This window comes from Phoca vitulina, unplaced genomic scaffold (genome assembly GCF_004348235.1).
Source record: "Phoca vitulina isolate PV1807 unplaced genomic scaffold, GSC_HSeal_1.0 scaffold1, whole genome shotgun sequence".
Classification (NCBI taxonomy): domain Eukaryota; kingdom Metazoa; phylum Chordata; class Mammalia; order Carnivora; family Phocidae; genus Phoca; species Phoca vitulina.
The window spans coordinates 89,779,520-89,851,608 of record NW_022589704.1 but is presented as its reverse complement, the minus strand read 5'-3'; the positions used below and the strand labels follow the sequence as shown (position 1 = coordinate 89,851,608).

Below are 72,089 nucleotides of genomic sequence, written 5' to 3'. Positions count from 1 at the left end.
TGGGACTCTTTTCCATCAGCACATTTTCTCCACTATCAGATTGCTCTTACCCAGGTCTGAATTCTTTTCATCATCATTTGTTCAAGGCTTGGTTCTCAAAGGTTTTTATGTTTTGATTTGTTTTGCAAAAGAAGAACAATCAGGGATTCCAAGCAAACCCTGGGAAAGAGGAGAAACTCAGGAGAGGTGGGAAGGAAAGGGGCTTTGAAATAGTAATTAGGGAGGTGGAAAAATACCAGGTTAGATGTCAAATGTACTGGTGGACACATATAACATAAAATCAAACCGACACACTTTTTAAAAATGTCAAAGTTGATAATGTTTGCTTGTTTCTTTTTTTAATTTACATACAGTAAAGTTCCCTCTTTTTGCTATACAGTTAGGAATTTTGACACTCGCCACCACCACCACACTCTGAACAGAGTCCATCAGTCCAAAAGGAGTCCCTCTCACTGCTCCTTTAGAGTCTCCTCCTCCCCTGACCCTTAACCCCTGCCAACCACTGACCTGTTCTCTGTCGCTACCAGAATTTTAAAATGGGAAATGAAAATTTCCAAACCAGTTGGTAAACGTGGTTTCCTTCCTGTGTCTGCATTGCCCTTGCTCTGGCTTTTTGTTGTGTTGTAGCTCATAGTAATAAAGATCAAAGAAGAGCTATTGTTTTCTAAGCATCCGTATCATTGTTTTGGCAAATGCTCTCCTGTTTGCGTGCCAGAAGAAGGTCCTGGGGGTGGGGATATATTGTGTTTGCAAAAATGAACAAGATCGCATAGAAAGGCCATTTTCAGCATAGAACTGCAACCCTGGTATAAAATTAGAATTGCTTCTCAAGGAGAAACAGCCTTTATTAAAGTAAGTACAAATTCTTTCAGGAGAATCCCAGGTTTGATATAACTTTTAATTAAGTTTCTCAAAAGCTGGAGCTCATTTATTCTTCCCTCTGTCTGCCATCTAGCAGCAGTGCGCAGGGTCTTGCATTCACTGAGAACTTGCTTTGAATTCTAATTCCAATTTGAGTTTTTATACATAATTTTGGTTCATTCCATGAGTTTTCTAAAATTATTTGTTTGAATATCATCAATATCTACCTCTTCCTCTCCCTCCACTCTCTCTATGGAAATCTCTCTGGATATGGCTATTAAGGAGTTTGAGCTATCTCGTCTCAATAGTGGATTTCAGTTAGTATTTTAGAACCAAATTAAACAAAATGAATTCCTTAAAAAAATTAAATTCCAATATGCATTCATTTCTTATCCTGACTGGAGATAAAAAGGTGATAAAATGAACCTTCCAAAAATGATTCTAACGGCAATATTAGGAAAAAGAGGTGAGCTTTTTACTGTGTATCTGAGTAGTGAAAGGCCAAATACTGTGAAGTTTTAACCAACTTTGAAATTCCAACCAGAGTTTCCTTTGGCATCCAAACTAAAAGCAGACTATATAACACAGAACAGGCATTTGTGGGAGACAAAAATTGCTCTGCTTTCTTTTCTTTTTTTTTTTTTTTTTTTCTGGTGTTATGACATTCCAGAGGCAAGAGAGCCCACATGCGTATTCAGAATTCCCAAAAGCAAATTTTCAAAAGTTAACAAGTTAATTCCACATACCTTCACCTTCCTTGACCCAATGTGCATTTTGTTTCTGCTAGAACGAACCAATGGAAATTTTTATTTGGTCTAGCCAAGTAGAGAGGTTTCGTGTGCACTTTGTATGCATTTATGCCTTCTTCTTTAACCGTGTGTTTATTGGCTGCAAATGTCACTTGACTGCACAAAATGCATTCACAATTGATAACTCTGAAATGTAACAGCAGTTGTGTTTATGGGAGGCCATCTTCTGGCTACTTAAACTGGCTGACACCCCATGTATAATGTCTGATTATAGAACATTGTGGGAAAAGAGCTAGTTCTTTAGGTCCTATAGGTATCTGCAATTACTCTTAGAGGCCTATACAGGAAACAATAAAAACAAACATTGATATACATGCTTTTTGTTTTTAGTTAGCCATATTGATAAAGAGATCTTAATTATTTTGTACTGCCTGAAATCATATGGCTAATTAGTATGATCTCCTTATGTTTTCCAAATAGTGCACTATAATGGTACAATGTATGCTTAACAATGGAAAATAGCTTTGAATTTAGGGAAGGAAGTGTACCAAAGAGTCAGAGAATGAGGTAGACAGAGTGCAGAATCTGAGAGGTGGTATCCTGCTTCCAACCAGAAATACTAACCACATCTCTAAATAATGGCTTTAAACTCCTCAAATAGTCTTAGAATTTTAGAACTGGAAGTGAGATGATGGGATCTAGTTCTTCACATTTAAAGAAATGGAACCCACCACTGATTTAAGTACTTGCTCCAAGTCACACACGGAGCTAGTGAGTAGAGTTGCAAGAAGAACGAGGGGGCCACTCACTACTTAGTAACTTCCTCTGACTGTCCGAGCAGAGAAGGACCTCCTGACCCTGCTCATGGCTAGGTCTCTCAGAGGAGAGTCCCAGGGCCCCCTGATGGTTCTTCCTCATGAGTTTCCTCATGAGTTTAATGAACCCTGTTGGATTCCCAAGAGATAATTTCCAAGCAAATACCCTCTTCATAAACAAAGCCAATCTTTCCAATGACTGTGGGAGTTAATGATCATAGTCAATCATTACAGCTCTTTAAGATTTCATGAATGCCAGCCTTCCTTTGACCCCGTAGCTGTCATATTAACTATAATATCATATAATATGTAACATATAATAATATCATAATAGCTATAATAATATCATAATGCAGTGAAAGTACCTTTATTTTCACTATTTTACTGTGATTACCTGGCATTCATTGAGCATTCAATATGTTCTAGGTATTTTGCTTTATGCTTTTTTTTATTTAACTCTCACAACAAATTAAGATAGTAAGCACTTGTGCTGGTCATTGATGTCAGATCCATTTCTGGTCCTTCTCCTGTTCTGTTCAGTATTACAGGGGGCTGAATCCTGCAAGTTATATCACTCATGCTTTTTGCCAACTAGTTTTCACTCAGCTTTAGTAAAGGGGGAAACTGGCAAAGATGAGAGGGTAGGAAGAGGGAAGATACTGGGTATTTCTGTCTATTTCCTTTGGTTTCAGGCAGCATGTCTAAGAGTAGCTATGTCCCCTCTATTGTTTTAGTTCTTACTAGGTAGGCCAGGCTTCAGAGCTTTGGTAACACATGTCCTCCCTTTATCCTGTCAGCCCTATAGGTGGTGGGAGCTTCCTGATGGGTTGCCTCACCATCTTTGCCCCTTCGGCCCTTCCAAGACCTTTCCAATTGGTTGCCAGTATTAAAAATTCCCTCTGAACTACCTGATATGGATTCTGCCATTTGGACTGAAACCTGGCTAATAGAGCATTACAGTCCTCATCCTATAAATGAAGAGACTCAAGGTTAGAGAAATCTGTCTCACACCAGAGACATTACTATGGACTAGATACTGTGCTAAACATTTTATACACCTTATTTCATTTAATCCTCACAAAACTATTATAAGGGGGATATTATTATTCCTATTTCACAGATTGAAAAATGAGGCTCAAGGAACATAAATAACCTACCAGTCTATAACTGGTAATAATGCTATATGTCTTGTTTTTAATGGCATAGTTGTTTCAATTGCCCTTTATTAGCATGGAGTTTATAACGATTTTGTTTTCGGACGCCTGGGTCTGCCTTCAGCTCAGGTCATGAGGATTGAGCCCTGCATAAGGCTCTTTGCTCAGCATGGAGCCTGCTTCTTCTTCTGCCCCTCCCCCACCTTGTGCACGCGCGTGCTCTCTTTCTCTCTAACAAATAAATAAAATCTTTCATAAGAAACTATACACTTTCTGTGGCCCAAGTATTTGGAAAAAAACCACTCAAAGTCATTAATCAGAGGAAAATGAAAATTAAAACTACAAAGAAATACTGCCATATGCCGCCAGAAGGCATAAAACAAAAGTCACCGGCAATACCAAGAATTGGTGAGAATGTGGAACAACTAATATCTTTATACTGTGCTGGTGAGTATGGACATTTGCAAAGCTTTTTTGCAATATCTTCTAAAGCTAAATATTTGTTTATTCTATGACATAATTTCACTCATGGTAACAAAAATGAGTGCATCAAAAGACATGTATAAGAGTGTTTCCACCAGGTTTAGTTAAAATAGTCCCAAACAGGAATAGCCCGAATGTCCATTAAGAGAAAAACCAATTAAACAATTATACATTAGGGGCACCTGGGGAGCTCAGTCAGTTGAGCATCTGACTCTTGGTTTTGGTTCATGTCATGATCTCGTGGGTCATGAGATGGAGCCCCAAGTGGGGCTCCATGCTCAGTGGGGAATCTGCTTGAGATTCTCTCCCTCTGCCTCTCCCCTCATTCCATGCACACATGCACGTGCATTCATTCTCTCTCTCTCTAAAATAAACAAATGGATCTTTTTAAAAAAATTATGCATTGTAATAATATCCAGCAATAAAAAAAGAATTAACTGCTGATGCCCCTTCCCTCCAAAAAAGTTATGGGCAAATTTCAAAAATGTTATGAAGAGAAAAGATCCAGACACAAAAGAATACATTCTGTATAGCCGTTATATATGAAGTTTAATAACAGGAGAAACTAATCCATGGGGATAAAAATCAGAATGATGGTTATATGAGTTGGGGAGACGGTATTATTGATTGCAGATATGAGTTAGTCTTCTAGGATGTTTACATATATAAAACTTCCTCAAGCTATACACTTGAGATATGTATACTTTATTATATGTAAATTATGCTTTGATTTTTTTAAAGTAATATTTAGGACCCATGGACATGTGTATCTTTTTAGTCTCTGGATCATGCACAAGCAAGGCTTCCCAGATGGGAGAATATTCTAACCCAGCGTACACTTGAACACATGCGTCTGTACCAAATGCCGGAGTAGTCTGCTTACCATTACCGCTCCCTTTATAAAAAAATTCCCTTACATGAATCCTTTACCTTCACAGATCCCTCATTCAACATTAGATCTCCCCTTAGAGTCAGTGAGACAGTAATTGAGATGATCTGTATTACGGATTCAGGCAAAGCTTGTTTGATGAATTGTATTCTTTTATGTTTGTTTTTGTTCTCATAACTGCACAGTTCCTGATAACATATCAGGTTCCAAATATTTACCAACTTCTATCTTTGGAAGAAGATCTAGACCTTTCCAGATGAATTTTTAAATATTTGGATTATCAAATAGGAACCCTCTATTTCTTCTTTGTCCTGTCTCATTACTTATTCTTCCCATACACATTTCTTATAAGTTGTAATCTCTAGAATATCATTGGTTGCTCTTCTACAATTCTTAACATTGTCTACCCACCCCTCCTCTTACCTCTCAACTAATAGTCCCCAAATATTTCGTCTGCATTATTTCGTTTGGTTTGTCACCTCTTTTACTGGGTATTTTGGACCTCTTTAATTTTTTTCTAAGTTAATTAAAACAAAATTATTATAAATTTTAATTTATTTTTTTATCAGAGAGAGAGCACAAGCAGGGGTTGCCACAGACAGAGGCAGAAGCAGGCTCCCCGCTGAGCAAGGATCCCGATGCAGGACTCAATCCCAGGATCCTGGGATCATGATCTGCGCTGAAGGCAGATGCTTAACTGACTGAGCCACCCAGGTGTCCCAAAACAAAATCATTATAAACTCCGTGCTAATAAAGTGCAATTGAAACAACTCTACCATTAAAAACAAGACATATAGCATTATTACCAGTTGTGTGAGCTTAAGCAACTTACGTTGACAAAATGTGGCCAGGAGTATTTCATGTACAGCCAAGGGGCTGCTTATGCAGAGACTATCTTCAGGTTATCATTTATGATTTATTGATAGTCTTTGAATACAGTGGCTCTGCCAGTTATGAATACATCAATTTTTAGTTTCACAAACGCCCAGTAATTTATCTTTTTTAAAAGATGAAGACTTATTAGAACTTCAAGAAACCTTAAAGATCATCTAGTCTACCTTCTTTCCCCATATTTATATGTGGTAGGGATGGTAGGGGGTGTAGCATGTTACATTAGGTAAATGTTACATCATTTACCTAATGTCATTTACTTACTAAGAGGCTAAGCTTGTATAGCACTGAAGTGTCTCCTTTCTTGGCTTATTTCTACACTTACAAGAAACTTAGCCAAATGTCCTGTTAAAAGTAAGATTCTAGTATCTATCATATTTGCCTGACATTACCACTCTAATTGAGCTCTAATTTTTTTATGTACCATAATTTCAAACTTCCCTTCAAGACCACAGTTGGGTCAAACTGCCTGCTAAATTTCAAATAAACCAGCACATCAAATGAGCCAATCAGTTTGTATAAAATACCTTCCTCCTCCTTGTCTGTTATGAGAAAATAAAATGGGACTCTTCTAAATATTTGATTAAGATAACTTAACAATATTGCCATTATTATCTATATACATGTTACGCGAGGGGACATAAGACTAAGGATAAGAAGCCAGGCCAATAAGAACAGTGTTCAAAAGACTACAGACCAGAGTGAATAGAGATAGCTGAAGAATGTTATGTACAATAAAATGGGTACTTAGTGATGTGGAAAACAAAGGCAAAAGAAAAAAAAAATTAAATTTCCTTTTTGCAGCCCATTGCAAGTACTTGAGAAGGCAGAATGACCTTCCTCAAGGAGCTTGGCAGGCTTGATGTTAATATTTTGCTAAATGAAAAAACCTAACCTCCAGGATCCTATAAAAATCCCTTTGAGGGGTGCCTGGGTGGCTGGCTGGCTCAGTTGGTTAAGCATTTGACTCTTGATATCAGCTCAGGTCTTGATCTCAGGGCTGTGAGTTCAAGCCCTGGCCGGGCTCCACACTGGATGTGGAGGCTACTTAACAAAACAAAACAAAACAAGTTAAAAAAAAACTCTTTGGAAACTTCCTTCATCTCTACCCCACCAAGATATATGTTTGTAATCATCCCCCAAGCATATGGCCCACTGATATACATATGAAGGGTCTCATGACTATAAGGTTTTACTAGACAGCAGTAAATGACCTTATTCTAACAACAGCTACCCCCTCAAGGTCCTGGAAGACTTGCTTGCAAATTCCTTAGAGACTATGCTATCCCTAACCCCCTCCCAACTTGAAAGTATATAATCAGCCACTCCTCATGACCCCAGAGTGGGTTCTGTCCCTGTGCTTTAATAAAACCACCCTTTTGTACCAAAAATGTCTCAAGAATCCTTTCTTGACTCTTTGCTCCCAAATCCCAACATTTTCACATCATTTTGGCATCAAAACATCTGGCTTGAGTCTTCTCATCTAGACTCCATGTCTCGGTGCAAACTTGGTGAATATTTTCTCTCCTCCCCCTTTACTTTCATTCCAGGGGCTTTTCAAGGAGTACTGTCTTACTGGAACACTTTTGTGTCTATTGCTCAGCCTGCAATCGGCTGGCCCATGTCTACTCTACAGGGAGGAGAAAGCCTGCCTCTCCTAGCTGGAAGTTAATCCCCTGGTCGGAATGGTAATAAGACCCAGAAACTTGATGCCCTCTCTTTATTCATGTCCTTATACAAAGTTGTCTGTCTTGGACATGGGACAGCCTCCTAAGTCACCAGGACAGCTGCCAAGCTTAAGACTCCTGTGTATGGGTTCCTCCTCATTGGTCTAATGTGATCCCCTCCACATCTCTGGTCTAGCTGCTTCTGACCACAAGACCTCCACTCAGAGCCAGCCAAAACCAATTCCCAGCTGAATAAAAACCCAACCGGGAACTGTTTCCTAGGGAAGTTGGCTGTAAAGACTACATGTGTTAGAATGTCACTTAGACCATGATGGATTTCTATCTTTACTACTTTCCATCAATGTCCCCCACTAACTACTTAAATTACAAAATTGGGCAATTTCCCCTTGTAAAACTTTTCTAATATTTCCCATGGGTTAAAAATGGCAGGTTCTTCCCAGCACAGCCTTCACAGCACCACAAGGCAAGGCAAAGGCACAGCAAGGCAAGGCCTTCTTCAGTTCCCAAAGACTCTCCCTTGGAATGCCTTTTAATCCACTGGAAACAATTCAGATTGCAAAATTTAAGGACTGAGCTTCTGTAACACTGCTTGGCCTCAGTATGATCTATTAGTTAGATCTCTTCTGTAGGAAATAGGGCAAATGGACACAGATACCCTAGGTCTAGGCCTTCATGGCTCTAAGTCAGAACCTAGACCTCAGGGCCTCTTGTGGAATGTGTTTGGTCACTAACCAGGCCAGTAAACTCCCTCCTGATATATTGGATGGTAATTGTCCAACTAGGCCTCCTCCTGATAGAACTCATGTTGCTGGAGGAAACAGGCCATCCCTAATGAAGGGGATGCTAACTGTCTTTCACTGTTCCTCCTCCTAATAAATGTGGGGGTTTCTTCCTCATTCATTTCGTGGGTTAATGGCTATGATAATCAGAGACAACTGTGGTTGTCCCCCTTGGGATGGGGACTTTAAGGAATATTCCCAAGCAGCTGCCAAAACTCCTTTTGTTTCAGAGAAGTTCCCTGTCTTAGACTGTATATTTCCACTTAGTTGGAAAAAAGCATGGTGTCGCTCATCTGTGTGAGCTAACCAGCTTTAGAACAAGGAGTCCTGTTTTTCTGTCTTCTGGCAGCACTTTACCTCTTCCGCCTTCTTCCTCTTCTGTTTCTGCACCACTTTGGGTGTGACCTGTATAACTGGTTCCTATGCCAGCCTGAGTGCCTCTCGCGCCATCGGCACCTCTTCCTTCTCACCTTGCTATAAAGGAGCAAAGAGCACCCCTTGGACTTACGCTGCCCACTTCAGATTTCCCCAAAGGTGCCCCAGGTAAAAATTAACAATGGGAAACAAATTGATTGACTTTTAAGTGGACCCAGGTGAAACATAATTCAATATTTAAACTAATTTAAGTTTGTTGGTTTAATTAACATAGACATGTCTTTGGAGTTATCACCATTAAATATGAAACTTTTATTCTACCAAGGTGTACTAAAGGTCAAATAACCTCATGTTGTCTTTGTTGCAATTTGTTTGCAAAAAGATGACTTAAAATGATGGTTAATTTTCTCTGTCTCAAATTTTTCATGAGTAATGGTTAAGAAGCTTTCAAAGTCTTTGGTAACCAGAAGCTTTAAAGTTTTTCTTGGATGATAAATTGGGATTGAATTCATTGGACATCTTCATAGGTCTTTTCCAAATAGGATGAAGTACTAAAGCATGGATTATTGAATGAAGGTTTGTGCTTTTGACTTCTTATTGCAAAGAAACTAAGGATAATTGGGCCTGTTGGAAAACATGCTGTATGCTTAATTGATTCATAAATTTGCCATCTAAAGAATTCTGGTGTAATAGTACACAATTGGTTACCACTTAGTTTTCACTGGAGACTAAGGATTCTAAGAGTTAAGACTGATGGAAATAAGGGAAGCAACTCTGCATGTAGGAAAGTAGGAGATGTATGAGAAAGATGTAAGGAACAGGAATACAGTTTTGTTGAAGGTAAAAGTAATTCTATCCTAAAATGAGACTGGTTGTTTGGAGAGAGATGGCTTGGGACAAAATCTGAATGCAAAGGAAAGTTGTAGAAGGTTGTGAAGGGAAATCTTTGGAAAGATATTTTATGTGTGGCTGGGATGGACTAAGGTTAAAATGAATGGATTTTCAAAATACACTGGTATAAAACTGGAATTCTGCTTTCTCTCTGTTATAAAGACAAAGTTTTCTTGGATTTGGTCTGCTTCTGATAAGAAAATGGAAACAAAGTTTTCTCTTTTCTTTATCTGCCCAGAAAAACCAGTTTCTATGTTTTGTCTTTATCAGGTCTTTAGTGATCTGTAATCCTACTTATGCATGTGCTTTAAAACTTTCTAAGGTTATAACAAACTTCCCTGAGATTTAAATCATAAACAAAGTGTCTGACTAATAAGGCTTGTTTATTTGGTAAGTCACTTTCTGGTATAAGATCATCAGTCAATATTCTGGTTATTGAAGTGTTATATGTCACAGAATAACCGAATTTCCTTGTCAGCTACATCATAATGAACTCTGTATCAGATCATTAACAGTGTCCATTTCTGAGTTTTTGTTATTTATAACTGTTCTGATGCTTTTGCGAAATGTATTTCATCTTTAAGGAGATTCATAAAAAGGACTTTTAGGACAAATACAGGTACTTGGTATCTTTAAGATCCTAAAACTGAAATGGGTAAGAATTTCAGAACTAACTAAAAAGCTACATTCAAACTGAATAAGAATTAATAACATGGGACTAAATGAGCTGAAGAAGAGGATTATAGTTTTGTGACTCTTGTTTGAAACACTGCTGGTTCTCTAATGTTTGCTTTTCCAGATTAAGGAAATTTTCTCTTAAGATATCTATGACTTACAGAAATGTGATAAAATATTCCTTGAACAAATTGAAGCATTTAATGTTTCTCTCTACCTGAACCCTCTGAAATTCAAAAAGTCTCAGAAAGTATTCTTTCTTTCATGGCAATCATAGTTGTTTGCATAAGTTCAATAAGAATCTGTTCTCCTTACAGCAGGACACCATTGGAAACATTGGTTATTTTACCAAGGCTTTGACTGGAATGTCATATTTGAGAGAGATATGCATAGACTCAGATATGACCAGACAACTTTAAGGAACTGAGGTTGACTTTATGAAACATGGAGCCACAAAGCCCCTTAGAAATGTTGGCCTGATACTTTGCTTACAGAGTTCCCAACAGCCTTACCTAACAAGTAAAGAGTATCACTTCCTGGCAGGTGCAGGAACCTCAGGATACTTTGGGGACCTTGAGAAGATAAATTCACCCAAATCTATAGGTATTGCAGTCATGTTTCATGGCAAGTATTTAGCTTGGCTTCTGGCCTAGAGACACTACTAAAAGTTCAACTTAGATTCCTTATGAAGAGTTCCAGCAAAGCAAATTTTGAAAGATCTATATGGCCAATTACTATTCTTGCTGAGCTTATGTAACTAATTAGGCCAACTTTGTTAAAAATTGGACATGTTTTACAAATGAATTAGTCTCAATTTGGCTATACCTGGAAATAAGGGTGATTCTGGAGAGAAAAATTATGTTTCAGTAATGCATCTTTGAGGATGTTAGATTCTAGTTCTGATTGACTTTGAGTGTTTGTTGTTCACCTAAGCTAGACAACTTGAGGTAAACTTCAGAGAAATTGCCATAATAGCTCATATAGAGACGATTTTCATGCTTGTTATTCTGTGGGGATAATAACAGAGTCCCATGGGCATATGACTATTTGAACAACTGGAAAAATGGGATGGATTCCCCAATAATTGTATAACTCAGCTAGCACCTTGACCAATTCTGTGTGGCTGGAATGACAAAATCACTCCTTAAAAGCCAGAGTGTACCCCGTCCATAGGGTTAACTATGGACTTGTGGAAATAATGGATGGCCCACTTTCCTTATGATTGTATTGGATGTTACACTTGGGGATGCCCATATACCCAGACAAGTCTTCTCCCACTTGCCTGTGAGTCCTTGTAATTAGGATATCGTTAAGGCTAAACATCAAATGAAGAGGGCTTCTTGGTGGTTTTATCCCTTAGCCATATTTGTCACAGGAGCTGCCTCTAATGATATAAAATTGCAAATAGAGGCTTTAGCCAAGCAGACAGTGACCACCTTTAACTAAGCTAGACATGCAGTCACCCACAAATTCAAAATGTGGCCCCCCAAAACCAAATGGTCCTTGATACCCTGACTTCAGCTCAAGGAGGAACCTATGCTTTATTAAAACAGAGTGTTATGTATATACTCCAGATCACCACAAAAACGTGCCAGGGTTATATGAATATTCAAAGGTGGGTAGGTGCTTTAAATAATCCCTCTCTTTCCTTTAATGATTGGTTAAACTCCTGGACTGGAAGAGGATTTTTGTCAACTATCAAAGGACTCTGATTTGTGCTTCTTTTTCTTTTTATTATTCTCATCATGTTTTGCTGTTTTCTCCTGTGTCTCTCCACCTGATGCCCAGACTCTTTTACTACCATATCTTCAAGCCAACAGATGATCCTTTGTACTGAGGGAGATTTTATATATGCAGTCTCCCTTGGTTTCAGCTGCTTCTGCCTTTTGTAACTCCTAAACATATAAGTCCCCAACTGATCAATGTTGACTCATAGGTAGGGACATCTCTATGCCCCTGTTCAGCAGGAAGAAGTTATAGAAGATGAGACCTTCCACCCTCAGCAGCCTTAAAGATTTAAGGGTCAAAATTGTTCAGTGGGTAATGATGTGGAGAACAAAAGCAAAAGCAAAAAAAAAATTTCCTCTGCAGTCCATTGACAAGTTCTTGAGACAGGCAGAGTGATCTTCCTCAAGGAACTTAGCTACTTTGATGTTAATACTTTGCTAAATGCAAAAGGCAACTTCAGCTTGACGTTAGCCCAACCTCCAGGACCCTATAAAAAATCCCTTTCGAAACTTCCTTCATCTCTACCCCACCCCCAAGATACATGTTAGCAATCATCCCCCAAGCATATGGCCCACTAATATACATCTGAAGGGTCTCATGACTATAAGGTTTTACTAGACAGTAGTAAATGACCTTATCATAACAACAGCTAGCCCCTCAAGGTCCTAGAAATCTTGCTTGCAAATTCCTTAGAGACTATGCTATCCCTAAACCCCTCCCAACTAAAGAGTATATAATGGGCCACTCCTCACAACCTGAGGGCAGTTCTTTCTGTCCATGGGTCCTGTCCCTGTGCTTTAATAAAACCACCCTTTTTGCACCAAAGATATCTCAGGAATTCTTTCTTGACCGTTTGCTCCCAAAACCCAATATTTTCACATTGTTAGGATTTTGCTATTGTTTCTTCTTCTTTTGTTTGTTTGTTTTTTGGTATAGCACATACAAAGCAATAAGAATAAAGGGAAATAAACAAAAAGCAGAATCATACCTTAAATATAGAGAACTAACTGATGGCTGCCAGAAGGGAGGGGCGTGGAGGTTGAAAACATGGGTGAAGGGGACAGGGAGATACAGGCTTCCAGGTGTGGCAAGAATAAGTCACAGGAATAAAATGCACACCATAAGTAATATAGTCAATGATATTGTAATAGTGTTTCAGGATTTCTTTTCCTTTGGTGCCCACAGTTCTTGGTCAGGCCGCTTTGAAGAATGAAGAGGTAGACCAGACGAAGAGTGGTGGGCAGCAAAGCAAAGTTTATTGAGGGATAGTACAAAGCTCCTGAAGAGGGAGGGGGCCTGAGGGGGTTGCCATTATGGCTTCCAAGTCTAGGGGTTTTTATGAGAATGTTGGAGGGCTGTTTTAATCTGATTAAGCCTCCCTGCACCTGTCACCCAATCAGGTTTTTGCCCACCACTCATCTACCTATCAGGTAGTTGTTCACGTGGTAAAGGGTGGAGGGCTCCTTCCATGATGATGTAGAATAACAGGATGGGGTCTTTTTCCTTTTAAGGGTAGTTTCCTCTCAGGATGGGGGGCCCTTGTCTCTGTCTGCCTTTCTTGCGACTATCCTCCATTAATAGGGATATACCAGGACAGATGGCAGCTACACTCTGTGGTGAACACAGCATAATATATAAACTTGTCAAATCACTGTGTTGTACACCTAAAACTAATGTAACATTGCATGTCAGCTAAACTCAAATAAAAAATTAAAAAATAAATAAATAAAAAAGAATAAACAAGGGAAATCCTTTGCTTTTTGACCTAGCATGGATAGTACTATATTAATTGGTGGTAGGATGAATACAGAATTACTCTACTTTTTGTTTGTTCCAGAGTTCTCTAACATGGAAAATAAGCAAGTTGAAAAGGTACAAAGTGGTAAGAAGTAGTATGATATAATTTTTAAAAAAATCATCCATGGAGTTAAACAACATGAACTTGAATCCAGATTCTTTTCTCATGAACTATAGATTTTGTACAACTTATTTGTTCTGAGTCTTGCTTGATGATATCAATCGTTCCATTCCCAGAGGATTAAGAGTATTATGAGATAATGCGTGAAAGGCACTTTGACACAGTAACAGAGTAATATATAGTAGGTTAAAGAGGACAGAAGCCCCAAAGAGGTAAGAGAACATCTAAGAATTCTAATTAAGATAATCTTTCAAAGCCCAGAAGAATCACATCCCAATGTATTGAAATAATTTATAAGAGCAATAATGATGTTATTGCCAGTGACCTTTGAGAAGTCATGGCAAATGATAGATTGCTAGACTAATGCCCCAATTTTCAAGAAAGAGGGGAAAAGAGGATTCTTAAAATTTAGTAATTCCAACCAGGCTGCTAGATGTTTTAATCCCCAGGGACATTCCAGATTCATTATGGATTATGAAGCAGATATTCTATTTGTAATTTTAAAAGGAAGTTGTGATTGCTGAAACCAGCATTTAGTCAAGTGCAAGTCATGCTGAAAGCAACAAGATTTTCCTTTTTTTGGAGGGGCTGAAAGACTAATCAGAGAAATGCCCAAATGCCATAGACATGGTGTATCTGCATTTCAACAGGGCCTGTAACAAAGGTTTCATGAAGCTTTAATATGTTAATGTGCATTACGACTATCAGAGGAATCTATTGAATTCATTTTTTTGTAAAGCATCTATAAGATCTGACAGAACTTGGGTTGGGCAGAACGCTAGGGAAATATTAATTTAGTCTAACCTGGACAGTAACAATCTGTCTGGCTAGGCAACTTTTGGGATATTGTGTTTATTTCCAGACACCAAATTTTTAAAGAAACCCTGACAAACTAGTCTGTCCAAAGGAGGAAACTAGCATAGTGGATTATGTAAGGCTATATTGGAAATGGTATAACTAGTAACTGTTATGGACCAAGTATTTGTATACTCACCAAATCATATGCTGAAATCTTAACCCCCAGTGTTATGGTATTAGGAGGTGGGAGGCCTTTGGAGAGTGATTAGGTCATGAGTACAGCGCCCTCATGAACAGGAGCAGTGCTCTTATAAAAGAGATTCCAGAGAGCTTTCTTGTCCTTTCTGCCATGTGAAGAGGCAGTAAGAAAATGACTGTTTAAGAACCAGAAAATGGGCCTTCACCAGATTCTGAATCTGCCAGCACCTTGAGTTTGGACTTCCCAACCTGCAGAATTCTGAGAAATAAATGCCTGCTTTTTAAGCTACTTAGTGCATTTCTGTGATAGCAGTCCAAATAGACTAAGAATTATGGAACTATGAAAGAGATACCTTTGGGAGTGGGGCTATCGTAAGCCAGTTTCAAATTTTTCTTCTTTTTTTAAATTAATTAATTAATTAAATTTTTAAAGATTTTATTTATTTATTTGGCAGAGAGAGAGAGAGCACAAGCAGGGAGAGCAGGAGGCAGAGGGAGAGGGAGAAGCAGGCTCCCTGCTGAGCAGAAAGCCCAATGTGGGGCTCCGTCCCAGATCATGACCTGAGTCAAAGGCAGACGCTTAATTGACTGAGCCACCCAGGAGCTCTCAAATTTTTCAATAGGTGTTACATGGGGAAGAAATTAGAATTGTTCCATTTAGATTAAGCAGCCAGAAATGGGAGTACCATGTATAAGTTATAAGGAGGCAGATTTGGGCTGAACGCAGTTTGTGAGAACACTGGTTTGGGGATCTGACATTTTAGAATTAGATTCCCAGTCCTGCCCTTTTCTTGCTAGGCATCCTTGAGCAAAGGACCCAACCTCTTGGGGTGCCTGGGTGGCTCAGTTGTTAATCGTCTGCCTTTGGCTCAGGGTCCTGGGATCCAGCCCCACATTGGGCTTTTTGCTCAGCGGGGAGCCTGCTTCTCCCTCTCCCTCTGCCTGCCGCTCCCCCTGCTTGTGCTATCTCTCTGTCAAATAAATAAATAAAATCTTAAAAAAGAAAAAAAAAGGACCCAACCTTTTGGGATCTCAGTTCTCTCCTCTGTCACATAGGCAAGCCCACAGAGCTACTGCAAAGTGAAAAATCCTACACTAAGTTAAAAAAGACCCAAACAATTCCTGGCACATAATAAGAACTCAATAAGTGGAATTACAGTTTTATTAACAGTTAGAATTGCCCAATCATGTAAAGGAGGAAGAATATCTGATGGTGGAGAGTATATCAATAGTGAAAGTGATCAAGCGCAATTTTAATCTTTTAAAATAACTGAGAGCCTACTGTGCGCAGTTATGACTCAGTCCCTGTCCTTATTAGCTAGCAATCACATAGGGCCTAGCAGGGGAGAGAAGACAAGTGCATAAACAAACCATAACACAAGGACAAATGCCATCAAAGCTGTAAGAGGCTCAGAAATTAAGAGCACAGTGCTAAGCTTTTTGAGGGAAATATGGAAGGCTTCATGGAAATGGTAGTACGTGAGGAGTGGGAACATTTTTGGTGGGTGGGGTAAGAGGAGAAGCAGGGCATTACTCACAGAGGGGCTACTGCATGGAGAAGCTGTAGGCAGGAAAGCACAGGGTTATATCCAGAGAAGCAGCACGGTTTGAAGGGATGCACTAGCAAGTCTTAAAGGAAAATGAAACACAAGTCTGGATGATTTGGGGTATGGGAGTCAAAGAATGAGCCTCGGACTTAGGGTACAGTGGAGAGACACTACACATTTGAGGGGAGAAGAGTGACTTTATCATTACTGTGCTTTAGAAAACTGAGTTTGGCAGTGGCAATACAATTGGCTAGGATCAGTGTGACTCCTAAGACAGGGAGGCCAGGGGCGCCTGGGTGGCTCAGTCGTTAAGCGTCTGCCTTCGGCTCAGGTCATGATCCCGGGGTCATGGTATCAAGCCCCGCATCGGGCTCCTTGCTCCGCGGGAAGCCTGCTTCTCCCTCTCCCACTCCCCCTGCTTGTGTTCCCTCTCTCACTGTGTCTCTCTCTGTCAAATAAATAAATAAAATCTTAAAAAAAAAAAAAATAAGACAGGGAGGCCAGTATGAAAATAGTGCAGTAGGTGAAAAAAAAAGGAGAATCTCAAGTAGTATAGAAGCCATGAGAAGGGGGAAGAAATCCCAAAGGAGATATGAATGAAGAGCAGACTATTGAGGAAGATTTGGCAAGGGGCCAGGTGATGGTCTCAGGTGAAGAGTGAATTTTAGTTAACAGTAGGTTTTAGTAGGAACTTTTGAAGGTAAGGTCAATGCCGTTTCTTCACGACCGAGTATCACACAGTATACCCTTACTAAATATTTGTTAAAGTAGATGAATCCATGAATGAATGATTTGGATTAGATTTAAAAGGAAGGGTGGGAGATAGTAATGAAGAACCAGAAGCTTGTGAGAGTCAGTTTGAGGAAGATGAGGCTGGTTGGAGAGACACGGGACTTAAGTAGCATATGTCTGTCTGTCTGTATGTATGTATGTATGTATGTAGTCCTAGGAGCTAAGTTAGGGCCCGTGGGCCAAATCCAGCCCAGCACCTTGTTTCCGTGCAGCCCTCGAGCTAAGAATAACTGTTACATCTTTCAATGACTGGAGAAAATCCAAAGAATATTTCATGACATGTGAAAATGATATGAAACTCAATTTTCAGTGTCTGTAAATAAAATGGCAACTTTTTTTGTTGTTTTCTTATTACAGAAGGGACTAGCCCGCCCCTTACAGGAGCAGTAAGCATCTGGTAAGCATGGATATGAAAGTTATCTGTAGAATTCTCATTACAACCCCATGAGATTTAATTCATTGTTCCCATTTTATTGATGAGCAAACAGAAGGTTATGTTTCAGCCAGTGTCACACAGTCTCACACTATACCCACAGCAATCTGGTTTTCCAGATTTCCCATTTTCTCCTAGGGTAAAGGCACAGCTCTAAGGGTAGTGTGACCATGAAGTGCTTAGAAGAGTGTTTGGGAGCGTTGAGTGCTTGGAGGACAGTTTTGGAACTGAATGGCTTAGGCAGACACAGTTCTAAGAGATGTATATGAACTAACTCATTAATTCTTATAACTCTTCCATGAGACGGATACTGTTATTAACATCCTATGCTGGAGGAGTGGTTTTCTTTCTTTCTTTCTTTCTTTCTTTCTTTCTTTTTTTTTTTTTTTTTTAAAGATTTTATTAATTTGGAAGAGTGTGAGAGAGAGAGCACAATCAGAGAGGAGGAGAGGGGGGCCAAGGGAGTGGGAGAAGCAGACTCCCTGGCTGAGCAAGGAGCCCAATGTGGGACTAGATCCCAGGACTCTGAGATCATGACCTGAGCCAAAGACAGACGCTTAACTGACGGAGCCACCCAGGCGCCCTGGGAGTGGTCTTCTTTAACACCACTTCCCAGGTAAAAAGTCCAGCATGTGGATATTCTAACACTTTGGGTCTTTTACTGGTGACAACACTGGGCCACCAGAGGCTCGTCCAACCCTAAGGATCTAAGATTCCATGTTCAGAAGCACTTCGGGAATGATTCCTACAGACTCGGCTGGCTTTTACCCTTTCTCCTGCATTTGTGCCCTGAGAGTCTTCTCTCATGTCCTTCATTGCCCCCCAAGCAGGCTTCTCAGACCTTCTAGTTAATAGTTCCTCCCTGATAGTTTATGCTAAAGAGACTTCCTTTATAACACAACACAACCAATCAGCGTTTGAAGAGATTCAGTAAATGAGTGTAAAGTTCAAGTACTGAGAAGGGGCAAGGCAAGAAATTCTCCTGTAGAAAGCATGGAGGCAGGCAGAGGACAGTCTTCTGTCAAAGATTTCAGCAGGGGTAGATTTCTGAAAGTGGTCTGTAGCCTTTTACGTGGGTGTTTATCCCTGTGTTTGTCGCCTTTGGCCCTTAAAGCGGCCGGGGTCCCACTTGGAATTTAAATTTACTGCTAGTTGCTGCTCGCGAAACAGGAAATGATTAGAATCCAGTCTGGTTTTTTGGCTTTCTGAACTTCAGGCGTTAAAAAAACAAGTTTTAGCAGTGGATTTATTGCTTTGCTTTACAACCTCCCTTTCTTACAAAACAACAATGTAGGGGTTAAAGTAGCAGCGCAAAGTCCTGTACAAATGACTGACGTAATGAGATTTGCACAGCCGCCTTCCGTGCCTGTTAAATTCAAAGCAGTTTTTTTTTTTTTTTTTTGCTGGGGAGGGAGGGTAGAAATTGGTGGCTGTGAGGAGAAAAAATAAGGAACGGGGAAGAAAAGGAGGGGAAGTTAAAACTTCCTTCTCTGTCTTCCATCAGAAAACCAAACATGGCATCTTCCATGAGGAGCTTGTTTTCTGACCACAACAGATACGTTGAATCTTTTCGGAGGTTTCTCAACAGTTCCACGGAACACCAGTGCATGCAGGAATTCATGGACAAGAAGCTGCCAGGCATAATAGCAAGGTAACAAAAAAGGACGTTTTTGTCAAAGAGACAAGCCTCGGGCTCCTTGTGTGCAATGATAGTTGGGTCGAGCCCAGCCCTGCAGGCTGGGCGCGGGGATAAGAAGGAGCTACTGATAGCAGCTTTCACCCGGCCCTCCTCGGCCCCCCCCCCCCGCCCCCCCCCCCCCCCTCCCGCCCTTTCTTCTGCGGTGCTTTAGTTAGATGTTCGCTTTCCACGTTCAAAGGCTCCGGTTTGTGCAGTACTTCCAGCTGCGCAGAGATAAGCGTTAACCATTTGAAGGCACACATCCATGTTCATTTGGGAAAAGATACTAAATCTTTGAGCTCAGATTTTTCAGCCCTCCTCCAGATTTTACATTTCATTTTTTTTTTTTTTTAAGATTTTATTTATTTATTTGAGAGAGAGAGAGCACAAGAGAGGGGAGCGCGAGAGGGAGGAGCAGACTCCCTGCTGAGCAGGGAGCCCCATGCGGGACTCGATCCCCGGGACTCCAGGATCATGACCTGAGCCGAAGGCAGTCGCTTAACCAACTGAGCCACCCAGGCGCCCCAGATTTTATATTTCAAAAAAGTCCCAAATGCAGAGTCTAGTATTCTTTTCATTAGAATAAAGCATAAATAATTACCAAATACTGTTTGCCCCTGAGGATTGAGGAGTGGGTGCTTCTCAGTTCTCCTAATACCCATTTAAATTCACTTCCTTATCCATTCTTATAGTTATCACTCTAAAACAAACAAACAAACAAACAAACAAAAAACTGTCTTTTCCTTTCAACTTAATATTAGCAGTGTGGTTCTTTAAAAAAAAGGGGGGGGCATTTTCCCATTATCAGTGAAACTCACTAGTTCCTATCCTTCTTGCAGACTTCTTTTTTTCGTGATTAATGTGTTCAATTTGTGCTAGAGCTGATAAGCATTATGAGACTAAAAGATTCCACATGCTAAGGATAATCAAATCACCTATCTGGGGGTGGATTGCTGTAACATACTCTGCTTCAGGAAATAATGATAGAAAACTGGGAAGAAATGACTGACTGTGGATCCAATTTGCAACAGCAAAGAAAACTGATATTTTATCTTTTGCTGGATTTCTCTATTGTAGGCCTGAAATTCTTTCACTGGGATAGTACCCCTGCCTGATGAAAGCAGGCATCGTTGGATGTGTATGGAATTCTATTTCCCTTTATATTTCTCATGGTTCAGTTTTTAATTTTTTTTTAAATAGAGTGTTATATAATTTATTAATAATTAGTAAGTATTAGAACAATGATGCCAAAATCAAAGCATACAGCAAATACAGATAACTTCTTATCTAGGAATTAATAATTTACTTCTGTGGGTCTTTTTGCTCATTTCTAAAATTAAAGGAAATGAGTTAATTTCTGAATTCTTTTGCAATACTAAAGGTCTGTGTTCAGGTCGTAGCTTATCCAGACCCTTGGTTTTCTTCAGTCATCAGTGGTCTGAAGAGGCACCAGGGATGGATTAAACATTATGAATGATGATGACCCCTATCTTCATGGGGTACACAATCTGTTTAGAAATACTGAATGTAGAATTTGTGAAAGACTGAAGAACTTTCAAAAACATAACTAAATTAGCATTGCAGTGGTAAAAAAAAAAAAAAAAAAAAAAACCTGGCTCCTATTCCTACTCACTCCCATCTCTGACTCCTCCAACTCTTCAGAAGGAACCACTTTCAACATTCTGAAGTATTTTAGTTGTTTCTTATGAAATTTTCTTTCCTAATTCTAAATAACATGTTATTTTTACTGTATTAAAATAGCTAAATAAACATATACATTTCCTCCCCTATCATGTCAGTTTATTTATGTCAAAATTTTCGGTTCAATAATTTGAATGTTTATATTATTTGCCTATGTACATATCATACATAATTGAATGATACATTATACTACAATCACATTTCCTTTCAGGTACTTTTTGTTTTTCCTAGAGTTAACTATTGTTTTGATTTTAGTTTCTTTTCTTAGTTTTCTATATACCTGTCACTACTTGGACCCCAAGCAGAAGTATTAATCTTCTCTCAATATAGTCCAACAAATCAAGTCATCTGTTAATTTTTCCTCATGGGAACATCTTTTCTGGAGCTCTCTGTTCATCTTTTCCAGTCTGTGGTGATTTGCTGGTGATCTGCCATACATTTATTGATAAGAGAATTTATTTCACCTTCTAGAAATTCTCTTCCCCTCTCTGCAATATTGAATTCCCTGATTCTGGATCTCATGTCATTCTTTTCTTGGTTTCTTTAGACTTTTCTTCTTCTTCTTCTCCTTCTTGTCCTTTAAGAGCTTCCCAAGAAAGAATGCATGAAAAGTAAACTTTTTTGAGATTTTGTATGTTTAAAAGTGCCTTCAATCTGTGGTCATCTTTATTAGATAGTAATTTCTATCCTGAAATGATATTATATTAGAAATTTAAAGGTACTTTTCCATTGTCTTTTAGCAACTAGAGTTTCCATTGAGAAATCCAATGTCCTTCAAATTGCTCATGTTTGGCTTGTGACCTTTTTTTGTTTTTGTTTTTCCTACTTAGAAGTTTTAAGGATGTTCTATAGTATTATGAAATTCTAAGAAGAGTTGTGGTTTGGGACTTTTTTACTTTTTTTTTTTTTTTAACATTTTGTTTATTTGTCAGAGAGAGAGAGAGAACACAAGCAGGGGGAATGGCAGGCAGAGGGAGAAGCAGGCTCCCCACTGAGCAGGGAGCCCAAGGTGGGATATGATCCCAGGACCCTGGGATCATGACCCGAGCTGAAGGCAGATGCTTAACTGACTGAGCCACGCAGGCATCCCTTTTTCACACATTTTTGTGGGTAGTCCCTGGGCCATTTTAATCAAGATTCAGATCTTTCATTTCAGGGAAATTTTGGTATTATTCTATCATCCCTTCTCTCTGATTTTCTTTCTGGAAGTTCTATTCATCAAACACCAGACCTCCTGAATTAATTCTCTAATTTTCTTATATATCCAATTTTTACAATTTTATCTTACAGCCCTTCTATTAATTTTTTACTACTATATTTTTAATTTTCAAAAGTGGTCTTTTTTATAGCCTGTTCATGTAATACCTTTTTTATCTATTATAAAAATTTCCTCTGCTCTCTGCATGTTTCTTCTGAGTGCTCTTTTTCTGTTTCTTTTGGTCTCTCTTATGTTAGGGGAGCTCCCTAGCTACCTGATGTGATTTGATTGTCCATCCAATCAATAGTGAGACACTAAAAAGGTGTTCAGATCCTCTTTGTGTGTGTAAGTGAAGTTTGTTCACTGGGTGTGTGAGTGGGTGGCTCACTGTAGCAATTGGATGTGGATTCAGTTGTTTGTTGGGAGATTCTCAGATGTCAATATTGTAAGTTTATTCACCAAGATGGTTTGTTTCCTTGGAGAAACAATCCCCATCTGGAGGTGAGGTGTGGGATGGGGAGAGTTCCAGTATGTTGCTGTAAATAATAAACTTTGTTGTTGTTGTTGTTATATGTTATGCATTTAGATCCTTGACTAGAAAATAGTAAGTTTTCAATAATTATTAATGATAATATATGAAGTGAGTTCATAATAGTGTCTAATTCATAGAAAAATTGTGAAGATTCAAAGAGTGAAATCACTTAGCTGTGGCTGGAATAATAACAATTGCTAATATATGTTGAGTGCTTGTCATGTGCAGACACATTTCTAAGAGATTTACATGAATTAAACCATTTGATCCCCACAACTGTTCCTTAAACTAGATACTATTATTACAATTCTATACAGTAGGTGATATTATTATCCTATTTCATAGGTAATAAAGATGCAGAGAAATTAAATAACTTGCTTAAGGATAATGTACCAGTAGGATAGGACTTCAACCTTGGTGTTGTGCTCCATAGCTTCACTATGCTATCTACAGATATAAAGCAGTTTTAAGAATTAACCAAGAGCATAGATAGGGATGGTTGTATTAGGACTATGATTATGAGTGGGAAGATAATTAGAACAAAGGAAGGCAATTCATTCTTAGGTGTCCTTGAATCTATCCTTTCCAGTTTCTTTAAGAACTTGTTTAAATCTGTTTTTGTTCTACTACTCTGTCCATTGAAGTTCTCATGAAGTTTTCCTGACCTTAGAGGAAAAGCTTTTAGCGTTTCACCAGAATATGATGTTAGCTGTGGGTTTTTCCTATATGGCCTTTGTTATGTTAAGGTATGTTCCCTTTAAGCCCACTCTGTTGAGAGCTTTTATCATGAATAGATGTTCAATTTTGTCAAATGCTTTTTTGCATCTAATGAGATGATCATATGATTTTTGTCCTTCATTTTGTTAATGTGGTATATCACATTGATTGATTAGCAGATATTGAACCATCCTTGTATCCCAGTATAAACCCTACTTGATTGTGGTGAATGATCCTTTTAATGTGTTGTTGAATTTGGTTTGCTAATATTTTGTTGAAAATTTATGCATCTATGTTGGATATTGGTCTGTAATTTTTAAAAAATTTTTTAGTATCTTTATCTCATTTTGGTATCAGGGTAATGCTGGCCCCACAGAATGAATTTGAAAGCATTACTTCCTCTTCCATTTTTTGGAATAGTTTGGGAAGAATAGGTATTAATTATTCTTTAAATGTTTGGTAGAATTCTCTTGTGAATCCCTCTAGTCCTGGACTTTTGTTTGTTGGAAGTTTTTGATTACTGATTCAATTTTGTCAATAGTAATCTGCCTCTTCAGATTTTTCTATTTATTCCTGATTCAGTCTTAGAAGATTGTATTTTTCTAGGAATTTATCCATTTCTTCTTTTTCTCAGTGTATAATTTATTGGCATATTATTTTTCATAGTAGTTTCTTATAATCCTTTGTATTTCTGTGGTGTCAGTTGTAACTTCTCTTTCATTTCTGATTTATTTGAGTCCTCTCTCTGCTGTTCTTAATAAATCTGGCTAAAGGTTTATAAGTTGTTTAACTTTTCAAAGAACCAGCTCTTGGTTTCACTGATCTTTCCTCTTGTTTTTTAAGTCGTTATTTCATTTATTTCCTTTTCGATCTTTATTATTTCCTCCCTACTAACTTTGAGCTTCATTTATCCTTTTTCCAGTCTTTTAGGTGTATGATTAGATTGTTTATGTGATATTTTTCTTGTTTCTTAGGTAGACCTGTATCACTATAAACTTCCCTTTTAGAAATGCATTTGCTGCATCCCAAACATTTTGCACTGCTATGTTTCCATTTTTATTTGTCTCCAGGTATTTTTTTTTTTTTAATTTCCTCTTTGATTTTTTAGTTGACCCATTGGTTTTTTAGTAGCATGCTATTTAGCCTCCATTTGTTTCCTTTTTTTACCTTGTAATTGATTTCTAGTTTCATATTGTTGTGATCTTTTCTGATGTTTGATACAATTTCAATTCTCTTAAGTTTATTGATACAAGTTTGTGGCCTAACATGTGATCTATCTTAGGGAATGTCCATATGCACTTGAAAAAAATGTGTATTCTGCTGTTTTTGAATAGAATGTTCTGTACGTATCTGTTAAGTTCATCTGTTCTGATGTATTATTCAAAGCCACTGTTTGCTTATTAATTTTCTGCCAGGATGATCTATCCGTTGATGCAGATGGGATGTAAAGTCTCCTACTATTATTGTGTTACTGTTACTTCTTTATGTCTGATATTTGCTTTATATATTTAGGTGCCTCTATTTTGGGTGAATATTTACAATTGTTGATAATTGTTTTTGTAGTTCTTCTCTCTTTTCTTTTGCTCTTGCTCTATTGCCATGTGATTTGATGACTTTCTTTAGTGTAATGCTTGGATTCCTTTCTCTTTATTTTTTGTGTATCTATTAATAGGTTTTTGTTTTGTGGTTACTATGAGGTTCACATATAACATCCTATATATATAGCAGTCTATATTAAGTTTATGGTTGCTTAAATTCAAACACATTTTAAAATAAAAACATTTTTACTCCCCCTCCATGTTTTATATATATGATGTCATATTTTACACCTTTTTATTCTGTGTAATCCTTAACTAATTTTGGAGCTAGAATTTATTTCACTACTTTTGTGTTTTATCCTTCATCCTAGCTTTATTTGATTTTTATCAGTGAATTTTTTTTTCCTTTCATAATTTTCTTATTTCTAGTTATGGCTTTTTCTTTTCCACATAAAGAAATCCCCTTAACATTTCTTGTGAATCTGGTTTAGTGGTGATGAACTCCTTTAATTTCTGTTTGTCTGGGAAACTCTTTATTTCTCCAATTCTGAATGTTTATCTTGCAGGTAAAATACTCTTGGTTGTAGGCTTTTTTTTTTTTCCTTTCAGCTTTGAATATATCATGCCACTGTCTTCTGGCCTGGAAAATTTCTTTTTTTTTTTTTTTTTTAATTTTTTTATTTATTCATTTGCGAGAGAGACGGAGAGAGAACAAGCAGAGGGAGAGGCAGAGGGAGAGGGAGAAGCAGGCTTCCTGCTGAGCAAGGAGCCCGATGCGGGACTCGATCCCAGGACCCTGGGATCATGACCTGAGCCGAAGGCAGACGCTTAACCATCTGAGCCACCCAGGCGCCCTGGCCTGGAAAATTTCTGGTGAAAAATCAGGTTATAGCCTTATGGGATTTCCCCTGTACGTAACTGCTTTCTTTTCTCTTGCTGCTTTTAAGATTTTCATCTTATCTTTAATTTTTGGCATTTTAATTATTATGTATCTTGGTGTAGACCTTCTCTGGTTCATCTTGTTTGGGGCTCTCTGTGACTCCTGGAACTGCTTCCTCTCACAGGTTGGTGAAGTTTTCAGCAATTATTTCTTCAAGTAAATTTTCTTCCCCTTCTTTTCCTTCTGGCACCCCTGTAATACAAATGTTAGTACACTTGATGTACAGATGTCCCTTAACCTATCCTCATTTTTTTGAAAATTCTTTTTTCTTTTTGCTGTTCAGCTTGGGTGCTTTCCACTATCCTGACCTCCAGATTGCTGATCTCTTCTTCTGCATCCTCTAATGTGCTATTGATTCCCTCTAGTATATTTTTCATTTCAGTTATTGCATTCTTTAGCTTTAATTGGTTCTTTTTTACATTTACTGTCTCTTCACCGAAGTTCTCATGAAGTTCACCCACTCTTCTTCCAAATCTGGTGAGCATCTTTATAAACATTACTCTCATTTCTTCATCAGGTACCTTGCTTATCTGTTTTGTTTAGTTCTTTTTCTGATTTTTGTCTTGTTCTTTTGTTTGGAACATATTCCCATGTCTTCTAATTTTATATGACTCTCTGTTTATTTCTATGCATTAGTTGGTCAGCTATATCTCATGGTCTTGAAAGTTGTGGTCTTATGTAGAAGGCATCTTGTGGGGCTCAGTAGAGCAATGCCCCCATTTGCCAGAACCAGGTGCTCCAGGGGTGTCCCTTGTGTGAGCAAGCAGTAGATGGAGAGTGTCAGCATTGTCTCCTACCAGCATCCAGCTTGCCAGACTGAGAAAGAGCAAGAAAAATGATGCCTGCCAGCACTTCCATTCCTGGAGAAAGCTTCTATAGATCCCTGCCCCTCCAGCACAAATCCCAAGATTAGTCAATCAATTTCCTCCCTACATGTCCAGGTACTTTTCAAACTTCTGTCTCTGTACTGGGTCTCTGATTGAGTGATATTGTGTGCTGGCCTTTTAAGAACAGTCTCTGTTTCCTAGAGCCTGGCTCTCCTGGAGTTATTTCCTGCTGATTTTCAAAGCCAGATGTTATGAAGGTTTGTCTTCCTGGTACAGGTTCCTATAACAGGGGGTGCCTCAGGTGGGCCTTCACCCCCTCACTCCTTAGGAAGTTTCTCCATGCTTTTGAGATCCCTCCAGCCTGTAGTTGCCATGCTGGGGGTTTGCTTTCTACCACATCTCTACCCCTCTTACTTTTCTCGATATGGCTTCTTTATGTCTTTAGGTGTGGAATATCTGTTCTGCTAGTCTTCAGGTTGTTTTCAGGGTGAGTTGCATTATATGTCATTGTGGCCTCAGTATGTCTGTGGGAGGAGATGAGTTCAGGGTCCTCCTACTCTGCCATCTTTCCCTTCTCTTAATACTGAGCTTTATTATCTCACATTTTAACTTGAGAGTAGTGTTTTATTCATTTTTATATCCCCAATGCTAAATATAGACACATAATAAATGTTTAATAAACATTTGTTCATTGAAAGGAAGTTAGCAAGAAAGAAGGAAGGCAGATATACAGCGTGAATCACTTTAGCCTTCCTCCCATCTATAACGGGTGGCTTATTAGATCACTAGACTCAAAGACCCACTTTATCTGTTTTTGTTCTCCAAACAATCTATAAACAAATGGCATTTCCTATCTCTGAAATGTTTATAGTGCTGTTTCTAAAAGTCTCCCAGTTGAAAATCATTAATGAGTGGAACCTATTCTCTAAAGATTTCTAAACACAACAGTGTAACTACTGACATGAGTGTGACCTTTCATGTTGGCCTAGTGTTTGTTCATTATAATTTTAGTTTGTTCTCTTCAACTAGACTCGATAATCAGATTTTACAAAGCACATAGCATATTTTTCTTAAACTACATAATTTTTTTTTTTCAGGATTGGTGATAGAAAATCAGAAATTAAGATTCTAAGCATTGGCGGAGGTGCAGGTATGAATAACACATTTTTAAAATTTGTATTTCACTCCAAACATCATGCTGTTTGATGGCAATATTGTTCATTCTTTAAGATAACTATTTTTCTTTGTTCTTGGAAGAGATTGGCTAATTAAAACTGGTAAGAGTAGTATCAATTCAACTAAGATTAAGGGCCCCCATAGTTTTATAACACTTAAGACTTAAGCCTTCATTAGTATCTGAAATATGGATAAGATGTGGCTTTTTATTTATTTATTTATTTTAAGATTTTATTTATTTGACAGGGAGAGAGAGTGAGAGAGAGAGAGAGAGCACAAGCATGAGCAGGGGGAGCTGGAGAGGGAGAAGCAGGCTCCCCACTGAGCAGGGAGCCCAATTCAGAGCTCAGTCCCAGAACCCTGGAATCATGACCTGAGCTGAAGGCAGATGCTTAACTGACTGAGCCACCCAGGTGCCCTGATGTGGCTTTTTAATACTTTTTTATAAATGGAAAAACACATAGAGTAACTTTAAGGATAACTTTTATCCAAAATCATTTAAATGTTCACAGTAAAGGAAAATTTCATAAGCTTGTGCCACCCAAGTGTGGTCCATGGACTGCTTGCTGGTTTGCAAACTGTTAATGGTTGGAGGAGATAAGAAGCATCCACTGGAATGCAAATCAGTGCACAGTTCCCTTCACTGAGAAACTATAAATATGGCGGAAAATATGTTTAATTACATAGTTAATTTATACTCTTGTGGCCCCACTCTTTGAGTTGCACTGGCCAAAACTGTTCCCTTCCTCTGATTCAGTTCCCAAACTGCCCTCCAACACACTCCCAAATCAACTTTCATAAGCATTTCATGGTCTCACTACTCTTAGAGTTGTTCTTGTATCCTAGGAGAAAATGGGAAATCTGAAAAGGGAGACTGATGCGGGTGTAGTTTCTGACTCTGCCATTAGAATGTGAAAATGTGTGACCTTGGCTGGAATATAAGCTTCTGTTTGCTCGTCAGTAAAATGGAAACAATGAATTATATCTCATAGGGTTGTAGTGAGAACTATATAGATAATGTTTATATCATACTTAGCATATTGTTACTGCTCCTGTAAGGTACAGGCTGGTCCCTTCTTCAAAAATAAAACAAAAAATTTCATCTGCAGACTTTACCTTATATCAAACTTCTGAGTAGTGTTTGTTTTCTTTTTAAGTTGCTAATCACCTGGAGATCTGAGTTAGTATATTAATATGTAAAATATAATCATATATATTATTTATATATTTATACCTTTCTTTCTTTCATTATTTTCTTTTGATTAAGTGATGGCTTAGTATTGGTTACCTCCTGGTAACAAGTAGACACTACACTACAACTTGTTATATAGTGTCAAGTGGTAATCTCAAGTATAAGTGCTCTAGTGACACATGAATGAGTTAAATTGTGACCCATGTGAACACAAAGATAACTAAGAGCCCTCTAATGGAATAGAATCGCTTGTTTTTAATGTAATCATTTGTTCATTTTTCATACAATATACTGTGATATGATGTAATAAGGGCTAACTATTTAAAATAATTTTTATTTATTATCATCTTCCACCAAGAAAAGAGAAACCAGCAAGGACAAATAATGAAGGATACTGTCATGAACAATATTATAGAGATTGTTTAAGCAAAAATACCCTGTCATTGCTTACTGATATTCTAAGTCCTGAGGATTATAAAAGTAAATTCATTTCACCAAGACCGTCCTTTCCAGTGAGTTTTGCATATGAGTTTCAGGCACCCAACAGGTAATGAGACTATCATTTGATAGTGTCACTTGTGCTTGGACAAGAAGAGAAGCCCTGCAAGGGAAAGTAATTAAAAACAATCTCTATCATGGCTAAGTTAATTGACCTTTTAATATAAAGTTAATTGAATTTCTAATGTAAATTTATCCAGATGCTTATAAGCTATCTAGAGAAAGGAACATTTGGCCTGCACAGTGATTCCTTACATAAAGGTGCACATAGGAGCTAATATAGAGAACTTATCAAAACAAAGGAAGCAACACTTGGAATTTTTCTGACTGAGCTCTAACACTGTATTAATAACAGGCTCTGCCTTGGGGAGAATATGGATGCCCTTTAAGGTTACTCTTCATAAGAAATTGATCACAAATACAAGAAGAACTCCAAGGGAAATTCAAGCTATAGATATTTAGCATTCTCTGCTCAAGTAAGTAAGCTATATGAAATAAAAATTGATTTATTTAAAATTCCTAGGTCTACATGTTTCTGGCATGGAAAAGCAGTGCTTTATAGCATTTAGTTAGTTTAAGTGCTCACATACCACCTGGGACATGCTTATCTGATAACATGTCATTGCCTAACTGCAAGCACTGGGCAGAAGAACAATATATTACTATACAATGAGGAACTTCCTATCTTTTAGAGAAATGGTCTCCCCACATGTTCTACAATCTATAGCATACCTGAGAGTTTTGCATTATCCTGTGACTTCAGTATCCTTTCAAGTCAGTCACTGAACTCCAATCCATGGCAAACAAGGCCATTGGCCCTGTCTAATACTTGTGCTCAACTCCTATAATGTATCTTACAAGGTTCTACTTCCTTCTTAGCTTACAGACCTCTCTGGTTTCACTGTGTAAATGTTCTCTTCCTGGTTGCCCAGATACCTGCAGATCATTTTCTGCATATCTTTAGTGCAAATATTTTCTCTGCATTCATATTGGTGCTACCACTTCTCCCCACTACAATGAAAAAACAAATAAAAGCAAAGAAACTAAAAACCTCTCTAAATGAAATTGCTGCTTTTATCACTTAATGCTCATATTCTTTGTCAGCCTATTTTATTTTCTTTTCAGAAACATGAGCAAGGGGTTACCTATACACACTTTCTGTCTTCTGCTTCTCTTCTGTAGAGGTTGGTGATTGGAGAGATTCCACTATTTAAGAGAGAATGTAAAGTTTTTGAAAAGGATGTTTGGAAATTCAGTTCAGAAGCTGAGCAATTATTAGGGCTCTGAGCAGTTCAAAAGAGAGGAAACACATGGCAAACTTTTTAATGTCATCTTTAATCTACCACATTAATAAAATACAATTGATAAATAGCACTGCTTTCCATAGATAATATGTTTAATGTTAGGAAAATGTATGAAATAAATATGTGAACCCAAAAATTAAGGAGAGGAAATCAAGAGAAAAATATCATGTAGCTTTTATAGAGCCCAAATTGGGAAGTGTAAAGTTGTGTTGTGTACATTGCATGTGTTTGTGCTTTAATGAAACACAAAGCAACTGGAATTGCTTTTATTCAAGGTCTTGAAGTACTCATACCATGTTCATTTCAGCAGTTGTTTTTAGATATTGAGAACAATTGCATTGTATTCTAAGTGTCATAGAATATGCTTTTTGGTTCATCCTCAATACTGATGCTTGAAACACCCAATGGGGTTTCATTATTATTTGATTCTTAATGAATATCGTCTTTATGCTAGATAGTACATAAAGAAAAAAAAAACATATTCTTTTTGGTAAAAGAGAATGCTAGTAATTTACACTGCATGCATTTATGCCTGGAAAAATATTCCAGAAGGCAGTAATGAGCAATGTGTTCTCCTTGCTCTGGGCTCTGCTTAAAGGGGAACCTGCTGTACTGTTCAGTTCTTATGTTCAAATGCCAGAGAGTTTTATAAGGATTAGACAAGACGATAACTCAAATAATCTCATTTTATCCAGCTTTCTACTTCTATTTTTATTAACCTTTTGTGTACTGACTCAATTGCCATAACATATATAATGGTATATATGTTTACTGAAAATTTTTTAAGATTTATTTATTTTAGAGAGAGAGAGAGAGTGGGGGGAAGGGTAGAGGGAGAGAGAAAATCCTCAAGCAGACTCCTTGCTAAGCACAGAGCCCCACACAAAGCTCGATCCCAGGACCCTGAGATCATGAACTGAGCCAAAATCAAGAGTCAGATGCTTAACCAACTGAGCCACCCAGGTGCCCCTATAGATGCTATTTAGTCAACTGAAGCAACTCACATATGAAATACAGGTAGTATGAATCTCTCATGACATCTTTTTGGTAATAATTTTGCTGACATATGTTAAGAGCGATTAGGTGGTTTTCTTGTTCTGCAACACATAGACATCGGCATTCCTACTGAGATTAAAAAATAGAAAAGCGTTTAGAAACCATCTCATTTTACAGATAAGAAGCCTGAGAACCACCAAGGCAGAACAAAAGCCAGGTCTCTTGACTTTAGTCAAGTTCAACAGACTGCATGAAACAAATATAAGTTAATTATGGACTTGGAAAAGGAGATATTAGGTACTTAGTAATAACCAGCTATTTGAAAATCTAATCTTTTAGATTATTAATTCTGTCTCTGCTCATAATGACATGTTAAGGTGACACAGAAGTTTTATTTTCTAAGCTAGCTGGATAGAAGTGAAGCAAGTATAATTAGGGCAGTGACAGAAAGAGCCAGTGTGTCAATTTTAGAAGCCAGGAGGTGGTAGGAAGCAAAGGTTAATGTTTTTCAGTGGTCCAGAGTAAGCCAATGGTTTATATCAGCAAATTGGGAATGACTGGGGAAATACAGAGAATTAGGGGATTTTTTTGGGAGGGGGACCCAGAAAAAAATAAAAATTGAATATGCTTATTCCCATTTTCAGATATTACCTGTTGATCAAACTAGAGAATATTTACCCCTAAAGAACCAATGGTTGTAATAGAGAAAGATTTCTTGAGTCAGTATTACAATTTACTGATCAAACTTGTCCAGAAATGAAAGCACACATCTTGAGAGATAAGGTGTTATCTGTGACTCTAGGAGTAAGCATAGGCTTGAAAAGTACTTTTCAGCCATGCTGTGGAAAGGACTTAGGCCCCAATTTCTTGGATGTTGGGGCCATTAAAGGTGCTTTTGGTCCAGAAAATCTAGGGTTTCATGAGTAACCTTCTAGAAAGAGGTAGGCATTTCTCCAGACTGGTATGGCTAACACAATGTTTGGCTATATTGAGGAAGTGGAATTTAAATGGGACTTCTAGACATGCAGATAATTTTTAATCTGTATTCTAGTTGCTTATAACTTGAAATGAGTAAGTACTATTTTACTCATGTGCAGCATGCTAGCAGTTACTCTATGATATGGACTCTACTGATTGACTAGTTTTTAGAATTTAGGACTGTCTGCTTTGGGTAATCATAGTTTGGGGCCTCAGATAAAAAGTTTTGTTAAAGACATTCATAACCCTATTATTAAAAATACATATAATTTTAACAAAATAGTTTACCCCTTTGTATTGTATTTAAAAGTTTCAAGTGAAATGGAAGTATTATTAACAACAAATACATTACCAATTTGAAGCAAGCATAATGCTACAACATTGGAACCATTGTCATTAAAACTAGAGTAAACAAGATAGTTTTGGGTAATTCAATAAGGTTTGAAACAGGAAAACAGGATAATGAGCAGAGTGAAGACAAAACTACCATTATTTGCAGATTAAATGACTATATACTTAGAAAAGCAAATAAGCTCAGTTGTGCAGCCTTAGAATTCATAAGAATGCAGTAATGGTCTGATATAGGTAAAACAGATAAAAAGCAATGTGATAGATCCACATTCTTTTATTGCTAACATATGAGTTTTTTATTCAGTTTTGAGTATCTACAATGTGCTTGGAAGTCCTTAACATGTGGTTATCTTCAATTTTGCTGAAGGAAAAATTTGTATCTTGTCAGTTCCTATGACAGTTTGGGACAATCTCTTAATTAGTGAATAGGCTTCCACTTGAGATTTACTACTGAATAAAACTTTGTGATTTAATATAGACACTCATGCAACCCTGGTGTAGGGGGTCTGTTCTCATCTTCATTTTGCAGATGGTGAACCTAATAAAGGGGCTTGGGGATTATACAGATTGGGGTCAATGCCCAGGGTCTTCTGTAGCTTTGTCTCCATTAACAATAACTGATAGAAGTGATGAAAAAATATTTGATTAGCTAATAATTATATTTAATATGAAAATAAGCAAACTATTGGAAGAAAAGTTCAAATTTTCATTGAGAACAATTTGAGAAGATATAAAAAGCCAATATGTAATACTAATGAGATTACAGTAATATGGAAGCTTTCATGTACAAAAGGTAAAGGCATGAAATGAAATGAAATTTTCCTGAAAGTAATGTATCAGAAAAAGTTCTGATATTCATCAAATACACAAAGACCTGTTCATGCTGGCCATAAAAATACTGACATACTTAATACATAGGCACTCCCCTGCTGTTCCACCACAGCCCCAGCTGCTGCTTCAGCCCCTCTTCATGGACTCCTGGACATGCCTGCTCCCACCCTGTACCCCTGGCTTCCTGCCTCCCATCTCCAATTGCTCCAGCAATTAGACTGATCTTGCCCAACGAGGAGGCCTCTAAGAATGTGCTACAATTCTTTAACCTGCATCCTTTCTCAGCATCTGGCACCCTTGTCCTTAGGCTTTGTCTTTTGTTTTGTTTTGTTTTATTTTTAAAACAACCAAAGACCAAGGGGCTTATTCTAACCATTAATTCTGATTCTTGGAACTAATCTGAAAAAAATCAAGATTTTTGCACAAAAAGTCATGGTTTGTTGTCAGGTTCTTCATAATAGAAAAAAAATAACTATATATCAACTAACTATATATAAAATTATATTTACATATAAATACATATTCATATATATTTATACATTTATATTACATTTATATTATAGTATCAAAGATTATAATTAAAACAATTATTCCATTTCAGAGAATATAGTGTTGCTGCCATAAATAACACATTTAAGTACATTTTGATATATTCATGGTTTAACTCTCAAGTAAGAAAATCAAAATAATTCATATACATAATGATCTCTCCTGGGTAGACTAAAGGAAATTATTTGTTTGAAAGTAAAAAAAGAAGAGCTTAGAAGGAAATAAGCCAAAATGTTAACTTTTGTTTTCTCTGGTAGTGAGCTATTTATTTGATTTTCTACTTCATATCTTTATCTATTTCTCAAGTTTTATACAGTATTTATTTTATAACCAGGGACAGGAAGAATAAACCCAGTTAAAACTATAATCTTATGGTTGATGAGAGATGATGGTAAAGAGTAGACTCACTGACTTCTGACAGCAACTTTAGCTATGTGGCCGGTGCCCATAGCACTGCTTCCACATATATGTTTTTTGGGACACTCCTTTGGCCATTTCTGACTCTCTGGTAACAGCATTATACCTGTACAAATATTTTAAGAACCACGTAATCTGTGTTATAGCTTAGCAGAGCTTTTTTTCAGAGCACACAGATTCTCCCATGCCTGATCCAAGTACATGTTAGCCATTATGATGAGGGTGATGGTGGTCAAAAGGATGGTGGCTATCCACTGTCTCTTCCTTGAGACATTTGGAAATATTGTTTCTTTCTTTTTATTCCATGAGGATAGCAGGTCCTCAGACTCTATTCATACAAGGGTATAAATGACTGATAATTTTCCTCAACAAGGAAATTTGTGTTTTAATGATTATTAATGTTGCAGGCTCATATAAGAGCCTGTGAAGGTTATTTGAGAGACAGAGAGGCATGAGAGAGCATGCATGCATGCCAATGTTGATGAAATCACACCATCTACATGATTATCTTGGACTACCTTAGCCAATTCAAGTAGTTTCATCTTATAAGTTCTGTCTTTGGGCATGAGGAAGAAAAGTTAAGAGAAAGTTAGCACTTCATTAAGGGTAAATCAATATAACTTTTGAACATTACAATATTGTATTGATAGAATTTACTTCTTTCTATGTATGTGTTGAAGTAGCAGTCAAGTATCTATATGTTTAAAATTTATAAATTAAAAGTTAAGGCAAAATTCAGTCTTTTATGTGAATTGTCTATCAAATATCTCTACATTTCAGTGTTCAGCACCTTTTGGGACATTTTCTCTAAGTTGTACTTCATACAACATTTTGGTAGCATGGCTCTTCTTAGGCCTCCTGCAGTTGCAAAGTATTAGGCAGTTTTGTTCCTGGGCTAACAGCCAGAAGACACATGAAAGCAAATGGCAATGCCCTTTTGACTCAGAATTTATATTTATAATTCCCTTCTTGAGACCCTACAGCTATTTTAATATTCTATCTCATATTTCTATACTGACAGAATTGCCTGAATACTGAGGCATGCAGGGAAAGAGAGAGATGGGGAGGGAGAGGGAGAGAGAGAGGGAGGGAGGGAGGGAGGGAGGGAGGGAGGGAGAGAGAGAGAGAGAGATGAGGTAATCTTGTCAAGAATCTTCTCTTTCCCACTGCAGCTCAACATCAGATTGCTCTTGCTCTGGTTGCAAACCCATAGCTGAAATTATTTTTCATCACTAAGTACAGAGCTATCTGGGTAATTTTTCTCCCTACAACTTTTTTTTTTTTGTGTGCCTGATATTCTAGTAGAGAGAACAAGGAAGATAATAATCTTAATGCAACATGTAATAGAATAAAATTTTTCCTGCTGATACTCTAAAGAATTCACATACATTTCAATATGAGAAATGAAGCAAGGGCGCCTGGGTGGCTCAGTTGGTTAAGCAACTGCCTTCGGCTCAGGTCATGATCCTGGAGTGCCAGGATCGAGTCCCGCATCAGGCTCCCTGCTCAGCAGGGAGTCTGCTTCTCCCTCTGACCCTCCCCCCTCTCATGCTCTCTCTCTATCTCATTCTCTCTAAAAAAAAAAAAAAAAAAATCTTTAAAAAAAAAAAAAAAAAAAGAAATGAAGCAAGAATAGAAGGAAATCAAATGGCAAGCGATATCTCCAGCCTTTAATCCTCCATTTTCTTGACCTGCAGATTTTCTCATTTTGAGAAACCCCAGGGTTCTCAAGCTGGGATTTGTGTTTCATTTGATGGAGGATAAGTCAGAACAAGCCAGATAATACAAATACATGATGAGTGCTCTTATAAGTTATCATTTTATTATGGAGCTGTCCATTTAGAAGGGCAAAACTTCATTCCCTCATTCCCAGTCTCCTTAAACTTTCTCTTAAATGTCACTTTTTACATGAAGCCTACTTGACCATCCAGTTGAAAATCACAAACTCCCCTCCATGGCTTCCCCTTGATCCTTTTGCCTTGATTTTCTCCATGAGACTTATCACCATCCATAACAGTTGAATGTTTTTGTCTGTATTATTCATTGCTTTATCTCCAGTGATTAGGACATGGCATTTAGTAGGTGCTCAAAAATATTCATTGAGTTAATGTATAATAGCTTCAATTTATTGAGCAATTACTATATAATTATGAACTGAAGTACAAGATCTCCATATAGTGCCTCTGACCTTTACAATAGCATAGACCACATTATCCCTAATTTACAGATATGTACTTTAAAGGGCAGAGATATTAATACATTTGTATAAGATAATTCTGGCAAATACTAAATTTGAGCTCAGTTTTGTCTATCCATAACCTCTAAGTTTTCCTTTTCATATTTTTTTTTCTATTTTTAATCAGCTGACCTTGGATTTCAAGCAAGAATGCAACATTCCTCTGACATCTCATTAGATATATCATTGAAGTTCAGGGAGTGGAGAAAGGTTTTCTAGAAGATGAGATCCCCCTTTCCTTGTTTTTGAACTTTTCATAAGTTCCACATCTTGATTTCATATGAGCCATATTTTAAATGCATCATGCCTATATTTAGAGGGATGATGCATTTAAAATATGGCTCATATGAAATCAAGATATTACAATCACAAAAATATCTGACTATAAAATTAAATAAAGATTCAACATAGCCCCAAAGAGACATGAAAAGTCATTTTATAGTTGTGGCTAATTTGAGGAATGGGGTGGTACAAAGGAAGGCGATTTGCAAGAAGGGGGATTTTAAGAATTCAGTTTTCATTTAACTTTGTAAATCAAGATGAGCATATTTTGTTTGACAGAAAATAACACAGGAAGAAGGAGAGAAGGGGGCAGAAAATTTATGCAAAGAAATAATAACTGAAAACATCCCTAATTTGGGAAAGGAAACATATTCAGATCCAAGAGCATAGAGAAATCCCATCAAAATCAACAAAGGCAGATCCATACCAAGATATATTGTAATTAAATTGGCAAAATATAATGATAAGGGAAAAAATTTAAAAGCAGCAAGACCAAAGAAGACAATAACATGCAAAGGAAAACCCATAAGGCTAGGAGGAAATTTTTCAATAGAAACTCAACAAGCCAGAAGCGAGTGGCATGATATAGTCACAGTGCTGAATGGGAAAATCATCAACCAAGAACAAAGAGTTTCCTAGACAAGAACTAAAGGAGTTCATGACCACTAAACCAGCCTGCAAGAAATATTAAAAGGGACTTTGAGTAGAAAGAGGAGACCAAAAGTGACAGTATAAATGTAGAAAACACAAAAGTAGTAAAAATGGATATTTCTGTAAAAAATTTTTCAAGTAACTCACAAAGTAAAAGGATGCAAAATATGGCAACATATACTTACAACATGGGGAGTAAAAGGGTAAAGAATGGGTTCAAACTTAAATGACCATCAACTTAATGTAGATTGCTATATGCAGAAGAGGTTATATGCAAACCTAATGGTAACCATATATTAAAAACCACTAATAAATATGTAAGGAATAAAGAGAAAGAAATCCAAATATATCACTAAAGAAAATCAGCACACCATGAAAGAGAGAAAGACAAGAAAGGATCAGAGGAAATATTCAGAAACAACCACAAAACAAGTAAAATGACAATAAATACATACCTATCAATAATTATTTTGAATGTAAATGGAATAAATGCTCTAATCAAAAGATGTAGGGTGACAAAATGGACAAAAAAATAAGACACATCTATATGCTGCCTATAAGTGACTCATTTTAGACCTAAAGACACCTGCAGATTGAAAATGAGGGATTTATCATGCAAATGGATGTCAAAAGAAAGCCAGAGTAGCAATACTTATATCAGACAAATTAGACTTGGAAACAAAGACTCTAACAAGAGACAAAGACACTATATAATAATAAAGGGGACAATCCAACAAAAAGATATAACAATTGTAAATATTTATGCACCCAATATAGGAGCACCATATACATAAAACAGTTAATAACAAATACAAAGGAACAATCAATAATACAATAATAGTAGGGGACTTTAATACCCCACTTACATCAATGGAAACATCATCTAAACAGAAGATCAACAAGGAAACAATGGTTTTGAATGACACACTGGAACAGATGGATTTAACAGATATATTCAGGACATTCCATCCTAAAACAGCAGAATACACATTCTTTCCAATGCACATGGAATATTCTCCAGAATAGATCACATATTAGGCTACAAAACAAGCCTCAAAAAATTCAAGAAGATCAAAGTCATTCTACGCATTTTTATTTTCTGACCACAACACTATGAAACTAGAAGTCAACCTCAAGAAAAAGTTTGGAAAGACCACAAATACATGGAGGTTAAATAACATGCTACTAAACAATGAATGGGTCAACCAGGAAATCAAAGAAGAAATAAAAAAAGTACATGGAAACAAATGAAAATGAAAACATAACAGTCCAAAACCTTTAGGATGCAGCAAAAGCAGTTCTTAGAGGGAAGTTTATGGCAATACAGGCTGACCTCAAGAAGAAAGAAAAATTTCAAACAACCTAACCTTATGAAAGGGTGCAAGAAAAAGAACAACAAACAAAACCTAAAACCAGCAGAAGGAAGGGAACAACAGAGCAGAAATAAATGATAGAGAAACTAAAAACACAATAGGACAGATCAATGAAACCAGGAGCTGGTTCTTTGAAAAAACTCAATAAAATTGATCAACTCCTCACCAACTTAATGAAGAAAAAAAAGAGAAATGACTCAAATAAATAAAATCACAAATGAGAGAGGTGAAATAACAACCAACACCCAGAAATACAAACAATGATAAGAGAATAATATCAAAAACTATATGCCAACATATTGGACAACCTACAAGAAATGGATAAATTCCTAGAAACATATAAACTACTAAAACCAAAAAAAAAAAAAAAAAAAAAAGAAGAAATAGAAAATTTGAACAGACCAATAACCAGCAAAAGAATGGAATCAGTAATCAAAAACTGCCAACAAACAAAAGTCCAGGACCAGATGGCCTCATGGGTGAATCTACCAAACATTTAAAGAAGAGTTAATACCTATTCTTCTCAAACAATTAAAAAAATAGAAAAGGAAGGAAAACTTCCAAATTCATTCAGTGAGGCCAGCATTACCCTGATACCAAAACCAGATAAAGACACCACTAAAAGGGAGAACTACAGGCCAAGATCCCTGATGAACTTAAATGCAAAAATCCTCAACAAAATACTAGCAAACAGAATCCAACAATACATTAAAAAAAAATCATTCACCACTATCAAGTGTGATTTATTCCTGGGAAGCAAGGGTGGTTTGGTATTGCAAATCAATCAATGTGATACATCACATCAATAAGAGAAAAGATAAAAACCATATGATTATTTCAATAGATACAGAAAAAGCATTTGACAAAGTATAATATCCATTAATGATAAAACCCTCCATAAAGTAGGTTTAAAGGGAACATACCTTAACATAATAAAGGCCATATATGAAAAACCCACAGCTAACATTATCCTCAATGGGGAAAAACTGAGAGCTTTTCCCCTAAGGTCAGGAATAAGACAAGGATGTCCACTCTCACCACTTTTATTTAACATGGTACTGGAAGTCCTAGCCACAGCAATCAGACAACAAAGAGAAATAAAAGGCATCTAAATCAATAAGAAAGAAGTAAAACTTTCACAATTTGTAAATGACATGATACTCTCTATAGAAAACCCTAAAGACTCCACCAAAAAACTACTAGACCTGATAAATGAATTCAATAAAGCTGCAGGTACAAAATCAGTGTACAAAAATCTGTTGCATTTCTATACACTAATAATGAAGCAACAGAAAGAGAAATTAAGAAAACAATCCCATTTATAATTACATCAAATATAATAAGATATCTAGGAATAAACCTAACCAAAGAGGTAAAAGATCTATACTCTGAAAACTATAGAACACTGATGGAAGAAAATTGAAGATGATACAAAGAAATAGAATGACATTCCATGCTCATGGATTAGAAGAACAAATATTGTTAAAATGCCCATAGTACCCAAAACAATCTACATATTTAAATGCAATCCCTATCAAAATATCAACAGTATTTTTCAAATAACTAGAACAAACAATTCTAAAATGTGGATGGAACCACAAAAGATCCCAAATAGCCAAAGCAAACTTAAAAAAGAAAAGCAAAGCTGGAGGCATCACAATTCTGGACCTAGAGTTATATTACAAAGCACAGTGATCTAAGCAGTATGGTACTGGCACAAAAATAGACACATAGATCAATGGAACAGAATAGAGAGCCCAGAAATAAACCTACACTTATATGGTCAGTTAATCTACAAGAAAGGAGGCAAGAATATACAATGGGGAAAAGACAGTCTCTTAAGTAAATGATTCTGGGAAAACTGGATAGCTACATACAAAAGATGACCCATCGTATTACACCATACACAAAATTAAATTCAAAATGGATTAAAGGCCTAAATGTGACACCTGAAATCCTAAAACTCCTAGAATAAAACACTGTCGGTAATCTCTTTGACACTGGTCTTAGAAACATTTTTCTAGATCCGTCTCTTCAGGCAAGGGAAACAAAAGCAAAAATAAACTATTGTGACTACACCAAAACAAAAAGCTTTTGCACAGTGAAAGAAACAATCAACAAAACAAAAAGGCAACCTACTGAATGGGACAAGATATTTGCAAATCCTATATCTGATGAGTGGTCAATATCTAAACTATATAAAGAACTCCTAACTCAACACCAGAAAAACCAAATAATCCAATTAAAAATGGGAAGAGGATCTGAATAGATAATTTACAAAGAAGACATACAGATGGCTAACAAACACATAGACAGATGCTCAACATCACTAATCATCAGGGAAATGAAAATCAAGACCACAATGAGATATTACCTCACATCTGTCAGAATGGCCAGTATCAAAAAGAAGAAATAACAATGGGCAAGATGTGGAGAAAAAGTAACCTTCATGCACTGTTGGTGGGAATGTAAATTGGTACAGCCACTGTGGGAAGCAGTATGGAGATTCCTCAAAAAAATTAAAAATAGAAATACCATATAGTCCAGTAATTACAGTTCTGGGTATTTACCCAAAGAAAACAAAAGCACTAACTTGAAAAGCTATATGTATCCCTGTGTTCATTGCAGCATTATTTATAGTAGCAAAGATTTGGGAGCAACCTGTGTCTATCAATTGATGAATGAATAAAGAAGAGGCACACACAAACACACACACACACACACACACACACACACACACACAGGAATATTACCCAGCAATAAAAAAGAATAGAATATTGACATTTGCAACAACGTGGATTATGCCAAGTGAAATAAGTCAATCAGAGAAAGACAAATACCATATGATTTCACTTACAAATAGAATCTAAACAAAAACAAAACAAATAAGTGAAGCAGAAACAGACTCCTATATACAGAGAACAAATTGGTGGTTTCCCAAGGGGAGGGGGTTGGGGGTATGGGCAAAATGGATGAAGGTGAGTGGAAGTACAGGTTTCCAATTCTGGAATGAAAGGTTAAAAAAAAAAAAAGTGGGAGGGGGGAATGAAAAATAACCTATAATTCCACCACTTGAGATAACCAATGATTGTAAACTGGTGCATATCTTTCTAAACACTGTACATTGAAACGAAGTACTCTATAACATTTTGACACATTTGAATTTTCTCAACTTCGCTCATTTCACATATTAACCAACTGGGAAAATCAGTTACATCATCATAAAATGCACAGACTCTGAAAGAAGGATAGTATATTGAAATAGAGTTGTTTAATCATTATAATTTTTCCATTTGTCACAGGAAACTGCAGATTTTTTTCCAAAACTTTAAGGGGAAACACATAGTAAGGCTTTAGTTAACCCAAACAACTATTGGCATTTATGTAGCTGAAGGCTTAGAATGTTATAAATAAGTAGTCTACAATTGTCAGAATTATGATCAAGCAATGCCTAATAAGAGATCGTATGTAAAAAGAGACTGACTTTGAGATAAACATGTATTACCTTTTTCCCCTTAAATGCTGTTTTCTTGGATCTCAAAGTTAGGATTCCCAGGAGGCTTTGCAATGTACAATAAAAGTGCTGGCTTCCACATTTCTTTTGTTTACCTCTGAATTTGCTGAGAATTTCTGAATTATTTGATCGATTCATTTCTAGTTTACTTTCTGCCATTCTTTTGGCACATTAGTTTGGCTTGTGTGCTGTCTAAAAGCATTTATAGGGTGCTTAATGTCTGATAGTGGAACACATTCATAATGTTATGGCTCCTATTAAGGAAGATTCAGTTGAGAAAGAAAGAACAAATGGTCTCCTTCCTTTTTTTTTTCTTTTTTTAGTTTTTGTTTTTTTGTTTTTGTTTTTTGTTTGTTTGTTTGAATCTCTCATTGCTGGCTCCTGGAACTACAGTTCAGATAACCCCTCACAGGCTTTTCAGTGATTGATGATCAAACCTGCTCAGTTGTTCAATCTAGCATTTTAGAGTCCTTGATACTTTTTAATAAACTCATTAGAATCAAGTCTTTGCTAGCGAATAAAATAAGTGAAGTAAAGCAATAATTTAGATTAGGGAACACAAGGTTTTATCTGTGTTGCCAACTCCAGTCAACTGATGGGTAGTTTCTGTCTGAAGGATTTTAATGCTACTTCCAGGCTCTGTGGGAAAGACTACCAAGGTAATCAGTAATATGTAGAATAGTTCAAGATGTGTTGGAGTTAGATGATGTAAGGAAGTGAGGGGAGAGAATTCTTGGCAGAAGACAAAAAAAGCACAGAAGAACATGGTGTATGTGGAGGGCAGTGGTGGAGAAAGAACGGTAAAAATGCAAGAAATTCAAGGTTCCTGGAGCCAAAAGTTTCAAACTATGAAGCTGTGAGAGATGAGAATAGGAAGCAGGCAGAGTGGTCTATGCTCAGTTTAAGAGCCTGGACTTTATCTAGTTGATTAGTCAGAAGGTTTTAAGCAGGGAAGCGATGGGCTTGCTTAGCTTAGGGTTTTGAATGATTGTTTTAGTGATGGCTTTGTGGGACAAAGTTCAGCAAAGATAGGGTGAAGTTTTAGGGTATTTTTGCAGAATTCCAAGATATAGATAATTTGGGCCTGAGCAAGGATTGCTAATAGGAATGGAAAAAAGTAAGAAACATTTAGCAGGAAAATTTACACATGGCTAGAGAGGGAGAAAGAAGGAAGGAGCAAAGCTTGGGAGACTGGATGAATAGTGAACAGTATAGGTAATGTACTAAAAAATATATTTATAACTAAATGCTAGATGTTTAGGCTAGACTATAGGACATAATACTATAGAACATCTGAACTACCTCTTTATTATTCTCTTTTTGTTGAGGAAGATGTTCACATAAATCATTTTTTTAAATGCATGTCTCCTATTTCTGAGGGATACTAGAAAGCAAACTATGTAGGGTATGAGAACAAGGAATGTATTATATTTTGGGTGACCTCTACATCTATCTATTATCTATCATCTATCTATCTATCATCTATCTATCTATGTATCATCTATCTATCATCTGTCTAATCTATTACAATAAGAAATAATATAGTCCATTATAAATAATATATATAATATAAATATATAAATATAAATAATAAATATACCACATGAGAATAAGTGTCTCATAAGCATGGTGGCATTATTTATTGTCAAACCCAGAATACTTTTAAGAGTGAGAGCCATAGGGGCACCTGGATGGATCAGTGAATTGAACATTGGACTCTTGATTTTGGCTCAGGTCATGATCTCAGGGTCATGGGATTGAGCCCCGCATCAGGCTCCACACTTAGTGGGGAGTCTGCTTGAGGATTCTCTCTCCCTCTACCTCTGCCCCTGCCCCCACTCTCTTTCTCCCTAAAATAAATAAATCTTTTTTTTTAAAGAGTGAGAGTTGTAGGGACTGGGTAAAGAATTAAAATTATGATAATTTAAAAAAAATATTTATTTATTGAACAGGTTTTTATTATATTGGTCAATTTATAAAATAGTTATTAAAAAACTATTTGCAAAAATAATATTCTAATAATAATGATATTTGGTTAAAAATTAAAGGACAAGAATAGGACAAGAATAAAACCAGATGGGACACCAGCACAACAAGCAAAAAGTATAACTGTCCCTGGCAAACAGGAAGTGTGGTTACTCAACTTATGAAGACAGAAATGGATTTTATGTGCTAATTCCTGATGAAATAGTTTCATTATCTCCTTCTGTTGCTCATTCCTTTCTGCTAGGGATCCAGCAGAGAATGTACAGAGGGTTTATGTCCACACATGGACTCACAGTCCAGAGGTTGTTAGTAAACCCATGATTTCCATGTCTCAGGTGCTATTCTAATACTGTGCCCTCCATCATTGCCCTAAAAAGAGGGACTGGCTGGCTCTGTGGTAGAACATTCTGCTGGTTGGGAAAATAACAATATTGGAATATACCTTGGGGATGTGCTAGATACATTCTGCCATCTGGGCAGATCCAAAATGTTGGGGTTCATCTTAGGGGAAGAAGAGCTCATCAAGCCCCAAGGGGAAAATTACTGCAACCTTCTGAGTTTCAAAGTGTTGGATTTGGGATCCTCAGAAATGATGACTTTTTTTGTTTAAAATATATGGCTAGGTTGGGGGTGCCTGGGTGGCTCAGTTGCTTAAGTGTTCGACTCTTGGTCATGGTCCCAGGGTCGTGAATTTGAGCACTGGATCAGGTTCTCAGCTGGGCATGGAGCCTGCTTAAGATTCTCTGTTTCCCTCTCTTTCTGTCCTTCCCCTCCCTGCTCACGTGCTCTCTCTGTCTGTCTTAAAATGTATATATGTAGGTTGATAGAGGCAAGAATAGAATTTTTGGCCTCTGGCCCTTTGGGGCAAGCTGGAATCTATTTCTCATTAGTCCACAGCTTTTCTTATCAGCCTTTTGCCCTAGTAATTATTATTTTTTTTATCATTCAAAAATAATTACTGCAAAGAAAGGAAAAAAAGAACTTCTTATGCCCTTTTAGTATTTGGTATCTTCCTGTTTCTTAGTATGAGTAGTTAGAAGAACAAACACTTTAGAGTCAGAAAAATGTGCCTTAAACTTTAGGCATATTAATATCTCCTGAGTGTCAAATTACTTTAATCAGCTTATCTGGTTGGGAATAATATTGTGGAGTTTGTGATAACTTTGTGGTCAGGATTAAGTGAGATGATCCAAGTAAAATGCCGAGCACAGTGTTGGACAAATAGTAGGTGGCCAAAAAGTGGCAGCTAGAGTTATTACAGAAAGTATAAAAGGTTTCATGTTGGTGAGGCCAGAAAATTGTCACATAAGCTCCTTTATCCTCCATTTCAGCTTCCTTTCCACTTCTTCCCCTCCCCATCCCCACCAGCTCCTATTACCAGTACTTGGGGCTCTCATGGTGCTGTTTGACTGCCCTTTTTCCTAGTCTAGCATCTTTTGTTCCGGATTTATCTTCCTCACTTCCTTTCTTCCAGACCTTCTAGTCTTATGACTTATGCTTTTGTTGCCTGCCATATCTAACCTTGTAGAGGTTCTGTTAATGTCATTTATACCAAAATGTTAAAGACTAACATCATTTTCATAGGCTAGTCTTGCCAGCACATAGATCTATTTTAGTAAAGGTCAACATCATAACCTTAGAGAATAAAATTGCAGAACTTAAGTTGGAGACATCAGCAATAGGGACAGAGGAGATATTTTCATTTTCAATGAAAGCAATAAAACTAATGAAAAGCTACTATTTAATGGGTGTCTATTTTACACTGAGTTTTGTATGCATTTTCTCACTGAACCCTCACAATTAATAAATTATGTGCTATCATTATTGCTATTTTTCTGATGAGGAAAATACAGCTTGGAGAGGTAAAGCAAATTGCTGAAAGTTATATACACCTAGTAAGTGGAGAAGACAGGTTTGGAACTCAAGTCCATCAAACTTATCACCATCTCTCTCACTCAATCATTTACATGGTAAGTTTTCATCAGGGCAGGTATCTTTGTGCTCTTTCTAACTTTATTTGCTAGAGCCTGGTGAAGTGCCGGACACACAGTATGCAATTAATTGTTGGTGCATGAATTAATGAATACATATCTATTCTACCATAACCTCCTTTCCATTTTACCTCACTGAAATCACCTTTTGCTTGGATGCCTACCTTGTTGAATATTCCAAAATTCTGAAGTGCCAGTAGTCCATATACACCGTTCTGTTCCCTGACTTCATGTCTCTATCTACCTGTCCTATCTACCTGCAATTCCTCATTTTCCCAGAAGTCTCTGAGCTATCTTCCACTTACCCTGGAACACAGAGCTCAGGACGGTCTCCTTCCATAAGGCTTTCCCTTTCTCTGACCTCTCCTCCTTCCTTTTCCTCACCGTCTCCTTTCCTCTTCCCACCATGGCCCAACCCGACAGGGTTCCTTTCATGCCTATGTCTTCTACTAGACCATGGTGTATTTGAAAGTGAATGTCTGACATCTTTTTTATCTTTTTTTTTTTTTGTACCTAACATATTTTTCTTCTGACATATTTTTATATGCTTCTGGCCTAGCCTAGTTTATCAATTCTCAGGTGTTTTTTTTTTTTTTTTTTTTCATATTTTAACATCTCTGAATTTGGGATACCTCTTTCAGTTGATGGAATCTTAAAATTATAATTGACAGTGTTTTTTCTGATCTAGTGATACAAAAAGAAGAGTTGACCGAGTCCTAGAATTAATGGCATCTTAGATTTAACATAATATGGTAATAATATATAAGGGTTATATGAATGAAGGAAGGAATAACAATCATAGCCCTCCTCAAGTCATATTATTATTCCTACTTACAACCTACTTGTTCTGCATCATAGACAATGTGGCAGGGCAACAGTTGAGCATTATTCTTTATGTTGGGTTTTCCTAGTACAAGTAAGACATAATATACTACCTCAAATTATTCTTAATCATTTCTTTCTGGACTTACATTATATATTCCATATGCTTGTCTTCTAGGTGAAATTGATCTTCAAATTCTTTCCAAAGTGCAGATTCAATATCCAGAAATTCATATCAACAATGAAGTTGTTGAGCCAAGTGCTGAGCAAATTGCCAAGTACAAAGGTAACTGTAACCCATGGTGCTCTATGTCAAACCCTATCCTGAAAGGCTTATCATCCCAAATTTGTCCCCTCAGTCATTAGCAACATAGTTACTAGGGTATGTTCTTTGTTAAGCTTATTGGGAAAAGAACATATTTAATTTGTTTTCTTGGCAGACATGACTAACGCCTCAGAAATATGAACAGTGAATAATTAGATTTCTTTTTTTACTGACTCCTCTATTCCCTGGTCATCAACTATTATTTTTGATGTTTATTCTTAGAGACAGAGTCATTAATTCATTCAGAAATATTTAAACAGAATCCTTGCTCTTAAAGGGTTTGTGTTTAATGGATTATAGCAGGAGTCAGCAAACTTCTCTGAAAAAACGCACACTGTAAATATTTTTTAGGCCACACAATCTCTCTCACAACCAGTCAACTCTCCTATGGTAGCACCAAGGCAGCCAAAGATGATGCTGATAAACTGAGTGTTCGTATGTTCCAATAAAACTTTATAAACACAAAAGTTTGACTTTTATATCATTTTCACATATCATCAAATGTTATTCTTTTGATTTTTTTCAACCATTTAAAAGTCTAACAGCATGAGATATGAAAGGCATAAAGTCATGAAGTGAAATAGTATGTTTTTAGCTTTAAGTCTATTTAGAAATAGGTGGTGAGCCAGATACGGTCCATGGGCCATGGTCTGCTGACTCCTGGGTTACAGAATCATATCATTTGCTTTCCACTGATAAAATTCATCAGTTGATTCCCCATTAATACTGAGATAATGTAACCAATGTCTGATCAGGGTTCTCATAATTATTTCTTATTGACTCTTTCTTTCATCTCTAATTTCATTTAATACTAGAAAGTACTAAATACTAAATAAAAATACTAAAAAAAAATCAGGATGAACTCTCTGGTCTTCCAGAGCTACATAAAAAAGAAAAATGTGCTTTATATCTGTTATGTATATAACATTGATTGCATTAAAATTCGAAATGGAAATGGATTCTGCATTTGCAATTAAAATTGATGGTGTGCCATCTCTTTTCTATATTTTAGAGCTTGTAGCCAAGACATCAAACCTCGAGAACATAAAGTTTGCTTGGCATAAGGAGACATCATCTGAATATCAAAATAGAATCATAGAGAAAAAAGAATTGCAGAAGTGGGACTTTATTCATATGATTCAGGTAAGAAATATTTATTGTTATATATTCTCAGAAAGATTTTTTTCAGAAATATGTATGAAGAATGCCTAATATTCTATCTTTAGGAAGAAAAATGGAAATCTGGTTTCTGATTTTACAAGTGAACATTATCTGTCTGAATTGAGGATAAAGGTGTTGATAGTACTGAGAGATTCTCTGTAACATTCAAAAAGCCAATTTTTTTATACTCAGACACCTTCAGTTACTGTTTTTTTTTTCAATGTTGGCTTAATTAATTTTTGTAGGATTGGAAGTTCATAGATAGTTCTGAGGGCAGTAGAGTGTTACATATCCTAGCACAGCTCTAATGGTCTGGATGGACCGATGTCCCAGAGTTTTTCTGAATCCTTTCTTTCCCTTCTGTTGATGACCTGGCTAGTGTGCATGTGACAGAAGGGGCAGTTTAGATCATTCTTAGGTCAATAAAGTTTACTTACATCAGTCAGTCATTCAGTAGGAATTTATTTCCATGATCCAGCACTGATAGTGTATTTCTTAGAAATACACTGGAGGGTTTCTTGGAAAGGGGGTGACCATTAGATGTTATGGGGACGGATTTATGAGAATCACTGATATTTCTGGATAGCATATGAGTGTATAGACTTGGTGTTGTCTACTATCAGAAAATGTGTATATTTTAGAAATACCAATATTAACAGTAAGAGACATCTTTCCACAGTCCACAAGTGCAGTCATCCCAAAGGAATAAACTTACAAGAAATCAAAGGAAGAAATGACTCCAACATTAGTTGTCCAAGCAATCCTACACCTCTGCTTTCCTAGCTGACAAAATCATTTACCTGTAAGAGAGTACTTAAATTGTCCATCAAGCCTATAATGTTTCTCTATTAGATTTAATTTCCTCCCTCCTCATATTAACTATTTCATACCTCCTTCTCTCTCCTTACATTTCCTGTAACCCCTGCACCAGCACTCATTCCCAGCTGATGACCTCACTTCATACTGTAGAGCAAAAAGAGAAATCATCAGATGGAAAGTCATCTTTCACCCTCCAAATTTATAAACACAGCTGCATCTGTACTCAACATCTCTTTCTTTCATCTAATTACAAAAGCCACCTTTTATCAAAAACCTGTCCCTCCACTTGTACTCTGGATCCCATTTTTTACCTGTTATAAAATGTTGCAGCTTCAGAGATCATTCTCCTATTTCTCTCAAAATTTCCATGCATCTTCCTTCTTTCTAAAGCAACTCTGCTTCCTCTGCATTACTATTCTATTCCTCTATCTTCCTCCCTGTCTAGTATACATTTTCCCTATGTTATATCTTTGTCTCTTCATTGTTCCTTATAGTCTTAACACTGTCATGACATTCTTTCAACTTAATGTTCACAGTCAACTTCAGAGAATCTCAGTATCTATTAGATCAAATTTCAGAGCATCTGTTCTGGCCCACCTCCTCTTTTTTAGCCAGGTCACATCATAGACTGTTAGCCATCTTATGGATTATGTATCTGGGTACCTATCCCTGTCATGAACAGCATGGAATGACATGATACTAAATATGGTCCTGAAGCAGCATAGGCCATGTGCAGCTCCATTTTATTTCATTCATTCATGTGAAAGGGGCGTAGTTTAAGTTGTGTTTGCTTAATGCAAAAAATTCTATCATGGGCATCTAAATAGAATATTAAATTATTGCCCAAGAGAGATGGAGATGAGATTTAAGAAGTAAGTATCTGTGGGGGTAGATTCCAGGGATGCAAGCCATTAGGGAAAATTTTCCACTGCCAATGTATAATTCTAGGCTCTACCTGTGTTGAGTGGAAAGGCCTCTCCCTGAACTTCATCAGAGATGGTCCAGAGTTATTAAAAAGGTGTGGGTTGACCCCTAGCACCTTGTGACCAAGTATGTAATCTCATGCTTTATTCAGTCCATTTTCCTAGAGAATCTGTCAACATCAGAGCCTGCCATATTTTCTGTGATTTAAAAAAAGCATCTGTGAGCATATGGTAAAGCTGGTACAAGGGGCTCAATTTTAAAGCAACGTTCCATGAAATGGGGTCTGTTTTTATGGTGCCAGCACCATCTTCTCCCAGAAGAACTATAATTCACAAAATGTAGAGTAAGCATAGAATTGATGCCCCAATGTGGAGTGGAGACTAAGTATCTCCAGCTATAAATGTCTCTGTTATTGAAGTCAGAAAGAGTAAATTTAAAACTATTTGGCTGTAATTGAGCAAATACCATAGTTTTCCCTTTTCTCAAATATTTTATCACATTATTACTTTCTTTCTCCATATAACATCTTTAATTTTTAAATTCTTAAAGTGTTTTGTTGAGTACAACTCTCAACTTGAAAATCAAACTTTCTGATGAGTATCTAGCCCAAGTAACAAAGACATTGACATAGAAAAGTGTCTAATTTCTCTTTTCTTTCATTTATAGATGCTGTATTATGTAAAAGATATCCCAGCTACCCTGAAATTCTTCCATAGTCTCTTAGCTACCAACGCTAAGATGCTCATTATTCTTGTGTCAGGTAAATTATTTACATTCACCCTGAATTTTAAAACAGTAATAGTGCATATGTGCTTGGATATATGTGTTTGAAGGCAGCCTGCTATAATATGAAATTCTTGACTTGGCTTCTGATTGTAGTCAATTAATTAACACAGTATTAGGTAAGTCCTTCATAACAGCTATCAATTTAGGGGGTCTAGTGGAATTAAATGTCTATTTACTTCTTTCTCTGGGGAAAATTTGTCTTTGTTGTCTATATATAAATTCTTTTTTATATGACATAGAGCAAATACCACTAATAGGAATTTTTTTAATGAGGCCAAAAACAGCAAATATTTCTGTTTACCTCCTTTTTGCTTCTTGAATGTCTCTTCCCCTTCTGTGATGTTTATTAAATATAAATAAAGGTTTAAATATTTGGAATGCCTTCATATTTGATTAATTTGCATTTCTAGAGCCATTATCAATATTGTTCATGGTAGATTTTCTCAAATAACTACCAGAAATTGTTCACTTGTTTTGTATTTCTGTCTTATTTTCCAAAGAGGGCATTTGATCATGTCATGTTGCTTCCAGTATATAATAAGTACCACATAGAGAAGTAAACATGTTAATAAATGAAACACTGACATTGTTGAGTTCATTAATTCATTACTTCTTTCATTCAGCAATCTTCGTGGATTGTCTACATAGTGCTAGGCAGATTGATTCTAGATATACAACAGTCTCTATCTTCCTAAGTGTATACCAGACCCCTTACTCAAAACCATATGTCACAAAATTCATCAATTCTTAAATATGAGAAATGACTTTAAGGATGGCAAATAGGGTTGTTGCCTGTAATTCTAGGTTTGAACTCATGTGGGAGTTTTTGCAAATGAGAGTTCCTGTATACAACCTCTTCCCTAAAGGAACATTTTGATATACTATTTTTATCTCTGGTTAATTAAAAATACTCATTTATGTGGGAGAGTTCTGTTTTCCCATTTAGAAGGGCTTATGTAAACTGGATGCTTCCTACTAACCTCTGTCTAAATTAAGACACTTGGGTAAAGCCATTATACTACATTTAGGAATACAAAAGAAAACTTAGTTGTTACCAATGAGAGCAGTCTATTCTTGATAATCTGTATCAATAATAAAGAAAAAGTGTTACCGATAGAAATAACAATTTATCCAGAAGTCATGTATGTTTGATTTTAGGATATATTTCATATCAATAGAAGATCCACTCTTTCTTATATTTGGTTTATTCTTAAAATTTTCAGAAGTTAAGTATTTCAGTGTCAGAAAGCAGTTTTCTATGAATATATTTCTACCAAGAGGAAAAAGCCAGTCTAAAGTTTGACATGAGTAGTCCGCAAACAACTGAGAACTGACTAAGTACCCTTATGAATACAGTATTCTGCTGGCTATCTCATGAATTATATTAATACAATCCATGGTTTATTAGTATCAAGAAATGTTCAAACCAAAACAGGCACAGTGAAATACATGGTGATACATGCAGCAAGAATGCTGAGGCATTTCCTAGCTGTGTGAACTTGGTCTATGAGTCTTAGTTTATTCAAGGGCTATTTCTAGATAATCATACCTACATTACATTGCATCTACGCATATATGTGGTTCATATGTACTATGTATGTATGTACTATGTATTATACTATGTATATATACATTCACAGGGAAAAATCAAAGAAAGGGAGTAAAGACTCAAATATCAATTAGCTTTTTCTTAAAAAGTATTTTGAGTCAAAAGATATTCAGTCAATGTAGTTTGATGGTGGAAATATTTTGCTAACTTTTTCTGTATACAGTAAAAAACTCATTACTGTACTCATCATGGGAGACAGGTATCCCAAAGAGGACAACATTGTTCATAGACATTGTTCCTACACGTAAGAATGCAACAAATAACAGATGTCCAATTATTAAAGGGACTCTAATGACCCCCCGCCTTTATCACATGCACTTTTCTTAGAAGAGATTTGTGCAGCTACAAGAGAAATATCATACATACATTTCTTTTTAAAGAACCACTTAACAAAAGAAGATAAATTTAGGCATTTTATTTTGGACTTTCCAACTATCTCCTAAGGCTAAAAGTTACAGCTTTATTGCCTCTATCAGAAGAGTTATTAAGGAAAGAAATTAATTAAATATATGTAATAAAAAATAAGCCACCTTGTTCAATACAGTTTCCTTTACAGTAAAGAAAATACTCTACTTGAAAAGGTAAATAAAATTGTCAAATATGTTGGTCTTGTCATCAGTTTAGTATAAACTGAATGTCTCCAGATTCCCCAGTCTTAGGGGATCACTTATAACTCTTACAAATCCAGAAAAAAATGATGGGATCCCTTATCCCAAGTAACTTGGGTCATCCATCCCTTTCCCCATGACTCCTAAGGATCTTGGGGGTCATGCTTACATGCTCCTGATGGTTGCCAACCACTGTTTGCCCCAAACTTCTGCTGCCAGTTCAATTTTTGATTTCCTATCTCCAAACCTTGCATGTCTTTCACCTGCCTTTTCTTATCCTGTTCTGCTTTGCTCCAAACATAGACAGAGCCCTACTTCCTTCATTCTCGAAAGCACCATTCTTTGATTTTTGGGAGATGGCAAGACTGATGGCATAGAAGGACAGCAGGAACAGAATTTAGCGCAAAGTCCCACAGCCACTCTTTTCCTAGGTTTTCTCCTGCTCAGTGGTGCCCTTCTCTCTTGCACCCACTCATAACTTCTCCCAGACCTCACCCATATCCTCTTACCTCACTACTTTTCCTAAGATACCAACTCCTCACTTTTCCCTTCCATCCCTCTTATTTGTTCCTTGGAGCAGTTTAACTCCCTTTTGATCTACCTCTCTCACCTGGGTAAATCTGTGCACCTATGAACCTGTCTTAGCCACAGTATATTTCCCCAGGATAAACTGTACTGCCCCTCAGTGTATGGAAGTGGCTGCAGTTTCCTTTTTTAAAAATAGCAATATTTTCTTTGTTGCATTAACAAAGTCAATACAAATACATGGGTCAGCTTTTAGAAAAATAGATCATGGCCAGTTTCCAACAGAAAAAACAAATCGAATCACAAGAAATTTGCAATCAGATTTGTCTTATATCCAATTAACAAGTATAGGATTGATCTACATTTTTATTGTTCATTTTTTCATTTGCTGATATCACTTCAAATCCCTGTCTGCCCAGACCAGTCTGTAGATAGCAACCAAGTTTGAGAATGCTTCCCGGGTCATATGAGGTGCCTGAGTAACTTCCTCCTTCACCCTGTAAGAAAACCACTGCCCTAAACTGCATTCTCAGCTCAAACTGTAATCCTTGAAACCCCCTTCTCCATATTTACCCCATGAAAACATTCCTTAAACTTGAATATTGCCCTAAAACTTGGAACACATATACCAAAATGGTTCACACTAAGTTCTGTTCTTATCAAGCCTCTTGCAGTCACTTTCTGGGTGGAATTTGCTTCATAATTACCTAGAAGTGCAGAAACCTGTTTGGGAAGAAAGCTTTGTTTCAGGCAGCATTGTCATCCATAGCTATACTTCAATGCAGAAAACTGGGTGCTCATTGCAGATGATTCAGACAAACCTAGAACTAGTTACTAAATTAAATTTCCAGGAACACTCATCTAGCTAATATCTAGGCAGATAATAGTATGTCTGGATTACCATCTTGCTCTAAAGGGTCATCTTAAATATGCCACATAGCTAAGGCTCTTTCCTGTCCATCTCAGACACTGACCTATTACTGAATTAACAAGTTATTTCTCTGAATAGACTGAATTACTATTATTTGAGTACCATATGGACACTCATTTTTGCAATTTATTAATCATAAGATAATGAAATATGGGGTCAGTTTCCAGAATTATGCAGAAATGTAGGTTGGCTCTATGTTCCATGTGCACCGTGTGTACCTAGGTACCATGTGTGTTCAGCCATATTGAAAACAGTACACAGCCTGTGCTCTCAGGCCCATGTTGTCTGCACAGGATAGCTGTTTTGTAGATTTGGTTCATTCAGCTTTTCTTGAGCTTCTACAGTCAGTCACTGCTAGACTCTGTAGGATGCAGATGACTATTACTTTTCCTCTGCTTTTGAACAGCTCCTATGTAGTGGAGGATTGAGGCATGTAAACACTCGGAGCAGTGTGCTACGTTTCTTATCAGAGGCATACGAGGAGTTTAAAGAGAGCTCCTTGAGAGCAGCCATTCTGCTTCTCATCTCTTTGGCACCTAGAACACACCCAATAGATATTTGAATTGAACTGAATAAATATTTTATGATCATTTATTATTTCTGCCTTATAATATTCTAAACTACTAGTTCTGAATGTGTCTAAAAAAAGAGCATGTTTTGGCTAAAACTACATGATGGACTTGGAATCAGAGACCATAGAAAGTTCTGGAGATTTGAAGATAGGTTTAATAAACAGGAGTAAAAGACTCAATAAAGAAGATACACGTGCACACAGACACGCACACACACTAAAGTGCATGCTGGAATAGGCAGAGAAAAGCGATGGAGAGTAGGCAAATGAAACTCATTAGGAAAAGACAGAGAAATTGAAATCAGAATTAAATGACAGCATTTACTGTTAGAATACATGTTGCTTGAGGGAAGAAGGCTTTTATCTGTATTTGTAAGTATCAGTTACAGAGCTAGCCCAGCTCAGTAAATATTCATTTAATTATAATAAGCAGAAGTTCCTGATTATATAAAGATAAAAGATTTGATTTGGGGATGAAAAGGAAGAGAAATAAGGACAAATGAGGTGGATTTTTAAAATGAGTGTCTCACACTAAAATTATATCAGTAGTAGCATGTTTTTCTGCAAATGTAGTAGCCAGGCATTAGTTTTGAGAGTTGCTAATTAAAATGCAACTTTTCTGGTTAAGGGGATTTAGCCAGAAGGAGACACCAGTTTTTTGTTCTCCCCTCTCCTTACCTGACTAAGGAAGGAGGCAAATCATGGTGTGTTATTTTTAATACAATGAGAAAAAAGAATCTGGTTTATATCATGTTGGAAACAAAAGTAACACCATATGTTGTGCCCACCGAGAGCCATTATGATAATGCATCAGTTAGAAAGTGTATAATTGCTCAGCTCAGAAATGGAATAACTGGCACCAAGTCACACAACACTGACACCAGTAAATTTTCTGCAATCAGTATTTGGTTATTTTTTTTCTCTATCAGCTTAAAAATAAAAATAATAATGATAATAGAGCTTCTTTTCAACTCATTGAAATATTTATTTTCTTGTAAAGTCTTATTTGTAGGCATATTCTTATTTGGGCAGATAATCACTGTCTTTGTAATGAAAGATTTTTTAATACATACTCATGACCCTATTTTTTTTCATTGGACTGAGGTTTTGTTTTTTCTGCTTCATTCCAATTTTACCTTCTAGAGCATACCCTGCAGTTATCGCTCCCTCTGAAATATTAGTAGAATGTCAATTATCTAAGCTATTTAAATTTTACTCTTTTCTGCCTTGGATAGTCCGTTTTGTTGAGTTCAATCAGGAGACTTTAGCCTAATCCATGGATGAGGGCCAGGGGTCTTTGAGCATCCAATAATCATATGCATAACTGTATAGGTATTTATTGTTTGTGTACTTTGCTGGAGAGTCAGTTACTTCATTAGACCATAAAAGAGGTTTGGGAACCAAAAAAATCTCAAGCCTTTGAAATCTTCACTATTAATTCTGGAATATAGGTTCTCTCTTACATTGCTTTGCCAAGTCCAACTTAATTTCCCAGTACTTGAACAATGTTTATTTACTACGTGTGCCAGTCATGGTTCTTATTTCCTTTACTTTTTCTTGCCCCAATTCTATGCATAAATTCTATTGTTATCCCTGTTTTGCAGGTGATAAAACTGAGGGAAAGTTTCATAGAGCTAGTCAGAGGAAAAGTCAGGCTTCGTACTTAGGCAGTTGGCTTTAGAGACCCTCTTAATTACTACACTGTATCAACTGTGTATGTAACATCCCATTATTATATGCAGGTATTAGAGGGTCCACAAACAGATGCTCATTTGTGTTGATGTAGTAGTAGTATAGATTTCTAAACAGCAAGTTTGCTTTTTCACAGTCTCAAGATTACAACCAGTGAAAATATATTATCAAACTAATTCCATATGATGTTCATTTATAAGTACTTATTACCCACCTGCATGTGCTTAGCATTGTGCAACAATTACTTAAATTATCTCATTTAATACTTGCGGTTGCATTTGAGGTAAGTATGGTTATCCCCACTTTATAGATCAGAAAACTGAGGTTCTCAGAGACTAAATAACAAATCTCATCTTATTCATGAAGTGTCAGAAGTACATTCCAACCTGTGTCTCTCTCCCTCAGAGGCTGCATCTCTTAGCTTCTACACTGGGCTGGGTTTTCAATTAAACACAATAGACATTGCTAAAACATCTTCTAAAGCTGGGAAGAAAATTTGTAAGAATCAGCCTATTTATTGGCAGTGCAAGGCAGCATCTTATAAGTGGAGACATGAGTGGCTACCCCATTTTTTGTTTGAGAAAATTATCATTGTATTTATTGTGCTCTTTCTCTCTGTTTCAGTTCTTACTCTTAGATCCTCTCCTCTGAACGCAAGACTCACATAAACCCCTGCCTTCTTCCTATTACTGCTGGAATGTCCAAGAGGTATCAATAGATATCTCATATTTACATTTCCAAAACTTGACACCTGATGATACATTTAAAACTGCGCCTCCCTCATTCTTCCCACTTCCAATAATGGCAATTCTCTCTTTTCAGGTACTGGGGCCAAAATCATCGGGGTCACTGACTCTGTTTTCACTCATACCCAATATCCAAATTGTTGGCAAATCTCACTGGATCTAGGAGCGTAATATATAAAAAATCCAACCACTTCTCATCACCTCCAAAAGCTAGCTGCTCCAATTTACCATCTTCTGTCACCCAGATTATTGCCATAACCTCCTTACTGTTCTCCCTGTTTCTGCCCTTATGGCCCTATAGTCTATTCTCATCTGTGTGACTAAGTAACCTTATTAAAATGTAAATCAGGTTAAGTCAATCTAATGTTGTGTTGTCCAGTATAAAAGCCACATTTGGCTATTGAAATTGATATGTAAATGAATTGCAATGAAGTAAAGCTTAACATTCATTTTCTCGTTCATACTAGCCACAGTTCAAATGTTCCTTAGCCACAGATGGTTAGCGGCTACCATATTGGACAATGCAGATATAGAATATGTTCATCGATCCAGAAAGTTATTTCAGACAACTCTACAATGGCTTCCCATCTCATCCCACATGATACAGCACCCTATCTACTTCCCCACCACTCATCCATTCTTATCTTCTTCTATTCTCCCCTTTGCTCACTGAATTCCAATCTCACTGGTTTCCTGGCTAGTTCTTAACATGACAAGCATGCTCCTGCCTCAGGGCCTTTGTAGTTGCTCTTCTCTGTACCTAAGGTAATCTTCCCTCTGATACGTACATGGCTTGTTCTCATATCTCTGCTCAAATGTCACATTATTACAGAGACTTTCTGTGACCACTCTATATAAACAGCAACCCATCCAACTCTTTAACCCACCTTATTCCTTGTTCTGATTTGTTTTTCATTAGCACTTAGCACCATCTGATATGTGATTTATTTACTTGTGTATTTAACTTTCTTTCCCCTTGCTGTGCACCTCTTAAATTAAGCTACCCAAAGGCAAGAATATTTCTTTATTGGCTGCTTTATTCTAAGCATGTAGTATACTTCCTGGCAGAGAAGGGAAATGAGAAGAAGAATAAGTAAAAGCATGAACTTTGTTTTATCACACAGGAATCAGTGGCTGGGACAAGCTGTGGAAAAAGTACGGATCCCGCTTACCTCAGGATGACCTCTGTCAGTATGTCACATCGTCTGACCTCACTCAGATGCTGGATAAATTGGGGATTAAGTACGAGTGTTACGACCTTCTGTCCACCATGGACATATCTGATTGTTTTATTGATGGCAATGAAAATGGAGAACTGCTTTGTGATTTTTTGACAGAAACCTGCAACTTTAATACAACAGCACCACCTGATCTCAAAGCAGAAATTATGAAAGATCTGCAAGAGTCTGAATTCAGTGTAAAGAAAGAGGGAAAGGTTCTTTTTAATAATAGTCTGAGTTTCATAGTGGTTGAGGCATAAATATCAACATGTAAGTGTATTAAAAAATTATATTTTGAATAATGTTGATCATTTATTTCTGTATTAAAATTATAAACACATCTCAATATAAATAGATCATTGTCTCATATATAAAATCTAGAAAATTCCAAGACATTCTCATATTTCCATGCGAATCATAGAGGATACTGTTAGTCTTATCCCATTCCTTCCCCACATCAAGAGGCCACATTCAGAATAAATACCACATAAGCTAGAAAAATGAGACTACTAAGTTTCACTGGCTTATTGACAAGAAAATCCTTTCCATTTGTTGATTGTACTGGAATTTCCCAAAATATTAATAAAACATGTGCTATGGATTCTTTAAATACTACAAAAGTATATACTTACTGATATATATGAAAAAGTATATGTTTATTGATTTTTTCCCTTTTGTGAAGAATTATTTGTCTGTGCACATTCTTCTAGTAGTTTCTATCTTGTTTTTATTGATTACTAAAAATAAGCACCTTAGGATATTACAAAATTATTTGTTATGTGTTCCATTTGTTTCTACTTTGTTTTCTCTTTTATCTTTATTGTTTATCTCTTATCTTTGATTTTATAGTATTTTGTTTGTTTTTTGATATAGTGAAGTTTTTTTCTATTTTATTCAGTCAAATTTTAGGTTTTTTTTTTTTCTTTCTTAATTTCTGGGTTTCTGACACATTTTTAAAGGCCTTCTTAAAACAAGGTTTTAGAATATTTACATATTTTATTATAAAAAATATAGTTTCACTTTAAAAAAATAAATCTTTGATAAGTTTGAAATTTACATAAGTGTAGGAATCTGGGAAGATGGCAGAGTAGAAGGACCCTAAGCTCACCTAGTCCCATGGTAACACTCAAATCAGCATAAATAACAGAAAACCACCGAAAGACAGGCAGAAGAAACTCCACAACTAAAGGTAAAGAAGAGGCCACATGGAAGAGGATAGGAAAGATGAAGATGAGGTGGCGAGCTAAAAGTGTCCTGGGCTGTCTGCAGTTGGGAGGAGCCAGGGGCATGGAGAAGGGTGAAAAATAGACAGTCACACCAGTGAGCCTGCATGGGGAAGAAGAATCCCCATAACATTTGGCTTTGAAAGCAAGAGGGGCTGAATTTCATGAGTTCTTACAACCAGCATGACTTAAAGACTAGAATTTTAAAAATTAGTAGGCTCTGCTCTGGGAGAGCCCAGTGTGTTATAGGAAACTGAGTCCCTGTCCTTAAAGAGACAGCACAACAAATAGCCCATGGAGATACAGCATAGAAGCAGCAGTTTGAAAAATGCCCAGGGCATATGGGAGGGAGAATTATTTACTAATCTCAGAACATGTCCCAGAGAAACATATTTCCCTGACAGACTCCTCCAGAAACAAAGGACCTGCCATTTCCATCTCCCACCCATCAGCATAAATGCTTCACCACCTTCAGAAACCAGCAGAGCCCACACTCCTTACCTAACTTGCTAACACTAAGCCCCTCCCATCAGCAGATCTGCCCTTCCCAGTCACTTGACTGCACTGCAGTCTCCTCCCCTAGAAGACTGGCATAAATCTTGCCAACACTGAGTCTCCTGTGTGTTTTGTGGGGCCTTGTTCCAAGCAGCAGGTCACCTCCACACACACCTTGTTAAAACTGCACTCCCTACCCATGTGGGCTTTGCAGAGCATCACTGGCCAGGCCTGGTCTTCACAGCAACTGCATGTACTCTATGGAAGAGGACCAGCACCACCTTGTTAAAAGTGGTGCCCCACCCACTACTTTCAAGAGTAGGAGACATAGCTGACTTTCCCAACACACAGAAACAGACATAGAGAGTTAGACAAAATGAGGAGACAGAGGAATATGTTCCAAATGAAAGAACTGGACAAAACCACAGCAAGAGACCTACATGAAATGAATATAAGTAATATGCCTGTTAGAGAATTTAAAGTAATGATCATAAAGGTAGTCACTGGACTTGGGAAATGAGTGGATGCATCAGTGAGATCCTTAACAAAGACATAAAAAAGAACCAATCATAGATGAAGAACACAATAAATGAAATTAAAAATACACTAGATGGAATAAATAGTAGGCTAGAGGAAAGAGAAGAAAAAATTATCAACATGGAAGACAGTAATGGAAAGCAATCAAGCTGAGGAGGTAAAAGAAAACAAATATACAAAATGAGAATAGACTTAGGGAACTCAGTGACTCCATCAAGCACAGTAACATTTGCATTATAGGGATCTCTAAGAAAAGAGAGAAAAGGGGGCTGAAAATCTATTTGAGGGAATAATAGCTGAAACTTCCTGAATCTGGGGAAGGAAACAAACCCAGATCTAGGAGGCACAGAGATTCCCCCAACAAAATCAACCCAAGAAAGTCCACACAAAGACACATAATAATTAAAATGGCAAAAAGAAGTGATAAAGAAAAAAAAAAAATTAAAGCAGCAAGAGAAAAGAAGAAAATTACTTACAAGGAAAACTCCATAAGGCTATCAGTGGATTTATTAGCAGAAATTTTGCAGGCCAGAAGAGAGTGGCATATATGCAAAGTGCTGAATGGAAAAATGTGCAGCCAAGAATATTCTATCCAGAAATGCTAACATTCAGAATAGAAGTAGGGATAAAGAATTTCTCAGACAAAAACTAAAGGACTTCATGACCACCAAAACATCCCTACAAGAAATGTTAAAAGGGACTGCTGCAGATGACATGATTATATATGTATATAATATATAATATGATAATATGTATATATCCTAAAGATCCCACCAAAAAAACTACTAGAATGGATAAATTAATTCAGTAAAGTTGCAGGATACAAAAATCAATGTACAAAAATCTGTTGCATTTCTATACACTAATAATTAAGCAGAAAGAGAAATTAATTCAATTTACAATTACACCAAAACCAATAAAATACCTAGGAATAAACCTAACCAAAGAGGTGAAATACTTGTACTCTGAAAACTATAAAACATTTGATGAAAGAAATTGAAGATGACACAAAGAAATGGAAAGACATTCCATGTGCATGAACTGGAAGAACAAATATTGTTAAAATGTCCATAGTACCCAAAACAATCTATACATTTAGTGCAATCCCTATCAAAATACCAACAGCATTTTTCAAACAATTAGAACAAACAATTCTAAAACTTGTATGGAACCAGACAAGACCCTAAATAGCCAAAGCAATCTTGAAAAAGAAAAACTAAACTGGAAGCATCACAATTCTGGACTTCAAGTTATATTACAAAACACAGTGATCAAAACAGCATGGTACTGGCATGAAAACAGACACATAGATCAATGGAACAGAATAGAAAACCCAGAAATAAACCCATAAGTATATGGTCAATTAATCTTCAACAAAGGAGACAAGAATATGCAATGGGAAAAAGACAGTTTGTTCAAAAAATGGTGTCGGGAAAGCTGGACAGCAACATACAAAAGAATGAAACTGGACCACTTTCTTACACCATACACAAAAATAAACTCAAAATGGATTAAGAACCTAAATGTGAGACCTGAAACCATAAATATCCTAAAACAGAGCACAAGCAGTAACTTCTCTGACATCAGCTATTGCAACATTTTTCTAGATATGTCTCCTGAGGACAAGGAAAATCAAAGTAAAAATAAACTATTGAGACTACATTAAAATAAAAAGCTTCTGAACAACAAAACTGATTGGAAACAACCAACAAGATTAAAAGTCATCCTACTGAATGGGAGAAGATATTTGCAAATGACGTATCTGATAAAGGGTTAGTATCCAAAATATATAAAGAAATTATACAACTCTACACCAAAAAAAAAAAAAAAAATCAATTAAAAAATAAGAAGATATGAACAGATATTTCTGCAAAGAAGACATAGAGATGGCCAACAGACACATGAAAAGATGCTCAACACTTCATCATGAGGGAAATGCAAATCAAAACTACAAAGAGATATTCCTCACACCTATCACAATGGCTAAAAGAAACAAGTTTTGGCAAGGATGTAGAGAAAAAGGAACCGTAGTACACTGTTGGGAATGCAAACTGGTGTACCCACTGTGGAAGACAGTATGGTGTTTCCTCAAAAAGTTTAAAACAGAACTACCCTACAATATAGTAATTGCACTATAGGGTATTTATCCTCAAAATACAAAAACACTAATTCAAAGAGATACATGCACCCCTATGTTTATTGCAGCATTATTTACAATAGTCAAGATATGGAAGCATCCCAAGTGTCCATCAATTGATGAATGGATAAAGAAGAGGTGATTTAATATATATATATATATTTTATAAATATATATATATATATATATATATATATATAATGGATATTATATATATGTGTATACATATATATATAATGGAATATTATTTAGCATAATATATATATATAATGGAGTATTATTATATATAAATATATATATATAATGGAATATTATTTAGCCATAAAAAAGAATGAAATCTTACCACTTGCAACAACATGGATGGAGTTAGAGAGTATAATGCGAAGTGAAATAAGTCAGAGAAAGACAAATAGCATATGATTTCACTCACATGTGGAATTTAAGAAACAAAGCAAAGGAACAAAGAAAAAAGAGAGAAAGAAAAACCAAGGAAACAGACTCTTAACTATAGAGAACAAATTGATGGTTACCAGAGGGTGAGGGGATGGGTGAAATAGGTGATGGGGATTAAGAGTACACTTATTATTATGAGCACTGAGTAATGTATAGAGTTACTGAATCACTATACTGTACACCTGAACCTAATATAACACTGTATGTTAACTATATTGGAATTAAAATGTAAAAACTTAAAAAAAAAAAGGAATTTAGTTAAGTGGAAGGAGTTAAAATGAGAACAAAATGTTTACCCTCAAAAAGATAGATGGCTATATCAACACAATTTCCTTGGTGGGGGGCAGATTTCCACTGACTTAAAATGCACTTTGTATCATTTACCAAATTTCCAGAAAACCCTGAATCTATTTCAACACTCTAGAGTCTCTTATGTTCCTCTGTCTAAGATCTCCTTTAAGACTAAGAGTCATCCTTGGACAGGATTTCAGAGGATTTTTGAAAACATATTGAATGTGCTTTATTTTATCTTTAATGGCAAACATCTATCATTCTTATAAAAACAGTACATCTCTTTAAATAAGTAAATAATCCAATAATTTATAATTAATAAATGAAGATATATTTAAAGTAAGTGAATAATTACTACTTTTCGTTACATACAGAATAAAAGTTAGGTTTTACTGAAGAGCTCATGAACCCTCATTCTCCCAGTTATGAAGCCTTCAACATAGTGTGGTATTCACTTTTTCATCTTATAGAACTACCACTTAATGCTGCAGGAAATACTTGTAGAGTTAATACCCCTCCCTAATCTCCTAGCTGAGGTCCAGGAAGTATACTGGAGTGCACAGCCTATTTTTGCTAACAAAAGACCAAGCCTTGTTGTTCATTATAAGTAAAACTGGCTTGCATTGCTCTCTTTTCTTAGACAACTTCATCAATGTTTTCTGAATTATCAGTGATAACAAATGAAATGACAGTAATCCAATCAGGTTCCTGAATATGAACCCTGAACCATTAATCATACTGATATGTACTACTGACAAAGGAAATCTGTGAGGCAGGCATAATTGATGGATATGGGCCATGACGACCTTGAACAACTTCCCCAAAAGGATAGAAATCAAGACTCTATAGAGCGAATTATGGCCTTCTCTGAAAAGCACACGTGCAAAACAAGAATAGAATTAACATGCTACTTACAGATAGAAAAGAATAGCACTCCATAGATGGATATTTATAAAAATGGCCTTTCTTATCCCTATAAACATCCCTTACTAAAAAAAAAAAAAAAAAAAAGAAAGAAAGAAAGAAAAAGAAAAGAAAAAAAGATAAATTCTCTGCTTCAATTTGTTAATGTAATGGGAACACTTGAGCCTTTATATATATATTAAAAAAAAAAAAAAATCCCCATTAGTACCTACCAGGCAGTGGTGGAAACTTATATAGGTACAAGGAATGAAACTGCTGACTTTTCAAGTTCACACTTTTGGTTCTGAAAAAAGCGTGTAACATGAATTTGGAATGTTGTTTTATACAAAATTATACATTTCCTAGTGTTTAATAGGGTGCCATGAATATGGATCCTAAGTAATGGGTGTTTAGTGAATTCTTTCTTTCTCAAGCATTCACCTTGTATCTATGTGTTTATATTCTTTTTTTTTTTTTACCTGTGTGTTTATATTCTTACTGTAAGCATAGCTCAAGAACCCAATAAAATTGATGATTGCCCTTAGTGTTCGTATAAACCTTAACTTATTTAAAGTATTTCTGACACTTTTTTGATTTTGTTGTTAGAGAGTATTTCCAAAATCCAGAGAAGACATTAAGTGGAACACAGTATTACAGGGCCCTGATATTTGCTCATTATAAAAATTGGCAATTTTCTTAATGAAAAATTCTGCCAAACTGGGCAAAAAAAAAGTAATTATTTCTGGTGTATCTCCATAAAAACAGATTCAAAGGTCACAAAGAATACTAGATAATAAGTCTGTGAAACTGCACATACTTAAATGTATATTTAATGTATTTTAAATTTTTGCTTAATAAGAATAGCTTACTCAGAATATTTTGTCATTTTAAAGGCATATTTAGATGTGTTTACCCCATCAGAATGTTATTTCTAAGGAAATAAGGACTTCTTGCTAAACCCAACAGGGAAATGAATGTATAACATAAAGCCTTGTTAGATGAAGAAGCAAAACCAGACCTCTGGGTTTAAACCCCAGTTCTGTTAGTTATTCACTAAGAGACCTCAGGTAACTGATTTTTCTCTCGATTCTCACATTTCTTCACCTTCAAAATGAATATAATCATCCTTTCTACCTCAGAGGATGGTCATAAGGATTCCAGGAGTTAAGCTACATAAATACACTCATAAAATGGCAGACTCAGGGAATTTCAAAAATATTAGCAATGATTATTATTAATTGCTCATAAAATTTAATATAAAATGCAGAGCAGATAAAAAAATTAAAATTAAAGAAAATTACGACTGAGGCCAGAGAGCTAGTACTTAGAGAAGTCAATCTAATAATTCATAACCTTGACATTTCTAGCCAAAGGTTGACGGGCTCTCTGTGTCTCCTGGAGCCGAGCTGGTGCTTCATGAAGCCCAAGGTGCCATCAGGGTTGGGCCACTCTAGACCCACTTTGGGATATCTGCCCATCAGATGCTATAAGTGCCCATGCTCTGTACTGTCTGAAGTGGCCCCATTTCAACCCCATCTGAATAGACCAATGGGTGGGCAGCTAACACAAGGAGGCAACTCACTGGTTGGCCAGAAATTGGAGTGGTTTCTCTTGAAAAATATGAAATGGGTCCTTTTAATTCTTTTCTTAAAAAAATTGAAATTATAGGGGTAACTGCATGGCTCGGTGGGTTAAGCACCTGCTTCCAGCTCAGGTCATGAGCTCAGGGTCCTGATATGGAGCCCTGGGTTGGGCTCCCTGCTCAGTGGGAAGCCTGCTTTTCCCTCTCCCTCTGCCCCTCCCCCCTGCTCATGCTCTCTCTATCTCAAATAAATAAATAAAATCTTTAAAAATTTTTTGAAATTATGAATCAGGGGAGATTTGGCATTTGTACTGTCACTCATTCATGAAATATACCTTCAACCAATATTTATTGTGTGAGGCATTGTTCTAAACAAGAGCAGTACTGCAGTAAAGAAAACTAAGTTCCCAATGCCACTGGCCTGATTTCTAGTGGGAGGGCAGACAGAAAAATAGATATATGTCAGATAGCTATAGGCACTATTAAGAAAATAAAAGTAGATAAGGAGAAAAGAGTACCAGAGCATATAATATTAGTTAGAATGGTCAGGGAAGTCTTCTTTAAAGGGGTGGGATTTGAACAGAGGTTTAAATGAAGTGCAAGGGAAGGCATGCAAAGAGCTGGGGGAAGAGAATTTCAGAAAGAAGGACAGGCAAGTACAGAGGCCCTGTTGTGGGAATGAGCTTAACATATTTGAAGGACCTTCAGGAGGCTAGGTGGCTTTCTGTAGTAGCTGAGATGAAAGGTCTTAAGATAGAGTCAATCCAGAGTAGCCATTGTGGGCCATATGGGGGAGGCCCTTATTAGGATGTTAGTTAGAAAGACAGGAATGGAGCACACACAGGAATGAGAGATGCCAGGAATGTAAAACTACATGGCATTTGAATGAGAGATGAGCTTTGGCTGTCTCAAGTAATGCTCCTTGCCATTTCCAATCCCTGTCTATGTCTGTCCTGGAAACAAATACCCTTTTCCTCACAGTATCCTCATGGGTATCTACTTGCCACCCAGATGTCCTAGATAGAACAGCATATAACATCTCATTCGATTATTACTTAATTTGAAAGGCTGATAATTTTATCCCATTTTGAAGGTGAAGAGGCTGAGGTACTAATAGGTTAAATGATTTAGCCCAGTTCTGAAAGCAAGTTTGTAACAGGGTGTAAGCTAGACTCCATACCTTCTGACTTCACACTATGTGTCTGTACAGTGGGCAAATTAGGTTAATATGCTTTTTCATCTTAGATGTATCTTGTCTTAAAAGGTAAGACTTCATAGAACTAAATTTCTTTTGCTCTCAAAGGTCCATCTGCAAACAGAAGGGGAACGATCTTATTACAGAAGGGAAGAAGAAGCATCAGGGGGCCAAAGGGTATTATTAAAAAATGGTAAAATAATACTCTTTCTAAACACTATGCTTCACTAGTAAGTTTGCTTTAACCAAGTCCCAGATACCTGGGTTCTCCCAACCATTGCCTTGACTTTTGCCTTTATTTTTCTACCTCTATTCTTACCAGGTCCCAGGCATTACTAATTTCATGTTTAAATTATCGGTCATTCATATCCTAGCTCCCCTATGATTCATACACCGTGCAATACACATCCATAAAATGCAATCAACTAATGCAGGGTAGTTAAAGCTATGGGTTGTGTAATCCATTTCTCAATGCGATACACGCTGTGAAAAGGCAACTGCAGTAAAGGGTGGGAGTTGATTTAAGAGGCCCCCTGGGCCACAACAGTCACAATTTCCAAATGTGCCAAAAATTCATTAGGGCTCCATGCCAGATTGCCATAATCTCTGTAGCAATGGATTAATAAATACAGTGATGCGTTGTTCTGGAGGCTGCAATGACACATAAGCAGTGTCTTCCCATGATAATATTCTTCTCTTGAAGAATTATCTGTTTCCTGATTTGTCTTAATGATACTTGAAGGACTTTGCAAACAACCTGCCTAGGGTAGAAAATGTTGAAATAAATCACAGGGGCCATCAACTACAGTCCAAGCCTGGTGAGTTCTCCAAAGACATTTGATACAGAAGACGCAGGAAAATGTCAGTACCCCTACTTATGTCCTACAGCTAACTAATTTCATGCTAATTTCATTTCTACACTGTGATTCCTCTCTCTACCTGTGTTGATAGATGGATTTCATGAGTTAATTCTCTAGTTTCCCATGCAGGCAGACTGGACATAAATCCCAGGGTTTTATAAAAGAGACAGTTCTTCCATGCTACTTATTATCAGCACAAGCGCATTGCAGCCTTGGCTTATTTATCAAGATACTGCTACCATTCTGCATGCTTTCCAAGAGGTTTAATGTACTTCACAATGGCTTTTAATGGGAGGTGCTTTACAGTTTTTGTGGTTTGTTTATTACTGTTTTTATTAGGTTTTTTATTTTTCCAGGTCTGATTGGGAGAATAGTTTGGACGTCTTTCTCATTTTTTAAAAAATACCAAGAAAGCGAGACAAGGAAATGAGCCAGGGATTACTGCTTCAGAAGAAATCTCATGGGACAGATTTGTTTGGGCAAGGTTGGCAACCCATGGGTTTCCCATCTGTGTGTTTTAGGAATGGTGGAGTAAACATTGGCTCCCTGTGTTTTCTTTGGTCTGTCTAATTTATAGATTTCCAGGTTGAAAAAGGGTTGATCATGGAGAAATAAATAAAACAGACCTTAAAGAATTTTAAGGACTCCATGTTAATAATAGTTAATATTTATTGAGGAGTTACAATGTATTAGACACTGTGTTACATTATTTAATCTAATCCTCCTAACAAGCTTATGAATTAGTAACTATTTTTATCCCAATTTCACAAAGAAGAAAGCCAAGGTGTAAATTGCTTGTATCACTTCTCCCACATTCTCACAGCTTGTGGAACCAGAATTCCAACCCACCCAGATGAACCCTAGGGACCATGTTCTTAACCACCACATCCTGGCTGCCCTTAATGTTGATCCTTGTTGATTCTCTGTTCCTTTCTCTCCTAACCCTCCAAGCTTCGTTATAGGTATTACCTCCTAGCTGATGAATTTTCATTCTATTTCCCAGGGACTGATCTCCCTTGGTGACTCTGGTACAAAGACAGCACCTGTTGAACTTAGTCAACTTTGATCCTACAATGTACTACCCTCAAAAGGCAACTCCTATATAACTTTGGCCTGCCCTACTGGGCAGGGGAGGACAATTACAGTGAATTGATCTAGTATTTTGGTCTTGTGTAAACATATTATCAGTTATTGAGTATCCATAACAAAAGAGACTTGGTAATGGCAAATGATAAGGTCTATGTAAGTCCAGCTGTCTGGAGAAATGTAAGGTAATGTGCAGAGACTATTTCCCAAAAGCAATGCTCCCCTTCTTCTCTGGTAACATAATGTCTAATTTTTAATGAGGTACATGGCTCCCCATATGAAGACTACATTTCCCATACTCCCTTTGAGCTACATATAGTCATATGACTAAGTTCCAGCCAATGGGATGTGAGAAGAAGCAACACAGTGTGTGGGTTATGCTGACAAAGCAAGAGTTAAGTTCTCCTCTTCCACTTTTTCTCCTTCTGGATGACTAGAATGTGGATGCGGTAGTGTGCTATCTCAGAATGTGCAGAAAAAGCAGCAATGTCATAGGAAATTCAGAGCAAAAGGTGGAAGGAGCTGAGTCTTCATGGAGCAGAGTTAATCACAACAGGGTGTGTTTATTGCCTATCCTCAGACTGTTACATGAGAGAGAAACAACATTCTACCCTCTGTGTACAATGCTAATTTACTTGGAGTAAGATAATGCCCTAATCCAAGCAGGTTAATCTAATCCAAGTCTTTCCCATCTTTTTCAGAATCTTTTTTCTAATCTGTAAAGTAGACTAAAAAGAACATTGAGAAAATAAGAGAAAAACTTTTGAAAAATACAACACAGTTTATATTGGGTCTAGGAAAGTCAACAGATATTTTTGAGGAAAAAACATTTTTCCCCAAATAGGCCCAAAATATCAAGATGAGAAGTGTACATATTTTATCAATCACTTGGATTCTAGATGTTTAATAAGCATGATGTCAAATCTCACCTAGCAGATGAGCTAGTCAGTCATGGTATTTTAGTTCTGTTTCAACAATTTACAGAGAAATGAGCATCAACAAATTCTGTAATTGTACCAATGCACTGCTTTTAAAATTTCAGTGGGCAGAAGAATCACCTGGGGAGATTGTTAGATATGCAAATTTCTTGGTCCTACTCTAGATTTGTGTGTGAGGCCCAGAAATCTGCCTTTTTATCAATCAACCAGGTGATTCTCTGGCTCACTAGAGCCTCAAAAGCTACAAGATATGGAAGCTTGTAAGGAATATTAAAAATAATGATAGCAATACTTATACATATATTAATCATTCACTGACATATCTAGACCAGTATTTCTCTAAACAATACAAATAAAAATAATATCTAAAATGAATTATGCACTCATTATTTGTCAGGCACTATGCAAATTTTTTGACATTATTTCATTAAATTTTCAAAATAAAAAGGCATTTTTTACTAATCTAATTTTTCAGATGAAAACTCTGAGGTTTGGTAGGTTTAGATGGACTTGCACACAGTCTAAGCTAA

The 72,089-nt window shown here is 36.6% G+C and overlaps 1 protein-coding gene across 1 annotated transcript; it reads left to right on the top strand.

The window, feature by feature from the left end:
• Positions 1-18,650: 18,650 nt before the first annotated feature.
• Positions 18,651-60,558, top strand: HNMT (histamine N-methyltransferase). The gene is made up of 7 exons (XM_032411202.1): positions 18,651-18,720; positions 19,169-19,315; positions 27,893-27,945; positions 48,121-48,228; positions 49,280-49,410; positions 51,838-51,931; positions 59,764-60,558. The coding sequence occupies exons 2-7, from the start codon at positions 19,179-19,181 to the stop codon at positions 60,117-60,119; spliced, it is 879 nt and encodes a 292-aa protein (XP_032267093.1). The 5' UTR covers positions 18,651-18,720; positions 19,169-19,178; the 3' UTR covers positions 60,120-60,558.
• Positions 60,559-72,089: the final 11,531 nt, after the last annotated feature.

Excerpts from the sequence above, each read along its gene's own strand:
- HNMT (XM_032411202.1), top strand. The coding sequence starts at position 19,179 with ATGGCATCTTCCATGAGGAGCTTGTTTTCTGACCACAACAGATACGTT. Across the intron at positions 19,316-27,892 it reads CTGCCAGGCATAATAGCAAG|GATTGGTGATAGAAAATCAG; the intron begins GTAACAAAAAAG and ends TTTTTTTTTCAG. Across the intron at positions 49,411-51,837 it reads ACTTTATTCATATGATTCAG|ATGCTGTATTATGTAAAAGA; the intron begins GTAAGAAATATT and ends TTTCATTTATAG.